Source organism: Emydura macquarii, unplaced genomic scaffold (genome assembly GCF_026122565.2).
Source record: "Emydura macquarii macquarii isolate MOO-44397 ecotype Brisbane River unplaced genomic scaffold, CSIRO-AGI_Emac_v2 contig_3220, whole genome shotgun sequence".
Classification (NCBI taxonomy): domain Eukaryota; kingdom Metazoa; phylum Chordata; order Testudines; family Chelidae; genus Emydura; species Emydura macquarii.
The window spans coordinates 8,168,660-8,238,013 of record NW_027133357.1 but is presented as its reverse complement, the minus strand read 5'-3'; the positions used below and the strand labels follow the sequence as shown (position 1 = coordinate 8,238,013).

At 44.0% G+C, this 69,354-nt stretch overlaps 7 protein-coding genes and 1 long non-coding RNA gene across 9 annotated transcripts in view; 4 read left to right on the top strand and 4 right to left on the bottom strand.

Moving 5' to 3' along the window:
• Positions 1-3,715, top strand: part of LOC137142498 (acidic mammalian chitinase-like) — an 8,188-nt gene extending 4,473 nt beyond the window's left edge. The window contains exons 7-11 of the mRNA XM_067531902.1: positions 312-435; positions 564-749; positions 2,003-2,122; positions 2,749-2,890; positions 3,450-3,715. Coding sequence (XP_067388003.1) covers positions 312-435; positions 564-749; positions 2,003-2,122; positions 2,749-2,890; positions 3,450-3,715 — 838 coding nt within the window. The remainder of the gene's footprint in view (positions 1-311; positions 436-563; positions 750-2,002; positions 2,123-2,748; positions 2,891-3,449) is intronic.
• Positions 2,779-6,392, bottom strand: LOC137142499 (uncharacterized). Its single transcript, XR_010916948.1, has 3 exons — positions 6,318-6,392; positions 3,653-3,705; positions 2,779-2,825 (listed from the first exon to the last, which is right to left on the bottom strand). It is a non-coding gene; the product is annotated as an uncharacterized lncRNA (long non-coding RNA).
• Positions 6,393-13,140: 6,748 nt separating this feature from the next.
• Positions 13,141-20,767, top strand: LOC137142500 (acidic mammalian chitinase-like). The gene is made up of 11 exons (XM_067531903.1): positions 13,141-13,165; positions 15,156-15,185; positions 15,786-15,987; positions 16,515-16,571; positions 16,679-16,844; positions 17,438-17,562; positions 18,362-18,485; positions 18,620-18,805; positions 19,408-19,527; positions 19,623-19,764; positions 20,490-20,767. The coding sequence occupies exons 1-11, from the start codon at positions 13,141-13,143 to the stop codon at positions 20,765-20,767; spliced, it is 1,455 nt and encodes a 484-aa protein (XP_067388004.1).
• Positions 20,768-25,713: 4,946 nt separating this feature from the next.
• Positions 25,714-33,927, top strand: LOC137142291 (acidic mammalian chitinase). Its single transcript, XM_067531573.1, has 11 exons — positions 25,714-25,738; positions 26,433-26,462; positions 27,879-28,080; positions 29,842-29,898; positions 30,001-30,166; positions 31,078-31,202; positions 31,728-31,851; positions 32,018-32,203; positions 32,763-32,882; positions 33,004-33,145; positions 33,689-33,927. Exons 1-11 carry the CDS (start codon positions 25,714-25,716, stop codon positions 33,925-33,927), a joined length of 1,416 nt encoding a protein of 471 aa, XP_067387674.1.
• A 1,367-nt stretch (positions 33,928-35,294) lies between these two features.
• Positions 35,295-40,289, top strand: CIMAP3 (ciliary microtubule associated protein 3). 2 transcript variants are annotated; one of them, XR_010916883.1, is made up of 6 exons: positions 35,295-35,639; positions 35,835-35,977; positions 36,522-36,620; positions 37,933-38,103; positions 39,328-39,445; positions 40,025-40,289. XR_010916883.1 is itself a non-coding variant. In XM_067531574.1 (6 exons), exons 1-6 carry the CDS (start codon positions 35,417-35,419, stop codon positions 40,091-40,093), a joined length of 786 nt encoding a protein of 261 aa, XP_067387675.1. In that variant the 5' UTR covers positions 35,295-35,416; the 3' UTR covers positions 40,094-40,289. The 2 variants fall into 2 exon arrangements, 1 of the variants encoding a protein (XP_067387675.1); XM_067531574.1 differs by having other exon boundaries at positions 37,933-38,066.
• Positions 40,290-41,616: 1,327 nt separating this feature from the next.
• LOC137142216 (acidic mammalian chitinase-like) lies at positions 41,617-49,916 on the bottom strand. The gene is made up of 10 exons (XM_067531459.1): positions 49,865-49,916; positions 49,409-49,438; positions 48,226-48,427; positions 47,025-47,081; positions 44,969-45,134; positions 44,575-44,699; positions 43,981-44,104; positions 43,642-43,824; positions 43,059-43,175; positions 41,617-42,268 (listed from the first exon to the last, which is right to left on the bottom strand). Exons 1-10 carry the CDS (start codon positions 49,887-49,889, stop codon positions 42,134-42,136), a joined length of 1,164 nt encoding a protein of 387 aa, XP_067387560.1. The 5' UTR covers positions 49,890-49,916; the 3' UTR covers positions 41,617-42,133.
• A 174-nt stretch (positions 49,917-50,090) lies between these two features.
• LOC137142207 (acidic mammalian chitinase-like) lies at positions 50,091-61,535 on the bottom strand. The gene is made up of 11 exons (XM_067531444.1): positions 61,511-61,535; positions 61,056-61,085; positions 59,878-60,079; positions 58,673-58,729; positions 55,722-55,887; positions 55,239-55,363; positions 54,781-54,904; positions 54,496-54,678; positions 53,544-53,660; positions 53,079-53,214; positions 50,091-50,185 (listed from the first exon to the last, which is right to left on the bottom strand). The coding sequence occupies exons 1-11, from the start codon at positions 61,533-61,535 to the stop codon at positions 50,091-50,093; spliced, it is 1,260 nt and encodes a 419-aa protein (XP_067387545.1).
• Positions 61,536-65,605: 4,070 nt separating this feature from the next.
• On the bottom strand, positions 65,606-69,125 carry LOC137142206 (acidic mammalian chitinase-like; the record flags this gene model as incomplete). Its single annotated transcript, XM_067531443.1, has 5 exons — positions 65,606-65,991; positions 67,319-67,454; positions 67,781-67,897; positions 68,741-68,923; positions 69,027-69,125. Coding segments are annotated over 5 exons (819 nt in total), but the record flags the coding sequence as incomplete, so codon positions are not given.
• Positions 69,126-69,354: the final 229 nt, after the last annotated feature.

The window sequence follows — 69,354 nt, the reverse complement described above, 5'->3', positions numbered from 1 at the left end:
GCACAATCTAGTTCCAGCCGCCCCCTTCCTTGCAACTTTTGACCCCCCCATGCTCAGTCATGTCGTTGGCCCACTCTGAGACAGATTTCGCCAGTGATGAAAATCCACTGGCTTCACTGGTGTTACATGCAGGGTGAGTTTGACCAACAGCAAGGCGCTGGTGTGATTTTAAAATTCAACTGCTTCAAAGTCCTGAAGCTATGGATCCTACTTGAGGACCTTAGATGGGTCATGAAGACTGTGCGCTGAACAAAGGGTAGAAAATAAAACCCGAAAACTATGTCAGCTCACTTGCTTGCTTTTCCTCAAAGGTACATGGACTTGATCAACGTGATGACCTACGACATGAGGGGCTCCTGGGAAGGGTTCACGGGGGAGAACAGCCCTCTCTTTGCCGGTCCTGCTGACCAAGGCTCTTACATTTACTTCAACGTGGTGAGTAACGACACAAAAAGGAAGGGGCCATTGTCTTCCTCCCGTCGCCTCATTCCGCTGGAGGAGGAGTTTAGTTGCCATGGTTTAGGAATATCTCCTGATTGGCTCACTGTGCCGTCCCCCCCTAGGACTATGCTATGAACTACTGGAAGAACAACGGTGCCCCAGCTGAGAAGTTGATGGTTGGATTCGGAGCCTATGCCCGCACCTTCACCCTCAGCAGCCCTTCCAACCATGGCCTGGATGCCCCAACCTCCGGCCCAGGTGCTGCGGGAGCTTATACTCAGTCAGCTGGGACCCTGGCCTACTTTGAGGTAAAACTCTGAAAATGGGTGCAGCAGAGCAGACCGGATCTTAGCTATGGGAGTTTGCACAGTATTTGTACTGTAGGAAGGGTCTACCAAAATAATGTTTCTGGGAGAGACCCTCAAAAACAAACAGCACAATCACGTTATAGGACACGCATGAGCTTAGACAATCAGAGCAAAAATGTTACTTAGCTGCTGTAGAGGTGGTTTGCTCTGGTGAGTTCAGATAGTTTTGGATAACCCCTTCTTTGGGTGCAACCATGATCATATTTACTTTGGTTGTAAGTGGTTTAGGGCAGGGATCATCTTTGTGTTCATACAGCGTCAGGCACAATGGGGCCCCAGTCCATGAATGTGCTCCTAGGCGCTACCACAATACAACTACTACTAAATAGTAATATTCAGTCTTGAGTCACAACTGCAGCATTGCAACTCTACCGGAGACGGCAGAATTGTCTCCCTGTCCCAACCAGGGTGGGAGCAATCAGGCCTAATGGCTGGAACAGGAGTCATGCCTAGTGGTTGGAGGAAGCCAGAGACAGGAAGCAGAAATCAAGCCCAGGCTCAGAGCCAGAGACAGGAGCAAGCAGGAAAGTAGGGCTGGCGCAGGACAAGCAGGGTCGGTCAATCAGGTGGTCCTGCTCTGACCCAGTTGAGCTCATTAATCTGCACGGAGGCTGGCTTGGCCAGTCCTCTGGCTCCTCTAAAGGAACTCACTCCCATGGGAAATGTCCCATGGGCTGAGACACTGAAAGCTGGGCTAGACAAAGCACTGAGCAATACACTGGGGAGAGCGGTTGTGCACCGCCAGGAGCATGGAGTGTGTAAAAATGACACGCTGGCAAGACTGGGGGTCTTTTGTCTTGGTGACATCTTTCACTGGTGATTCTAAAACAAAAGAGAGTGAGTACAAACGGGAATGCTTTTGCCAGAAGCAGCTTTTAATATTGTCTGTACCAGCGCACAGGGTTTAAGAGACCCTCGCTTTTCCCTAACGCAATGGTAGTGACATGAGGTTTTTGAATTGCCCTGGCTTCTTGATGACAAGCGGGAGACCTCCAGCTGATGTCTGCAGCTAGCGCTGTTCCTGAATATTAAAACCAGCCTTGTCAGACCTACGGGACACCGGTCTGTGTGTGCCGGGTCAATACAAAGAGGTTAAGGAGTTGTATGAAGAGTCAGATGTAGGTCTCTGGGTCAGCTAGGATAGAATCACAGACCTTCCTGGACCATCTGAACAAACAACTTTTATGCCCCAGGTCTGTACCTTCCTGAAGGGTGGAGCCACTGTAGTGTGGAATGCCCCTCAGGACACCCCTTACGCCTACAAAGGAAATCAGTGGATTGGCTATGACAACCCTAAGAGCTTCGCCATCAAGGTAAACCTGTTGTCTGTCATCTCTTTGTGCTCCAGGTCCTGGCTTTCCTGCCTGTAGCGGGCTACAGAGCTCCATTGCTCTCTGGGGGTGGGACAGAGGCCACTATTCCATTCTAATCCTCGTCAGTTAACATCTTACAGGAGCTCCATATTGCTTCTTCTTCAGCCGGAAGTAGCCCGCTATCTCTGGAGATCAGAGTGAACTCCCCACTCTTCTCAGGACTGGAAATGAACTGAAATCTTTGATATTCTTTACAGGTTCCTAGGCACAAGCAGCAAACGATGGGGTGTCAGCACTGTACTGTGTTAACACCTTGGGATAAAGTGCACAATTGACATCCGGTATCTGTTGCTCTAGTTCGCTGTGAACCTGATCCAAAGCCCCCTGAAGTCAATGGCAGTCTGGAGTAGACTTGGCAGCAAGTTCTATGCCAGCTCTGTTGCTTCTTAAAGACTTAGTGGGAGTAGAATAAGGGCCGCAAGCAGACGACCAGCCTTTAATGTGAGCGAAGGCTGTAGGCTCAGGCCCTGAAGCCTTCAGATGAGATAGAACTCCAGGGAAGGCATGGTTTTGAACATCTTTACCGGTACATTTACAACTCTCTGCTTCAAAATCTTCCCTGCCAGGCAAAGTGGCTGTTAGAGAACAACTTTGGAGGTGCCATGGTTTGGGCTATAGACCTGGATGACTTCACTGGCACATTCTGTGGAGAAGGCAAATACCCTCTGATGAACTCCTTGAAATCTGCCTTGGGCATCACCACCCCCAGTAAGTAACACCCCAGTGCCTGAGGCATGGAGGGAGATGACCAACAGTCCTCTGAACTCTTATCCAGGCCTGCATCACCTCCTGTCTCATCTACTGCAATCTCCTCCTCTCTGGCCATCCTGACACCCACCTCACCCTCTCAGGTGTATTCAAAAAACTGCTCTTAAGACCATCTTCCCGGCATGTCATTCTGACCACCTCAGCCCCCTCTCTGAATCCCTCCTCTAGTTCTCCCTTCTCCACCACCCCAAATTCAAACTTTTTGTCCTCCCCTGGAAGGCCCTTTATAGCTCAGTTCCTCACCTTCGTATCTGCTCTCGCATCCTCATCGCTCAGCGATGCCAGCCTTCGGCTCTGGCTCGCTTCCTCATCCCACCTGCAGCTTTGCACTTTCTTCCACGTCCCCCTGGGCAAGGAAAGCCCTCCCCAAACAAATCTGTGAACCTGCTACTCTGCCCTCCTTCATACTCCTTTCCCAAGATGCATTTCTACTGCCATGCCTCAGAAGCATAGAAAAAAGCACGTTCTAATTCCTCCCCTTTGTATTTGTTTCTTTCAGACTGCAAGGTTCCAGCAGCCACCCTTGGTACCACTGCTAACCACCCAGCCACAGCTGCCCCTGCCAGTGGCAGTGGAAGCACCAACGGGAAGTCCAGTGGCGGCGGCAGCAGCAGCAATTTCTGTTCCGGCAGAGCCAGCGGCCTCTACCCAGATCCCAGTAACAGCAACTCTTTCTACCACTGCGTGAACGGGAAAACCTACCAGCAATTCTGCCAGGCCAACCTTGTCTTTGACTCCAGCTGCTCCTGCTGCAACTGGGCATGAAAAAAAACCCATCCACTAGATTCAGACCTCATTGCATTAGATGCAGATCTCAGATGAGAGACTAATCAATAAACATGCATTGCATTAAAATACCAATTGGGAGTCTCTCTCACTGCAAACGCACAAAGGTCGCACTGGGGTAACAGAGCAGAGTCTGGCCTATTGGGCAACTTAGATTAAGCAGGCATTAAATCAACAGTTTTGTGATACTCATTCCCACTAATAAATATGGTATCTGAAATGAAAGAGGGAGACTGCTTCCCTTTCCTTGCTTACTGAGAGGGGAGCTTAAAAGAGGCAGTCTGGAGCACCTGGCAGAGAAGCTGGACTTCTAGGCTCTGTTTCCAGCTCTGCCACTGACTCATTATGTGGCCTTAAGCAAGTCACTCCACCTCCCTCAGCCTCAATTTTGCCATCTGGAAAAAGGGGATAATGATACTGGCCTCCCTTGTAAAGTGATTTCAGATTTACAGATGAAAAGTGCTATCTAAGATCTAAGTGTTATTTTTTATTATGGCATTAAGAATCATCTCAGAGCAGGTAGATATCCTCTTTGCACAGAATAAAATTATATCTTTAGAAACCTCCTTGGAAATGGACAATACAAGTAATGTCTTCACTTATTCCCAGCCTTCATGAAATCTCCATGCTACACTACCTGCATAAAGAACTGGAACACTACAAATACTGGCAGGTTTCACCATTATATGGTTAGAACAGAGAAAGCTTTGTTGTTAATAATGTCACCCCTTTTGACCCCAAGCAGTTAGACAAAATTCAGGGTCTGGCAGTTTGTTTCTGTTAGGAGGAGAAATTGATGATAGATTCAGGTATTTTGATGCATCATGCTTATTTACAAAGAATGTACAAAGTTCTACTTCCCTAGGAATCAAACAGCAAGAGACAGTTTCTCTGCTCCCAGCCCCAAACCTCTTTCCAGCCATCACTCTGCCCAAAAGCACTCATCTTTTCCCACAGTCACACTACACGTGTCTCTGGCTGTGCTTGGCTTCCTGGCTTCCTTCTCTGTCTGCTTCACTGGTATTTCTACTCCTTCTCTCTCACACACACTCCAAGTAATCCCCAACTCTGTGTTTGTTATCAACTCCATGGGAAACCTTTTAGACCCCACTGCCCAGGGTCGCATATGGTCTAGCCATTCGGTGTTGGTTTTCCATTGTTTCATCTACCACTAAACAAAGGGACAATTGTACCCTGGTTAAGCCTGAACGGAAAGCTGCTATCACACCCAGCAATTTCAACCAAGTGGTGCCCAAACTGCAGAATAGCAATAATATTTATTACGTGTTATTAATATAGTGTCCTATGTGCCCATGGCATGGTGCATCACAAGGTCCTTTTGGTATGAAAAAAAATCAAGGCTTGAAGTCTATTATTTAAAAAATGAAGCAAAAATTCAGTAGACAATGGATAAAACTAATATTGATGGGAGAAAGCAAAGAGTGGGAGAATGGGCAAGAAGAGGTGAGAAAGAGAAAGAGGAATTCCAATCTCCAAAAGCACATCACAAAGCCACACCAGAATCTAGTTATGCAGATTACAATTGTCTTTATACCAAGAACATGAAACCAATGTCGGCTCCTCACCCATGAGTGCCACCAGCAGTAGTACCAAGCAGTATTTTAGTCATCTCAACAATTTTCTAACTCCTCTCTAGTAAGATACATTGACATGCACCATGTGCTCCCTGGCGGACCTGGAGCATCTGGTCCATGGCTTCATTATTCTCAGTGGAAAGAAAAGTCCCATTAGCTCTGGCCCTTTTTTTTAGAATCAACGTGTACCCCTTGTTCTAACATTCAGTGCACAACCAAATAGTCCTGTGGCCTTTCTCCTCTCCCCCCCCCCTCCCCCCTTGGAATGGTCTATAGCTCAGTGAGGCCAACACCTTGTTTCTCTTCCTCACCATTTTGAGGAAGTGGGGAAAGTCTGCCCGATGGATCTGAAATGAGGCACACCCCTAAACAAAGCAATAGGATTTCTTGGGGGGCATGGCATATTGCACAGCAAACTGTTCATTTGCCCCAGGCTTCATTCTAGCCAGTCCAGCATAGTCATTGGCCCCTGCAACGGAGGGGGGGGGCAGACAAAGGGTCTTGTCAGACAAACCTGTTGAGTTTTTGAAAGGGTTACAGGTCTGGTTGATGAAGGGAACCATGTTGATATAGTATATTTGGATTTCTCCAAGGCATTTGACCTAGTACCACATGACATTTTGATGAAGAAGCTTACATTATATGGAACTAACAGGGTACACGTTAGGTCTATAATCTAATTGCATGCTTCAGGCCTTCAGACAGGCACCTGCAGGTCCTCTGAAGCCCCAGAAATCTGCTACATCTCTAGAGCTGGGACACCAGCCGGGCTGTACCAGTGCTCTGAGCTGGCACAAAGAATCATCTGTTAGGTGCCCGACTGGTGTCTCTTGTCCATATCTTCCAGGTCTAAATGATCACCAGATTTAGGGACAGGGAGGAATTTTCTCCCAGGTCAGACTGGCAGGGACCTTGGGGGAGGGGGTCACCTTCCTCTAGAGTCTACAGTGTGGGTCACCTGCTGGGAACAACTGGGCATGTCTCACCTCATTAATTCCTTGCCACTGCAGGACTCACAGGCATCGGTGATGTCTTCGTCTCTCCTGTGGCACACAACAGTTTCATTTCCTGAACTCTAAAAATCAACATAGGGACATTTGGGTGAAGTTTGTGGTCCGCGCTATGCCTGTTTGATACTGCCTGTATCAGCACCACCTTCAAATGCACATAGTGGCTTTGAATCTGACCAGTCCACGCCTGAAAACCAATATTCCATATCGCTCTGTCTCCTTCACTGTACAAAGTCATGGTTGCCTTCACTGACTTTCACATTTTTCCTCATTTACCATCCCATAATCATAGAATCATAAAAATGTCAAGCTGAAAGGGACCTCGAGATGTCATCTAGTCCAGCCCCTTGCGCTGAGGCAGGGCCAAGTTAACCTAGACCATCCCTAACAGCTATTTGTCCAACCTGTTCTTAACCTTCAACGTCAGAGATTCCACAAGCTCTCTTGGAAGATTATTCCAAAGGTTAACTACCCTGATAGTTAGAAAGCTTTTCTTAATATCTCACCTACATCTCCCTTGCTGCAGATTAAGGCCATTACTTCTTGTTCTACCTACAGTGGACCTGGAGAACAATTGATCCCCACACTAATCTCAGGAACAAGGGCAGGTGGAACAAAGGACTTACATAAAGCAATAGACCTTATACATTAACGATGCTGGTATTTTCCCCAGTACGTCTTTTTGCACTGCTTTTTTGATTGTACCACCTGAGAAGCATGTTGGGAAAAATTTCCCATGAGGCGCTGCCCTCTCATATCCATTACATAAACATAATCTAATGATCATCTACATTTTATTTATCCGCTTTTGAGAGAGTGCAGAATCAGCGTGTGATATGGTCCTTTGTGTTTGTTCCAAAACCTCGTGAAACTAAATCTGATGGAAATTCTTTGTAATTTCATTTTACAGGTGGCTACGAAATGCTTCAGAGCATAGGGATTTTGGGGTATCTATGCTGTGCTTTTACAACACCACTTTCACTAACATTGCTAGTGTTTCACACTTCCAGTGCCTAAGTTTGGCCAAAAAACTAAGACCAATGGTGCCATCTGGTCTAACAGGGGATGTTGGGAAGGGCATGGAGTAGGAAAGTAGGAGTCAAAGTCCAAATTCTTTGCTGGTGTAAATAAGCAAAACATCAGTGAAGTCAGTAGAGATGCACTCATTAACATTAGCTGAAAATTGGGCTCCTAGACTTCTGGTTCTATTTCCTGCTGTGGCATGGATTTGCAAGGTGACATTGAGCAAGTCATATGACTTCTCTCATAGCTATATGGTGGCCTGTGTGAAATCAAATAGTGGGTGTCAGCCCATTTCCCAGTCCGTATCACATAAGCACCATCTTAACTGGCACTTGTAAGGGACCGGTGTCCACAAGGCAGTAGGGACAGGGATCAGAATAATCACTAGAGTCAGGATCAATAGATAAGGGCCAGGGTTAGAATCAGGCCAGGATAGAGACCAGAGGTAGTTACCAGGCTGGAATCAGGAGGCAAGAGTCAAGCTGTGGTCAGAGACTGGACATCAGAAAGCAAGGGAAGCTCTGGAGTCTCAGCAGGCCAGCAGTCTATATGGTTGCCCAAACAGCTGCCAGGGCCCACCTCCAGGGTTAAATAGCATGCATGGGCCAATCTGAAGGCTGCAGTGTGCTGTAATTCTTGACCCTTTGGGCGGTACTTCCTGAGGCACCTAATCTCTACAATGCTTCTGGGACGCAACTCTATATAGCCTCCTGGTAGCACTGGGGGAATCATCAACTGTCCCAGGCTCCAAAGACCCTGGTTCTAGTCTTATAGATCTTTACAGCACCCACTGAAACAGTGACTAGCCAAGGGCTGACTGGGCCATCATGAACCTGGAAATAAGCTATAGTTGTTGAACAGAAAAATCTTTATTCGTACAGCACAGCAGTAGAGGGGCGTATCTTTCACTGACACTGCAAATACATACACCCATTATGAACACAAGATATAAAAATGGACACGGAGGACAGTGAAATACACGCTCAGCTGAGACTTGATCAGCAGGACACAGGAGGAATACAGGCTGACAAGTGATCCATTTGTATTGGAACAGACTCTTAAAAACACCGCTTCCATTAGAAGAACCAAGTGCAGAGCAGTCTTTTGTCACAAGACGCACCCCTACTCCAACATCAAACTGCCTGCAAGGCATACATGACTTTGTGTATTGAGAGGACAATACCTTAATTCCCAAGCTAAAAGAGTAAAGAAAAAAGGAGTTGGTATTAAGTTTTATATGCATGATGAAAAAGCTTTGAAGAGAGCGTAATCTGCATCTATATTTTACATTCTGTTATGATAGTCATGTTTAATGCTGCAAAACCAACGAGAGTTCTGTAGCACTTTAAAGACTAACAAATTTAATTTCAGCAGACAAACTTTCGTGAGCTTCAGCTCACTTCCTCAGATGCAGTTGGTAGAAATGGTACAGCAAATAGGTAACATATATAGGAGGCAACATATACATATCCAAGGGCATAGATAACAATGGGGTAGGTGGATAAAAGCCGGGTACTTGTTTAATGCTGCTATCTCAAACATGACAAGAGGGGTGTTTTGATAACTTCCCAACCGGGACGTTGTGGTAAGACACTATGCCTATGTCTGAGAACTTAGGTTTGATGAGTAAGAACAGTACATATGGAGAAAGGAATAAAGCCTGAAAGTTGCACTGTCTTGGCTCGCTCTTTTTACGCTTGCACACGGAACATGGTGTTAGCAGTGAAACAGCTCCTGCAGGTCCATGAAATCACAGACATGGAATATTGTGTGGAGGAAGGCAAACCAGAGACGTATTTTGCAATGGACTAGCCTCGCAGGGTGGTTTACACACACGTTCTTTATACCCACTTTAATGCCCCTTTACGCTGCTAGTGTGGTGTCAAGTGGCCTTAGTGTCAATGAGAAACTGGCCCATCTATCTTCTAATAAATCAAGCAAAATTCACATCTCTCCACCATACCTTTCTGTGCTGCAAACATGAAATATGCCTATTTCAACACCACCTTCAAATGTATAGGTTGGCTTTTAATTCTGCCCTTTTCAAGCCTGAAAACCAATACTCCATATCACTCTCTCTCCTTCGTAGAACAAAGCCATTGGTATGTTGACTGATCTTTACATTTCTCTGCATTTACCTTCCCACAATGTCCAGACTAATCTCAGGAACAAGGGCAGGTAGAACAAAGGACTTATATAAAGAAACGGCCCTCCTATGCTAAGGTTACTGGTATTTTCCCAATTTGTGTTTTTGAATCACTTTGGTTATCGTACCACCTGAGAAGCATGTTGGAAAAAGTTTCCCAGGAGGCTCTGTTCTCTTATCTCCATTACATAAAAATAATTTGTAAGGATCACCTATGTCTTATTATTCTGCTTTTGAGTGAGTTCAGAATCAGCGTGTGATATGGGATGGTTTCAAAGTTCCTTTCTGTATTTTCCCCAGGGTCTCAACTAAGTCGAGGTGACCTGGTGAAAATTCTCTGTCACTTCATTTTATTACAAAACACTTCACAGTGCAGGGCTGAGAATGTCTATGCTGTGTTTTTACACCACCATTTTCACTAATATTGCTTGTGTTTCATGTTCCAATGTCTGATCCTGGCCAGCAAATATCCCTAAGATGGCTGTTAACCAATGACATGGTTCCTGCAGCATGATGCAGCTATCACAAATAGTCATAACAAGAGGTGACGTTATCCTACTCTGCAATACTACAGTGTGAAAGAAGAGACAACCATATAATGTGAAGTCAGTGAGATAGGACTTGTGACATCACTCATAAAAAGGACAGCTGAGCAAAGATATGCCTGCATTGAAAAGGAACATATTGCAATAGAATTCCCATGTGAGGAGTTTGACCAGTATGTTTGAGGATAAGAAACCATAAACCACTGGAATTTTTAAAAGTCCTTTTCAGCGGCCTTAAAATGCTGTCAGCCCATGCTACTGCAAGTGCAATGCTACAATTGACATGTGAACCACAAGAAAGGGACTGAGATAGACCTAGCTGATGGATACCCAGAGCAGCCTTGTAGCATGAAAATATGGGAACTGAACTAGAAAATGAGACCTTCAATCTGATCGCAATACAGAAATCACGGAAAGACACAGAAAACATCAACCAAACAGAGCATGCGACAGTTTCAAGGCAGGGACTGGAAAGATTCTGCAAACAAATTTTACAAGACTGGGAAGGGCTCATGTCCGTTGTTCTGTCAGGATGGCCGGACACCAAGGGAGAAGCCCCGCTTGCCCATCTCCCCCAAAGCATGTTGGAGCTAAGGAGCTGAGCTGAGCATCCAAGATAGCATCATATATAAAAGTAGTTGAATCATTTGAGAACAGAAATTCTCTCAAGAATACATCAGAGCCATTCTGGATCAGCAGCCAGTATCTGGGAAGCCACTGACATCACATACCAGCCAAACATGATAAAAGACATCTGACATCTGGTGAGCAGTTGTGATACATCTGAAAAATGCAGGCCAATCCACAAAAGGAAACAATTAAAATACACTGCATCCCCCACACACCTTGGGCAAAGTAGAAATAAACCTTTTTACTGCAAACTACACTCATAGCAAACTAGGGAATGTGGTCTAGATTAAATTACTATAAGGTGAGCACAAAACTGGTCAAAAGACCATACTCAAAGAGTAGTTATCAATGGTTCATTGTCACACATGGAGGATGTATCTATTGGGATCATGCAGGGGTCAGTCCTGGGATCAGTACTATTCTGTATTTTCAGAAATGACTTGGATAATGGAGCAAAGGGATGCTTATAAAATCTGTGGATGACAGCAAGCAGGGAGAGGATTGCCAGCCTTCTGGAGGACAGGATTAGAATTCAAAACAACCTTGAAAATTGGTCTGAAATCAGCAAGCCGAATGTCAGTAAAGACAAATGCAAAGTACTACACTTAGGAAGGAGAAATCAAATGCACAAATGCAAAATAGCCAATAACTGGCTAAGTGGTAGTACTGCTGAAAAGGATTTTGAGTTTATAATGAATCACAAATTGAATAGGAGTCAATAGGAGGGCTACTTCCTCAGTGGCTAGAATGCATGGGCCCAGACAGTCTCCAAATTCACTGCCCACTTTGTGCCCCTATGACCGATGTTGACCTCTTCAGGGTGGGGAGCACCCCCCGCCCCCCATCACACAAGGAATGTTGCTTCTCCAAGTGCAGGAGGAACCAAGAACAAAATTGCAATTTCTGAGCTCACCATCCTAAATCTCTTTAGCCAACAGATCCCAAAGCGCTCTCTCTAGCTTTTTCAGGGGTCACACTGGAAAAGATCCGTGGCATGGCCACGGGTGTCCTCGGTCAGCTGACTCAAGCCGGCAGGGCTCGGGATGCGGGGCTAAAAATAGCTGTGCAGACATTCAGACTCAAGCTGGAGCCTGAGCTCTGAGGCCTTCCACCTGAGCCGGGCCAGCCACAGGTTTATTATCACTGTGTAGACGTACCGACACTGCTCGTGAGCTGCTGCTTGGCTTTCTTGCTTTCAGCCTCCGACTCTGCCTGTTCTTGTATGCAGCGTAGTTGTAGCCGTGTCGGTCCCAGGATATTAGACAGACAACATGGGTGAGGTAATAGATTTACTGGACCAACTTCTGTTGGTGAGAGAGACAAGCTATGAGCCTCCCAGAGGTGGTGTTTTTCAGGTCTGGGACCTGAAGAATCATGGAATGAATGGAGACACTGGATTTACAGATTATTACAACTATCTGTAACCCACTAACCCCCTCTTTTTGTCCTATGACTGCAAAGGTGTTAATGGGCCACTCTACCTCAAATGGTCCCTTCGAATATGTGCTAACTGCTTATGCGGAGCAATCCAGTCCACCTGGCATTTAGCTGTTGATGCTCAGAGTACCTTTCCCAGAGCTGGCAAAGAGCTCCGTCTCTCTCGCCAACAGAAGCTGGCCCAAGAAAGGTATTACCTCACCCACCCTGTCTCTCTCTGTTCTTGCCTGTTCTCAGTTTCTGTGTGTTCTCTCTCACACCCCACACACCAACCCCTTGCTTGCCCACACTGAACTAGCTTCTGGGCAGATTCTCTTAGGCTTTGTTTTAGGTGTGCTCCCGCTCCCCGCAATATGGCTCTTACAACAATCTTACATGCAGGGCGCATTCACAAATCAGTTTGAACGAGGGTTCAACTCAGCCCACCACAAGGTTTCACCCAGCTCGTAACAATATTCTAGGCTTAGACAGATGTAACTGAGAGCAGAATCGGATCCTACGTGCCTTCAGTTGGCAAAAATGCTTCAGGTGAGCTGATTAACTAAATTGTGTATAAAAATCCTACACCGGCATCCTCCTTGCTTCCAGCTAGACTGAAACCAAGACTAGAAAATCCTTGTATAAGCAGCTTGTATCAGTATCTGCCACCAGTACACAGGTACAATCACAGCGTCTGGTTGTACAGTAACTATTTAGTACTGTGTCATTATTATATAATATAAAATTTATCAGTAGAACAAGCAGTCCCAAGAATTGTAACACTGTAATCTATTTCGACCAGGGGTCCAGCAGCTCCATAAAATATAAAGATCGATAACACTGTTTTCTTAGACTCAGATTCTCAAACGGCTCCATTGTGCCACAGATATTGGCTTCTTTTTCAGAACGTGTTACTTGCTGCTGATCAACAAATGCCACAATCTTCACGTGGCTCTGATGATAGAGAGATAGCACAGCACAGGGGGAAGCATGGCATAAAAGCCAGAGAGAGGCAGTGCTGGATCAGTACAGAGGCAAGATGGCCAAGTTGATGCTTCTTACTGGTAAGTCCAACTCTGCAACTTCTCCTGTGTATGTACTTGGGGCAGCTAACCGCTCTCATGGCTATACTCTGGTTTTAGCACAGTAGCTCTATCAAAGCAAACACAAGTGTGTCTCCTCCAGCAGGGAATCACACTCCCAACTTGCAGTGTAGACATACGCAAAGGGACCAGAGATGCAAAGGGAGACACGGTGGGTAATATCTTTTATTGGACCAACCACTCTTGGTGAGAGAGACAAGCCTTCCTTTCTCCTTCTCCTCTGAAGAAGCGCGCTGTGTAAGCTTGGAAGCTTTTCTCTCTCTCCAACAGCAGTTGGATAAATGCAATAGGAGATATTACCTCACCCACCTTGTCTTTCTAATATCCAACATGGCTACAAAAACATTGCATACTGAAATGTGAAGGACAACTATTTGACAGGGATTTGGGAGAGGCCTCAGGTGTCTTTCCCGCAGAGTTAAAGGGGTGGAATGGAGTTTCTGCAGATGCCTAGCTAGCTGAGCTCCCATGAAATGTTTCATTTAATACTGATTACCTGAGTAGTATATTGACCTCCCACTGAATGTCAGGGAGATTGGGGGAAGAGATCATAATCATGATGTCGCTGGAAGCACCTTAACCAGAAATCCTGCCTCATCTTGATGTCACAGGCAATGACAATGCACTGGAAATGTCTAATGATGTCACCTGACATGATGTTATGGCCTAAGCCTTTGCCTTTCTGCAATCTGTCCTGACTCCCCTTTTGATCCCTGACTAGGATGACCAGACATCCTGATATTAGGGGCTTTGTCTTATATACACAACTATCCCCCCCAACCCCTCCCCCAAAAGTGTCACGATTGTTCACACGTGCTGTCTGGTCACTCTATCCCTGACTCCCATCCAGAAGGCCTACCTGACCTGGGAAGGGAAACCCACATGATTTGATTTCTGGTCCAGAGCCCCTATGCCAGGGACTGATAAGTAGCTCTACCCAAAGAATTTTTTAAAAAGTGCAGCAAAAATTCTGAGCAAAGTTAAAATGCAAAAAGAGAGAAAGATGTTTTAAAAGACTTGTAAAGAGGCTAGTTAAAGGAAAATGGATGTTTGTAAATACATATGTTAACTAAAAACACAGCAAGATGTTTTCCCACATGTATAATTGGAGGGAAACTTGTCTTGCAAGAGACAAAGAGGAGGCAATGTTTCCTAGTGGATAGCATACCAGCAACGCATTCAGGAAACCTAGGTTCTAATCCCTGGTCTACTGACATATATTTTTATTAAACACTTGCTGTTAGAAGCAAACATTAAAAAGCAAAAATAAACAGACTTGTTGATAACATTATGTAAGTATTAAAAAAGAGGGAGCAAATACAAAAGGTAAGGGACTACAGACAAACTGAGACATGATAGATGCTGAGTCCCAATAGATATTCATATTTCTTTCGTAAAAGTTCTCGTGGTGATTCTTAAAAGTCAGTTCATCCCATTTGGCTCATCTATCCTCAATTTTAAGCTAATGCAGGCAATAAGTGACTCTGTTTCTCTTCTTTGTTTTATTTTGGTTCTGTAGAGGGTATTTTTTTTAAACCAGAGTAATTCTGAATCTAATTCCGCTCAAGTATCTATAGTATTGGTTAATTTCAGCAAAACAGGAAATGTTCCTATCACTGTGAAGAGAGTAACTTGAGGGATGCGGTCCCTGAAATAACTTTTGCATCAGTTTTATTATTTTATTTATTTATGAATATATATTTATTTCCATTGTTTTTCTATGCATTCCCATCATTGTTTAAACAGCAGCTGAATTGTAAAATACACTTCAATGATATGAAGACTCAAAAGTTGTCAATGAACAAAAATGAGTTGTTTTCTTTACTATTGCCATACTTTAAAATGCACAGTAATGGGACACAGGAGATATGTTAGGTGCTGCACTTGATACCAATCAAGTGATTGCATATTCCAAGGTTTAATGTTGTAATTATTCTCTTTTTCTTTAAAGGTTTGGCACTCCTGCTGAATGCACAGATAGGTATGAGTTTTTTATTCTGAAAACACATTATGATTTATGTTTCCCCTTTGGTAAATGAGGATATTTTTATATCCTTAGTATTCTTTTAGTTTATTCTTTTAGATGCCTAAAGATTAGATAGATAGATAGATAGATAGATAGATAGATAGATAGATAGATCCCAGACCATGACTCTTAATTTCTGACAACTCCTAGCTCCAAGGATTTAATGAAAAAAAAAGTAGAAGGAAGATGAAATCAAAACTTTTTCTCGATGAGCCGATTCTCATGTAAGGTTGAACACCCCAGTTTAGCCCGTTAGTGACTTCTTAGATCACAAAGACATTTTCCATCAGTCGATTTAGATTATCCACAGTTAGGACCATCCATTTTTATTTACAAAATTCTTAATACAAACCACCCCAGTAGCATTGTCTCTGAGTATAACATAAAATGATCATGGAGGATCTGCAACATATACAAGGCCCAGTGGGAACCTCTTGTCTAGGGGTAGTGAAGGAGAACCCACTACAATTTTTTACAGGGTTGGGTTTTCTCATATTATTTTGTTCTGCTCTTCATGGCAAACTCCCCTATAACATCTCCCCTTCTTCTTTGTAGGTTCTGCCTATCTGCTGACATGTTATTTCACCAACTGGGGCCAATATAGACCAGGCCTTGGGAAATTCAAACCAGACAACATTGACCCATGCCTGTGTACTCACCTGATCTATGCCTTCGCTGGAATGTCCAACAACCAAATCACCACCATTGAATGGAATGATGTGACACTTTACAAATCCTTCAATGGCTTGAAAAACCAGTAGGTATCTCGAATAAAGGGGAATCCCTTATCTGGCTTCTTAGGGGCAGTAAGTCACAGACCAACTCTACTGTGGATAGTAATAATACCCACTCACAGATGTCCAGTGAAGTTCATGTAGCAATCTCCTTGTTCTAAAATGATCCAAACCTAGTGCATTCTGGGCAATAAATCTCTCTCCACCCTGACAGAGAGAGCAGCTTGACCAAGCGCAGATCGGTGACATTTCTAGATCAGGCACCGGTTGAGAGAATCCAAAGAAAAGAGGAAGGCAGCAAAGATGAGAGGATATATCAGATCACAAGTAGCGAGTCAATGTGGATTTAAGGGTGGGCCTAAATCTAGTCTTGATTTAGTCATCGTAGCATGTAACTAGGGAATACATCTTAAGAAGACAAATAGATCACGCATTATTAAGGGTAGCAAGATGGCAAATCTTTAAGCTGGTCCTTCCTTTATGACTAGAAATAGGCTTCAATATTTTTACCTGTTGTGAAACTTTTTTTTTTTTATCCTTCCCTTTGCAGGAACGGACAACTGAAGACCCTCCTAGCTATCGGAGGCTGGAATTTCGGAACAGCACCGTAAGTCCAAACCCTTCTCTTCCTGTGACTGCATCCTGGTATTGAAGAGATAGAGGGAAACAACCAGCAGCTACTTCCCCTGCTTCTTTTCTCCTCTGCTTCCCTAGATTTACTGCAATGGTTTCCACACCTCAAAACCGCCAGACCTTCATCAGCTCTGTCATCACATTCCTGCGCCAGTACGAATTTGACGGGCTGGACTTCGATTGGGAATACCCTGGCTCCAGAGGCAGCACGGCTCAGGACAAGGGTCTCTTCACCGTCCTGGTTCAGGTAAGGTTAAAATCAGGTATTTGCTCTTGAGAAGCCAAAAGGAAATTCACATGGCATGACATTCAGGATAAGGCACAGCAGAGGAGAATCTCAGGGAACCTGAGTCCATATTAATTCAGAAGAAACCTTGGATGAGTTAGATTTATGGATTTAAGACAAGATATCTGCTTTTGTGAGGGAGAGCATTCAGACAATCTCATTGCAGCACTCACTACCATAATACAAATAACACATCCTCAGCTGACGTTTCTACCAGCTGACTATCTGTTCCTTCGTGTAAGAGACTCAAACCAAAATAGCTGAAAGCATTGATAGTCACCATTTCAGTACATTTTACAATAACAAGGCTCCTTCACCTATGGATGAAAAGCTTCCTAAGAGCAGACAAATGCCTTTAATTCCATCCCTGACTATCACAATAGGAAGCAGGCTTTCTTTTGGTTGAACTGGACAGGAGGGTCTCAAGAACATAAAGAAGAGACAAAAAGGGTGTTGGAAGCTGGCTGAGAACTTCTCTGTTCAGGACTTGGAGGGCCATGAAGATCCAGCCTTGGTGGTATGTAATAACTAACTTTTTCCTGGCCGTCTCTTAGGAAATGCTGGAAGCCTTTGAGCAGGAAGCCAAGCAGGTTAACAAACCCAGGCTCATGGTGACCGCTGCTGTGGCTGCAGGCCTCTCTAACATTGAGTCAGGTTACCAGATTCCTCAGCTCGGCCAGTGAGTACCACACTTTCAGATGGCTCAGTTGTCTCCTTTTTAATAAAAGCTGACCTTCTTTTCACATCTGATCAGGACCCCCACATGGGAGTGCGGGGGGAAAGGGGACACTTTACCAGGGCCTCGAGGCCCTGCGGGGCTCGGCATAGGCTGCAACCCCCTTTACCATGAGGAAAAAAGAATTCATAGCTCATGAGATTGTATGTATGGGATGAGGGATTGTGGGATGTGTGTGGGAGGGGGCCCGCGTTATACGTTTGTACTGGGCCTGAAAAAATTATGCTTGGGCCCTGCATCTGATAAAGGCAAATATCCATCATACGACAGCTCCCAAGCAGGAGTAGGTAGGTCAGACTAATTTAGTCATTACCAACCCTTGATAGTTTTACAGGGACACTTCTACTGCAGAAGATAAATTAACACCCTAGAATAGAAGACGGCTCAAGGATCTGATGTTTAGATGTTGAATAGCCAGGCAAGTCATTACGTCACCCCTGTTTTGGTATGTGCACTGAGCGTATGAAGGGTTTGCTCATAGTATAGCACTGCTTTTACCGTGTAGTTATAAGCGCTCATTGGCAGTATGGGTTAAATCCTAACCCCATCGTAGGGGTGCACAAGACCCAAAAGGTAGCAGAATCACTGTGCTGGAGAAGAGGGATAGGCTGTGGAGAAGCCAGGAATTCAGGAGGTGGGAGCATGACCAGTGTCACCGCTGTGGAGCCAGCACTACCAGGACACTGAACCATTCAGTGGTCTACAGAGCATTGGAGATCAATGTATGTAATGATCCCCACAGGTATCTGGACTACTTCCACGTGATGACATATGACTTCCATGGCTCCTGGGAAGGATACACTGGAGAGAACAGCCCTCTGTACAAAGGCCCGGCTGACACTGGTAGCAATGTCTACTTCAACGTTGTAAGTATGTCTTAAAAGCTTAGGGCCAGGGTCCTTTAATAACATAAGCCTTTCAATTGCAGAGCTGTACGAATGAACGTGGTAGTTTGCAGTTCCTCAGAGAAACTTGACTTTAACTCATTTGTTGCCTATAGGACTATGCCATGAATTACTGGATGAACAACGGTGCCCCAGCTGAGAAGCTCATTGTTGGATTCCCAACCTATGGACACACCTTCATCCTCAGCAACCCATCCAACACTGCTGTCGGCGCTCCAACCTCAGGAGCTGGGCCTGCTGGACCTTACACAAGGCAATCTGGGTTCTGGGCTTACTATGAGGTGTGTGTGATCACTCATGACACACCAACATCACTAATACTCACAAAGAACTGTTAGCCAGCGCGTCATAGGCTGAAATAAGTTCTAACAAAAGATCCCATTGACTAACTGCTAGCTACTAGCCAACTAATTCATGAAAAATTACAAGTTTGTTCACAGAAAAAGAGAAGAGAAACAAGGGTCCAGCTTCACGGAATAAATGTTTTTGGTGATTTATTCTCCCTGATTTAAAAATAGAATTTTTTACTCTAACTAATTTAAACCTAATGTGTCAGAAGCAGAATAAAATGCACCCTCCTCTTTGCAAATCACAAATGCCTTGTTAGACACAAATTAACTGATTATTAATTACTGAGTTCCCAAGGTAAAGCAATCAGGGAGCCTACTCTAATTCTTTTCTCTGCGGTGTGTCTAATTCTTCCATATCATCTACTGATGTTATTTAAATTAATTGAAATGAAGCTGATTAAGGAGTACAAATCCTTGGAGACAATACTTATGGTCATAATTAACGAGTCAGTCAAAGAAATTGTCTCAGTTTGGACTTGTTCTTTTTTTTACATGACCCTTGTTAAAATTGGCACTTCTTCTCCTTTTCTTAGATCTGCACCTTCCTGAAAAATGGAGCCACCCAAGCTTGGGATGCTTCTCAGGATGTCCCCTATGCCTACCAGGGCAACGAGTGGCTTGGGTATGACAACATCAAGAGCTTCAACATCAAGGTATAGTGAGACCTTCTGACGTATTATGCCAGGCAAAACTCCCATTCAGCACTATCATTTGGGCTGACTTTAGCTTCTTTTCTGGCACTTAACAGGCTCAGTGGCTGATGAAGAACAACTTCGGGGGTGCTATGGTTTGGTCCCTGGACCTGGATGACTTCACTGGCACGTTCTGCAACCAGGGCAAATTCCCCTTGATCAACACCCTGAAGAACGCTCTTGGACTGCAGAGCGCTAGTGAGTAACCCCAGTAGGATGGGCTCCCAGAATCTAGATGAGAATTTGCATGCTTGCAGAGGTGTATATATAGTTTTCAGCCTGATATAGGCAAGTGACCATCCACAACTCCTTATTTTAGAACATTTCTACCTTTTTCCTTTTCAGAATGCCATAGAGTTAAGTGACACAGGAGACTAACTCCACAACTTTTTATCTCCCTGAGATTTAGCTCAATCCAAGTCATGATTAAGGATATGAAAACATGTTTTGCAGTCTTTTGAGGTGTGGTCACAAGGCAAAATTGGTTCGCAGTTTGGTTCAATTGATAATATCTGCTCATGACTAGACAGGGGCTGGAACAGCAGGATGGAGACAGAGCTCTACTAACAGAGCTGTAGGGAGGACCACAGGAGTGTAAAAGAAGGGGCTGCTGTAAGTCAGGAGTGAAAATGCCTTAACTTTGGGCTGTTTTGGAAGTTGAAACCGGATCCAAATCTGAATGTAATGGCTTAGTTTCATATTTATAATAAAGCCATCAGAAGCCCGGATCTGAACTTAACCAAACTTCCACAGACATGAATTCAGGAAGTTTCTTGAGACTCCATTGTTGCTGAAATGATGGAGGGTGGGGAGGGCCTTGAAAATGGGTGGGTAGATAGGGAGATCGTCCTGAGTGAAGGGCCAGCCTGGCCCATTTACTGCTAGAATCATGGTGGAATCATGATGATTTGCTTTTATTTCAGGTTGCACAGCCCCTGCTCAGCCCAACCCTCCAATCACAGAAGCTCCCAGCAGCGGAAGCGGGAGCGGTAGTTCTGGTGGCAGTCCCAGCAGCGGCTCAGGCGGCAGCCCCAGCGGCTCTGGAGGCAGCGGCTTCTGTGCTGCCAAGTCCAGTGGCCTCTACCCAGATCCATCTAACAAGAACAGCTTCTACCACTGTGTGAATGGGAAAACCTACCTGCAAAATTGCCAGTCTGGCTTGGTCTTCGACTCCAGCTGCTCCTGCTGCAACTGGGCATGAATAGATCGGGTTATAATAACTAATTAACCGTCCTAATCTGACTAAAATTGCACAAATTAATGATGATGAAATAAAGCAATCAGCAAAAACAATAGCCGTCCCCTCTGTGGTTTGTTAACTCCTCTAGCACTTCGAGTGCTTCCATAGCGCTACATGGGCTGGTTGAGGTTACACCTGGAACATGGAAGGATCTGAACCCATCCGCTAGACTTCCACAGCCGAGGATATCCAGGGTATTTGGATCCCGGATCTAGTCCCCTATATTTATTTATATGGCCCCCAACGCTGGCATGGCACTTTACAGGCGGGTAGACAGACAGTCACACCAAAAGCATGAAACTACTAAAATAAAACAAAGTGGGACTCCTCTGCAAACACTCTCTTGTCACTTGCCTTCCCTTTGCACACAGAGACCGGGGATGAAACACCAGGTTTGGAAAGGCCTCCAGTTTGACCCAAAAATATGATATCCGTGGAAAATTGCTGACTTCCTATTCTTGTTGCATTCTTGCTGATGACATGACACAACCAGCTCAGCATTACAGTGGCTCAGAAGGGCTGTATTAATGAGCAAGACTGTTCAATCAAACAGTCCTATATATTATTTGTTATTGTATATAATAAAAATCACTTAGTGAGGGATATAAATGTACTTCACATGATGATGCATTTGTACGCCTGCAGTCATTACCCTGGGCTGTTTATGGGCTCTGAGAAAAAGGCAAAGGGCAGAAACAGGCCTCTTTAGGCAGTCTGCTTTGCTGGGGGAATGCATAGTGTACGCAGGGAACTGTGCAGCCTGGAGAAACCCTGGTCAGGAGGGAGTGCGATGCGTGTCTCCACCCAAGAGCGGTGATGGCTGAGGAGCTACGAGCCTCTTGCCGGTGCCCTTGCTGGACCATGAGGGGGAAATACAGGTGCAGTTGTGACAATGAGCTAGGCTGCAAATGAACTTGAAATCTGCAAGCAAAACTCAGACAAAATTGAGATGTTCCAGACAACTGCCACTTGAAATTCAGGCCTAACCTCCCCAAAAGGTTTGCACAGCCAGTGGTTGAGCTGGTGGGTGAACAGATTGGTTTTGCTTGCATCCAACCTTTGTTACAAAAGTTTCATCCAATTCCAGTCCATACAAATGCCCGTGAATATTCGTAGTCCTACTAGCTGGAGAATGTCAGTATCAGTTGCAGCTGTGTTGGTCCCAGGATATTAGAGAGTCAAGGTAGGTGAGGTGATATCTTTTATTGGCTCAACTTCTGTTGGTGAGAAGACAAGCTTTGTGTAAGCTCAAAAGTTTGTCTCTCTCACCAGCAAAAGTTGGTCCAATAAAAGATATTACCTCATCCACTTTGTCTGTCTAGTATCTGGAGAATTAATTGTCCAGGAAATAAATGAATTGGGCTATCAGGAAAGGAAAACACATGAACGAGATGTTATCTTGCCTATCGTTCTAATGATATTGACTTGCTTCAATGAGGCTGGCAATCCCAGCAGTTGGCAAATGCTGAGGCTCCTCTGTAAATACGTCCAAAAGGCTTTCTGAAGGGCAGCATTGTGACCTGACACTGAATAAATGAAATGGGAAGAAAATGTGCTGCTGACCACTGGAGCCTTCAAGGTGCATAACAGCCAGGTAAATCAATTTTATAGCCCAGCAAATCATCAGCCCTATGGCAAAATGGGCTCCAAACAGGAGTGCAGGTGCATCTCTAGGGTTAGACTGGGCTTGACTTCTGTATGGGTGTGCCCACCCAGAAACCTCCTGCTCCGCTTGCACCCTTTGTTCAGTAGCCAGGGACAATTGCAATTCTCATGCTCCAGAGAGCACAGAATTCTCTCACTCCTAGCACCACAGAGAGTCCAAATCAGACCAAAAGGGCAGAGAGCAGACAGAACCATTACCTCACCCCAACTCTTCTGCATTGGCCAGTAGAGCTGGCAAGCACAGAGGGGGAACATGTGATGCTCCACTAGCAGGTATGCCCCACCTCGACTCTGGGAGCTTCAGAGGGGATCATGGGGAGAGGTCGGCTTCACACCCCCCTCAGTGCTGGGCTGGGCCTATCAGCTACAGCAGAGCCCTTAACTATTAGCAGACATCATCCAAAGGTCTTGGAACTCCAAGCCCCTTTTTCCCCATTAGAACAGAATCCAGGGGAGCCACCATTAACCCAGGTGTAAGCAGCCCAGGTATAATGGCAGATGGTGCAAAATTGTAATACTGGTACAGCTGAACCTCCGGAGCTTTGAGAGCTCTGGAAATTGTAAGGAATCATCCTGGGGTTTGGTTACAGAAAACATCACTCCTGCCTTGCCCATCTGGAGGGAGAATGAAAGTCAGTGGCTAGTTTTTAAATCCGAAGCAGAATTAACTATACAATATTGTACTGTAATGACAACTCTATTCAGTATATCAAGTAAATTTAATGCAGAAGAGTGTCTCTCTCGCTCTCTCCTCCTTCCCTTTTGCCCATCATGTTGGTGCCTCAGCACAAACATGATCTTTGCCTCCATGAATGTATGAAACACAATGAATTCAAATTCTAAGCACCAGCGGATTAATGTTTATCACTTACAGAGCATGGTGGACCAGATTCTTGGATAGTATAAATGGGCATAATTCCATTGACTTCAATGGAACCACACAGATTTACACCAATTGAAGATCTGGACCTGAATGTCCTGAACAGTTAACGGGTTATATAAAAACACAAGGCTCTTGCCATGACAAATTTACAGTCCAAGAGTGTTGGTTCAGACCCTAAAATTCAGGTCCAGATCTAGATTTCAAAAACACTTTGCTGATATCTTTTTCTGATGAGATTACAAGTTTGGCTGATAAAGGAAGAAGTGTTGATATAATATCCTTAGACTTTTATAAGGCTTTTGACTTCGTACTGCACCACATTTTGATTAAGAAACTAGAATCAACATGGCACATATTAAATGGATTAAAAACTGGCTAACTGATAGGTCTCAAAAAGTAACTGTAAACAGAGAGTCTTTGAGTGGGTGTGTTTCTCGTAAGGTCACACAAGGATCTGTTCTTGGCCCTATACTATTTAACATTTTTATCAATGACCTGGAAAAAAACACAAAATCATTACTGATAGCATTTGCAGATGACACAATGATCGGGAGAGTGGTAAATAATGAAGAGGACAGGTCACTTATTCAGAGTGATCTGGATCCCTTTGTAAATTGGAAGCAAGCAAACAAGGTGCGTTTCAGTATGGCCAAGTGTAAAGTCAAACATCTAGGAACAAAGAATGTAGACCATACTTTTAGGATGGGGGACTCTCTCCTGGGAAGCTGTGATGCTGAAAAAGACTTGTGGGTGTCATGGTTGATAATCAGCTAAACATGAATTCCCAGTGCAACACTATGGCCAAAATAGCTAATTTGATCCTTGGATGTATACACAAGGGAATATCAAGAAGGAGTAGAAAAATGATATTATCTCTGCATTTGGCAGTGATGCAACCATTACTGGAATACTGTGGCCAACTCTGGTGCTACAATTCAAGAAGGCTGTTGAAAAATTGGAGAGGGTTCAAAGGAGAGCCACAAGAATGATCAAAGGATCAGACTATGCCATATAATGAAAGACTCGTGGAGCTTGATCTATTTAGCTGAGCAACAAGAAAGTTAAGGAGTGACTTAAATCACAATTTATAGATACCAGTGCAGCAGACAAAGCTGTCACAAGATCAAATGGCTGGAAGTTGAAGCCAGACAAGTTCCTATTTGAAATAAGGTTGCAAATTTTTAACAGTGAGGGCATTTGAACAATTTATCCAGGGCTCTGGTAGATTCTCCATCACTGGCAATATTTAAATCAAGACTGGATGTTTTCCTGTAAGATCTGCTATAATTCAAACAGGAATTAATTCAATGCAGTCTTATGGCCAGTGTGAGACAGGAAGTCAGACTAGATAATCACAATGGTCCCTTATGGCCTTATAATCTATTAATCCCGTTCACATTTTGGTTTTTGCCTATTTCTACAATCTAACTCAGCCAAATGCAATACCTGGGGAACCAGAGCAATTTGCACTTTAGATGGAAATGCTGGGCCCAATTCTGATCTCTTTTTTCCAGTTAGTACATGGCTTAACTCCACTGATTTCTGGGCCTAAGTGGGCCTCCAGTTCCACTCCCATGTCAAGGAAGCAGGGTGGCCTAGTGGATGTCATAGCGTAACACACACGTTACATAAAAACATAAATACTCTTGCTGGAAGGTTGTAATGTAACATGACGTTATTTCTTAGCATTCAGAACGATAATACACAAGAACCCAATACCAGAGAGAGAGAAAGCTGGCTGCTCCCTGAAACAGAGAGGTACAGCTCACTCCACCTTACGTTAGGCTGACTGGCTTCAAACTGACTCTGCCTAGTTTGCACGCTTCCCTACAGAAGCCCCTACCTTGTAATCAGGATCAGGAAAAGACCCTGAAATTTAGAGGGACAGCCTATGATTTTAACACAGTTTTTCAATACACCTCAATAAGTATGTAAGGTCTTTGGTTCTCCTGGCATCTCCAATCTCATTCAAATAACCATATCTACAGTTGTTTTCTCTAGTAACATTCAACAAATCAATTAAAAGGTTATTTGCACTGAAATTAAATACATTTTAACAATGGAAGTTAAAATAGTCTAAGAACTGTTGCACTGGAAAATGTATGCTTATCTTTTATATCTCCTTAGGTCTGCCCTTTCCACGGTGGCAGGACTATTATGCGAGATAGAAAATGGCATCTATTGTATTACAAAGGGAGGCTGGAAAGTTTTGTTGCTTTATCCATTAGCTAACCATTACACTTTGTTAAATATCGCAGCACTCGGTTCTCTTCGGTGACAGGGTGACTGTGTGATAAAGAAGGAGGCATATGGTATAAAAGGGGAGTGAAACGTCATTGGATCAGTACAGAGGTAAATCATGGCCAAGCTGATCCTCCTCACTGGTAAGTCCAGGCTTTTTTTTTATATTTGCGCATAACCTTATTCTCACAAGAACTGTGCAACTATATTCTTGATCACTTTCAGAGGCAGTTCTATTCTGTAAAGTGACTTAGCACGCCAGTAGATCCTTACAGAGCACTCATTCTTTGCTGCATTAGAGCATACGCTGAACATCAGATTCACCATACTAAATTAAGCCATTCGGGCCATCTACACTAGTATTTTGCCATAGCAGTGGACAATGCCTGTGCTTTGGAAAAAGGTCAAAGAACTTCCCAATGATGTACCAATCAATTGGGCAATGCTGTGCATAGGGTGGAAAATTCCTTTGTGACCACCTATGGCATCAGTTTAACGACCTGAAAAATGATAGCTGATCACTCCTATCCTTGGAATTTATGGGTCAATTATCTTACCTCCTTTATAAATGCAGCTACTGTATTTGACTCAATCATCCATGATTGATGTGTGCTAAATTCTATCCCTGAATATCTACAACTTCCATTGTTATCACTTATTGGGCAGGATTTGATCACTTATTTGTAGGGTAAGTCCTTGGGAAGGTCTTATTCATGAGTGAAATACGACACATTCTGACCAGAACTGATCAGAGGTATTTGAGGCATAGGCCTGTGAACTGTTTGTGCATTTTGCATTTTATTCAGATAGTATCTTTACTTTTGCTTTTCTTGATAGGTCTGGCACTTCTGCTGAATGCTCAGCTGGGTGAGTATTTTTCTTAAGTGACTTTTTCCTTTCCTGATGCATTATTTATTTACCATATCTTACTTGTATCTCCCACCCATGAATTAAGTCCTGTGTAACTATTTTCAGTGACTGAGGCTCATTTGAAATGGACCCAAACAAAACAGTGATGTCCCGTCTACACCCCACTCACATAGCTCCTATACAGGAGATAGCAACCAAAGAAACAGAGATATGTAGATCATGGCGAACAAACAATTCGGGGATAGCTCATTCACAATGGCAAGTATAGGAAAACAGGAAAGCATAAGATAAATATAACCTCTTTAATATAGCTCATCCCTTGGTTCCTTACAGACCTACATTGAATGATGAGCAAGATGGGCTTTAAGGAGAACCCAAAATTCAAACATATGGCATTCATAATGTAATCAGTGCGCTAAGACATCACATTCAATCAGACACCAAGTTCCATTTTCCTCCTCAGGTGAACAAAACTGATGAACTGTTCTGTTGCTTTAAAGGTATTCCAGATCCACATACAATTGACAGGCTCTGATTCTCCTGCCACTGACACTGGTTTTACGAATGGTGTAACACTACTGACTTCAGTGGTATCGCTCATCATTTACACCCTTATGAGTGAGTGAAGTATTGGGCCCATCATCGATATTAACTAGAGCTGGTTGAAATTTTGAAGTTTTGTTTTTTGGGTTCTTTTTTTTTTTTTAATCACCCAAACAACTGGCGATATTTTTTGAAATTGAAAATGTCAAATTTTCAGAATGATAAATGTTCAGATTTGAATAAAGGAGGGAAATAGATTTTTTTTTAATTCCCTCTTTTTTTTTAATCAGCTCTCATATTAATGGACTAGACCAATGCTTAGGAATTCAAATAATATTGTTTGCCTACTATAATTAGCAATGTTATCTGCCAACCTTGCCTTTATTCATTAACTGCTTCCACCATTAGTATCTCCAGTGGGTCTGGATTATACCACCAAGACATGAACTAGACTTCCATGGACTAATTCATAGCTTCTACAGTTTATGAGTTGTGGCTCCACAGATGCAGATACCAGGCCTAAATGGGGCAGTGTGAAGGGTATATGCAGCAGCCTTCCTTGCCTTCTATTCCAATGTTTCTATATTATGCAAAAATACTGCCCTTCTCCTGAGCGTTTATTTTGCCAGATTGACTGCACTGCAGCTATCTCAAAGTAGCAGGCACTGTGTCCGGTAGTAAGTGTTTTCAGAGTCCGGTGTAAAGGATTAGAATGCTCCACTATAGAACCTCATCATCTCTACCCCTGAGGTCCCATTTGGTGTAGCCAGAAGAGTCCTATCTGTTACCATGCTTCATTTCCATGAACCAGGATAGCTTATGATGACAAATATTCCTATAACGTTTCCCCCTCTTCTCGGCCGAAAACAGGCTCTGCCTATCAGCTGACATGCTACTTCAGCAACTGGGCCCAGTACAGACCAGGCCTTGGGCGCTTCTTGCCGGATAACATCAACCCATGCCTCTGTACTCACCTGATCTATGCTTTTGCTGGCATGAAGAACAATCAGATCACCACCATTGAATGGAACGACCTGACTCTCTACCAATCCTTCAATGGCTTGAAAAACCAGTAAGTAACCCAATGGCAAGAGACTAAAGATAGATGTGTGTGTTAACTAACACCAGCCTCTATATTCTCGATCCTTAAAAACCTCTGCATTATTATGAACAAGGCACTGAGACGCTAGAGTGAAGCACACATGACAACTAGCTTTATGGATCATGGCAGCACTACAGGGGCTGGGCATCTGTACAGTGCTGGCTGAACTCCCAAAGTCCTGACCCGCCTGCATTGGGCTTGACATGAAACCTAGAGGCAGTGTCTTCTCTGACTCCTCCAAAGTGCTAGTCTAGAGTCTGGATGGGGCATAGTCCCAAAATACCATAGGAACCACTCATGAAGATTTAAGGTATTGTTGTAGAGGAAGATGCTTCAACAGCTAAAGAGAATCCATGTCTAGATCATTTACCTTCAGTTACTATGAAAGTAGATTTTTAGGGAACTTAAAGAAATATACTGTACCAGAGTGTATATTCTAGTTATGGATATTACATATGTGACCCTTCTGCCAGAAAGAATCAGCAGCAGCAAGGGCCAGGTTCTATATCTAGGGGTTCCTGTCAATGATACAACACCAAACCGGCTCGAGCCCCCACCCAGTCACCTGGGAAATGACACATTATCCCCTGGGCACCCTCAAAAGGCAATACTTCCCCTCTCGCATGCACAGAGTCTGATTGTAGAAAGTAAACCTTTTAATAAAACGAAGAAAGTAACACAGCACTGGTTTGGGAAAAACATCATGAGCAGAACTCAGCCCACCCCAGAGTACCAGGGGTGTGTCCTTTGCCTCTCCCTTCTCGCTTTCCCCTGCCCTACCGACCATAGTTGCACTATCCACCTCTCGGTCATAGGCCTCGACCTGACTCCCTTTGCTGGCTCCCACTGCTGGCTGAGACCTGGCCCCCTCTGCTGGCTCTCAGTCTCGCCAGGTTTCCCAGTCCCTTTAGTAATTTCAGCTCTAGTGAGTTTCAGCCTTCTAGTGATTTCAGCTCTCAGTTCATGGGAAAACCCTCTGCTGACACAGGAGCATTGTCCCTGCTTTTTAACAAAACAAAAGACTCCAAGAGGAATCATTAATTCTACCTTTTAACGGTGGGAAGAGATAGTCAATCTATGCCTAAGGGCTGGTACATTCTCAGCTGGAGGACCCCCAACACCTCTCTGCCGCTCTTACAGTGCTCCAGCATCTGAATGCTTCCTTTGTTGAGTTCTGTTTAAATGAGAGTGACTCTTTCATCGGAACAGGCTAAACACAGTTCTGCCGCCATTTGTTCATACAACAGGAGGACAACATTTCATTCCCCCTGCAGTTAACACATATCTAAATCAAACTGAGCAAATTCCAACAATGAGTGATCAACTGGGAAATGTGCTGTCACTTTCCAAGGCTCACTTAGGGGTGGAAATGTGACACAATGGATAGGAATCAGACATGGGTTCCTTTCCTAGCTCTGCCACTAACTTGTTTGTGACCTTGGGCAAGTTACTTCCATTCTCTTTGCCTCAGTTTCTCCATCTGTAAAGCAGAGGTAACAAGATGCTTATCCGTCTGTAAAGTGTGTTGGGCTCTACAGCTGAAAAGAGTCAATATAAAGAGCTAAGTATTATTGAGTAAGGCAAGGCAACACAATGAATCTCAGAGCACACCAGTCTCTCTTCTGTCTCAGGACAGCAATTACATTTACAGTGGGTGATTTCAAACCAGAATGCCTGCATTTGTTTTGAAACTTTCTTCTTTATTCATATCCCCCATCTCTATCTTTGTAGGAACGGACAATTGAAGACTCTCCTGGCTATTGGAGGCTGGAATTTTGGAACAGCTCCGTAAGTCCAACCCATCCCTTTCTCTATGACTGCATCCTGGCATTTTGAACAGTTGAGTGACAGATGCAACAACCTGAGCCTTTTCCTCTTTTTTCTCCCTAGATTCACTGCAATGGTTTCCACTCCCGAGACTCGCCAGACCTTCATCAGCTCCGTCATCACATTCCTGCGCCAGTATGAATTCGATGGGCTGGACTTTGACTGGGAATATCCAGGCTCCAGAGGCAGCCCCGCTCAGGATAAGGATCTCTTCACCGTCCTTGTTCAGGTAAGAGAGAAGCCAACGCCTCGGTGCTGAAAGCAACCTCAGTGAGAAGAAGAAAAAAAAAAGGACACATTGTTTGTACAATGCACTACAAATACTCCAAAGATAAAATCTAAAAGCATATATGATGTCTAATACAGGTGATATTAGCATAATTGTTTATTAAAATTCAGCTCAGCAAATGTGCATGGGACTCTCTAGGACAGACAAGAATTCAGGAGCTGACCATAAATCAGCTGCAGGTTTATGATCATATGGAAGAGCTCTTAGCACTTGTAATTTCACAGCTGATGAACATTAAAGGCAGGAGGTGAAATTTTCAGAAGTGTCTAAGTGACTTAGAAGTTAACGCCCTGTTTTCAAAAGTGACTTAGTCCCAAATTCTCAAAAGTATCTAGTGTCTAAAAATATAGACAGTTACCTGATGTGATTTTCAGAAATGCCTGAGCACATTAGACGCCTAACGCCTGTTCATTTTAAATAGCAATTATGCACCTAGCCTGCTTAGGTGCTTTTGAAAATCTGACTACATGACTATCTGCGTCTTTAAGGTGCCTAAAAGCCTTTGAAAATCTGCTCTTGGGAGCCCAAATCTTATTGAAAATCAATGGGACTCGGGCTCTCAAGTGCCTAAGTCACGTTTGAAAGTGGGGCTTTGAAGCCTAACTCACATAGGTCGAAAATTTTACCCATCTTCTTCACATTGCCAGACAGAATTAACAAAGCATGGGGGGACAAAACTGAGCATTCTGATGTTCCTAGCCATTGCAGTGAGAATTCTCCAGGAGGGAATAGCTCCATTTCTAATTCACCAGGTGCTGTACAAAAGAAGGTGTTACTTGTGCACATTGGGAGTGATTGATGCTCACTGTTGCAGCTCATAACTAATGATGGGGTGTTTTTATCTGTTTTAGGAAATGCTGGAAGCCTTTGAGCAGGAAGCCAAGCAGGTTAACAAACCCAGGCTCATGGTGACCGCTGCTGTGGCTGCAGGCATCTCTAACATTGAGTCAGGCTACCAGATTCCTCAGCTCGGCCAGTGAGAACCGCACTTTCAGATATACTATTCATCATCCCTAGCTTAAAGCACAGACCACATTCGAGACAATTAATATATTTCACTGTGAAAACCAGCTTCATGTCCAAAAGCCTCAAAATTGGCTGCCAAATTAGGCACCTAAATAAAGCAAGCCCTGATTTTCAAAGGTTCTGGACACCCACTAAAACTGACGGGAGCTCTAGGGCTCAGCCCCTCTGAAAAATCAGGCCAATATTGATTTAGGTGCTTCACTTTAGCCACTGTACTTCAAAAAACGTGGTAGTATCTGCAGTGAACTTCTGGCACTTAAAACAGAATCCATCCTTTATCTACAGAGAATGTTTAAAGTGGGTGAATGGATGTCGCTTGCAGTCCTTTCTAACCCCATGATTCTATGAAAGCAGATGCTAAAAATACAGCCTGTTTAGATCACTGCTTCTTATTAGGCTTTGAAAAGCCACTCTTTATGAGAAACTGAACCATTCAGAGATGACGACAATAGTGAAGGTAATTTTATCCCCACAGGTATCTGGACTACATCCACGTGATGACATATGACCTGCATGGCTCCTGGGAAGGATACACTGGAGAGAACAGCCCTCTGTTTCAAGGCCCCGCTGACACCGGCAGCAATATCTATTTGAACGTTGTAAGTGGATCGTGACTGTTAAAGCCTAACTGAACCAAGTCCAAAACCCAACATTTTAATTAAATGGATCCAAAGGTTTCTGATAGGAAATCAACAGCAACAGTCTGATCCTTGAAAACTGCAGTGATGGAAGAATTTACCTGCCACTCACTGACTGTTTTTATAGGACTATGCCATGAATTACTGGATGAACAATGGTGCCCCAGCTGAGAAGCTCATTGTTGGATTCCCAACCTATGGACACACCTTCACCCTGAGCAACCCATCCAACACTGCTGTCGGCGCTCCAACCTCAGGACCTGGGCCTGCTGGACCTTACACAAAGCAATCTGGGTTCTTGGCTTACTATGAGGTGTGTGCGCCACGTAGTTGTTTTAGTGTGCGCGTGCCGGCGTGTTTAAGTGAACAAAATAGCTCCTTGTTAAAACAATCTCAGGCCATCACAATGCCTACAAAACTGAGTATAAGACCCCAGATACTTCCAGAAAAGCAATTGTGACATCTAAGATTAATCAATGCTTCTCTTTCTCCTTAGTTATTGTTAGAACTGGGTCCAAAGCAAAACTCAGGAACCATACAGCCTAGACCTCTGGAAGCAGAGCATGAAACTTGAATCCACATTTTGTAGTGTGAGCTCCTCCTTAATGATTGACAATAAAAACACGAGCTGACATCTATTTACTATATGCTAGCAAACAGGCACAAGTACTGGAGTCCACAACATCACAGATAAAGTACGAGATGAAAACAAGTGAGGCTACTTCGTACTGGAGTGGTTGCTTCAAACTGCTGTGCAGTTTCCTGTCCATTGGTTATGTTGGTGCTCTCCACAATGTTTCCTTCCTTCCTAATTGTCTTGTGTGCAACAGTGATGGAAGATTTTGTTTCTGTTTCATCCCCTCTGTTTTTAGATCTGCACCTTCTTGAAGAATGGAGCCACTCAAGTTTGGGATACCCCTCAGGATGTCCCCTATGCATACCAAAGCAATGAGTGGGTCGGATATGATAACATCAAGAGCTTCAACATGAAGGTATGATGGGACTCTCTGACCTATCAAAACCAATGAGCTCCCATTCTGCAGCACTGCAGTTCCTTAATTCCCTTTTTGTAGGGTTAGGACTGATCTTGGCTTCCTTCCTGACCCTTAACAGGCTCAGTGGCTAATGAAGAATAACTTTGGAGGTGCTATGGTTTGGGCTATTGACCTGGATGACTTCACTGGCACATTCTGCAACCAGGGCAAATTCCCCTTGGTCAACGCCCTGAAGAACGCTCTTGGACTGCAGAGTGCTAGTGAGTGAATCGAGCAGGACGGGCTCCCAGAATTAACACCCTTCCTCAGATGTAGATAAGAATTTGAATACTCCCGCTACTCCATTCTCAAGAGAAGCCACTTTATACCCAGCCCATAATTCGCCATCTAGTGGGTCCCCATGGAGATCATTCTCCTTTTACTTGAAGCTTATTTTAAATTTCTGCACCCAGTTCATCCGTTTATCAGTAATTCCACTGATTGCAACAGAGTCTGAACCTCTGAATCTATCAAGCAGGTACCCACTTATGACCGGATCTGAAACCCATTTAAGCCAATGAAAAGATTCCCATGGATTCCAGTGGGAATTGGATCTGGTCCTTCTTACATTATTCAAGTTTTTGATGCAGTCATGAGATACAGCCAGCACACAGGGGACCTGTATCTCTCAGAGACAGCAGGCTGCACATGGTACTTCTAATCACAGCACCTAATATCACAGTCAGATACTAGAGCAATTGGGCGTGTTACAAGAGAATGGCTCATGATAGATCTGTATTAAGTATCGTCATGTTCTGTTTCAGGCTGCACTGCTCCTGCTCAGCCCGTTGCTCCAATCACAGAGGCTCCTGGTTCCGGAGGAAGTGGCAGTGGAAGCTCCGGTAGCGGCAGTGGGTTCTGTGCTGGCAAAGCCAATGGCCTCTACCCTGTTGCCAACAACAGGAATGCTTTCTGGCACTGTCTGAATGGCAACACTTACCAGCAGCATTGCCAGACTGGCCTGGTCTTTGACACAAGCTGTAGCTGCTGCAACTGGGCATAAACCATGATCTCCCAGCAGAAGAACTCAATTCAGATTCGCTTCGCTTGTGCTTTATGCGTATCACCGGAACTCAGACATTCCAAAATAAAAGCTTGCAGCATAAGCTCTGGTGTGCTTGTCTGTTTTGCTGGACAGTGACGTCAGCCTCACTTTTCATTGTTTTAGATTTCTTTTTATATAATGTCACGTGTTTAATTTGCCGCTGGGGACAGGCATTTTATTCATCGTATTAAAGGATCACCCACTGAGATCGGAGTCCTATTGTGCTAGGCGCTGTACATACACGCAATAAGAGACAGTCCCTGCCCCCAAAAGTTTGCTGTCAAGCAGACAAGCACACAAGGCAAGACAAAGGAAGGGTTATTACCCCATTTTGGGGGAGCTTATCTATAGCAGAGTCAGGAATGAACTCCTAAATTCCAAACTAGACACTTAAATCACAAACCAACCTACCAACATCGTTCTCAAGGAACAATGCATTTGTCCCAAAGTTCAAAATGTGCCGTTTAAAACAGTGTTTTTATCACACTGTCAGCTAGACCTCTGCTGAGCAAAACAAAACAGGATGGTAAAAACACCAGAGGCTGCAAGAACCGTGTCTAGCGCTCCCCTAGTTGATCCCGGCAATGGAGCAGCACCCATATTAAAAACAGTGAGAAATTTCTGGCCAATACCTTGAATGAAGAACCCCCTCCGAAAGGAGTCAAATCCATCATTCTGCCCATTAGTGCCAACTGCACACTTCAACAACCATGACAGCAGCTCTTACTGCCTCAGACATTGGTGAGATAAGAGAGACGATGCTGGCAGAGTTCACCCAAACGAAGACTGATTTTTAAGCATGGGGGAGGGGAAAACATGAGCAAATCTGATTCATTTGGGTGCTTTGGGGGGATGGGGGGAACCCATGCTGTGGGTGTTGCTCTTCTAGTCTGTTCTGCTTTTATCTTTTGATTATTATTATGGTGCTAGCACCCAGGAGCCCCAGTCATGGACCAGGCCCGCTGCTGTGCTCGGTGCTGTAAAAAGACGGGACAAAAAGACGACTCTCGCCCCTCCCAAGAGCTGACCATCTACTAAAACCAAAGACAGCAGAGGGAGACAGAGCCAGGCGGAGGAGACCAAGGAAACAACGAGACAGCGTCGGTGGGACTGACAGGCAGCGATCCCAGCGTGCCAGCTGCCTGGCTCTGGCCAGCCGGGAGACATCTAGCCGCAAAGCATCCGCACCGCTCCGTGCACCGGGGGGGCGAGGCCCAGCGGAGAGGAACGCGTTCAAACCCTGCAGCGGGCGGGATAGGGGCTGGCCCCGGGGGGGGGACAGACACAACAGCAGCTTGTCTCGCCCCGAGCCCAGCCCTGCCCAGCCCAGCCCAGCCCCCGCCGACTCTGAGCCCGCGTGCCGAGAGCAGGCAGCAGCCGGCAGCTGCTTTGGGCTCCCGCGGAGGATGACCCGGCTCCACCTGCAAAGGCGTCTCCGCCCCGCGGGATGGGATGGGATGGCCCGGCCCGGCCCCCCACGTTCCCTGGGGCTGGAGCGCGGAGCAGAGCAGAGCAGAACTGCCCCGGCCGCCGGGACCAGGGCATTCCCCCCCCGGCGGCTCACGCTCCACGTGGGGCTGGCTGCCCTCCACGGCCCCGCCCCCTGCCCGTCTCTATAGCAACGGGCCGTACACAGGCGGGCGGCATGATCTGGGAGTGGGAGCTGACAGGTGAGCGGAGGCGGGCGGCGCTCCCCCCGTCCGTGCCCGGCGGCTGGAGGGCAGGGAAGGGCTGAGCTCCCCAGCCACTGGCTGGGGCTAAATCACTGCACGTGCCCCGGGCGCGGGCACCCCCCGTTGCTTGCTCTGATCAGCAGCTGTGTTGTGTTGTGTTTTTTGTTGTGTTGTTTTTTGCATGATGTGCAGCGGTGCAGAAGCGAAACTCGTTTGGATCATGCCAGGCCAGGAAAGTTTTCCCCTTTCATCACGCCCCAGACCGCCTGGGGAACCAGCTGGTGCCCATCCTCGGGGACCCCTATCGCGGGCCGGGGAGTTACGACAATGAGGAGGTGAGTCGTTGTGCAGGAGCACTCCCGGCCCCGCGGTCGAGTAACAACTCGTGTCAACAACCCAGCTGGAGGCCCCCTGGGGCTTTGGGGTGCACATGTATTAATGAGAGGGCCCCTGCCCTGAAATGCTCTCTACAAAGACCAGGGGAATTTTTTTTCAAAAGCACCTAAGTGATTTAGGAGCCTAAGTCTCACTGAAAGTCAGACGGTTTTAAAAATTGTACCCAGTAGAAACAAAAGACAGGGACAGGATTATTATCCCTCGTTTTACAGCTGAGGCAGAGAGAGAATGAAAGAGACATCCCCCTCAGTCACACACACACAGGTGTGACGTAGCCAGGAACTGAATCCAACACCTCCTGATTCCCAGCCTTTACCCACAAGACCAACCCACCCCCTGCAATGGTGAAAACTGAAAAGAGGCCTTTTCTTGAGAGAAGAGACTTTAACTCGTGTGATCTTTAGATGCTCAAACCCATTAAACCTTATATTGATACTAAACCTCATAACTGTCACTAAATAGGCTTCTGCTTTTTACATACAGAGGAGTAGCATGGTATATGCCTTGGCTCATAAACCAGAGAGCATCAAAGGTTATGTACTGGGAGCAAGAACATCCCTCCGTTTCCCACCAGATTGCAAGGTAAGGAAAGCACTCTCAACTGTGCTTCAAGGCTGCTGCGCATTCATGTGAGTAATTTAAAAATGAATGCACTGCAATTCCATCCTAAGTGCCTGATATATGGAGGCCCAATTTCCATTCACTCTGCTGGCTGCTGCAGATATTTGATGACAGAATTAATCATATAGGGCTGGATTTTCCAAAACACCCCTTATCCATTTAGGCACCTACGTAAGTGGCCCGATTTTCAGAATTGCTGAACATGTTGGGTGCATATTGGATGCTGGGTTCCTTGGCAAATCTGGTGCATGATTCACACAGACCTAAAACGAGTCCTCCTACCCTGACATTTTTTTTGGGGGGCCGGGAGGGAAATACTTTTTCTTTTACTAGTCAGAGCTCTATAAAAATAAAATAGTTCTACAAGGATTGTTAGGTTAGATATTTATTCACTCTGGGTGAAATTCATTCTGACTGCACCACTTAAGTTCCACCAAAGAAACAGAAATTAAGTGATGGATGGGTCTTATGCTGATCCAGGGTGAATTTCTCCTTCAGTTGCATGTCACATGTATATATTTCATTACAGATTTATCTGATTTGATGAAATGTGGGGAAATTATTCAACTATCCCCCCCATACAGCTGATAAAGTAACCAAATACAAGGAAACCTTCCATCCCCTTCATTGCATGAATTTCTTACCCTGCTGAAGTAGCTCTTTGTTCTTACTTCCCTCAGCTAAGAGGATGTTCATCATAAATAGCATGCTGTTTATGATGATGTCAGGATACCATTGTGATAGGCACTTCAGAAAGAGTGGATCAGTTAAAGAGACACAAAAAGCGACCAAACTCAGGATGCTTGGTAATTGCAGACTTCCACACAAATATTCTACATATCTGCAGATTCCTTCATTGCTCCCAAAAGATGATAATTTTAGGAGCGATAGGGCACATAATGATATAAGATTAATAGGAAAGTTCCATAGAAGCCTCCAGGAAGACCACCTGGCTTTAAGGTATATGACCAAAGCATCTCTAACCATCCAAAAAAGAAAAGAAAATTAGAAAATTCCCAGAATATATGGGTCCTGAGTCTTATTTACACTCAAACCACTTTACACTGCTTTGGCAGCATGTGTACATTTACAGTCACTTTAAGGCCCCTTGACATTGTCAGAACAGCCATAGTGCAAATGAGCATCAGGCCCTAGGTGCTGGTTGGTGCATTTGGAAGTGCCCTGCATATTATGGATTGCCATCTTTTTTTTCCTTTCCTTTCCTTTTCTTTTTTTTTTTTTTTTTTTTTTAAATCTTCTCCTTTATCAATAGACTGTGACTCCTGGCCCAGGAACACACCAATCAGCCTGGGGCAAAGACCGAAAGTTCCAGCCTGCCTACGCCCCTTTTTCCATCAAGTCACCACGATTTCCACAGAAGGCTCCGGATAGAGCACTTTACCCTGGGTACCATAAATCTGTTGCTCACTCCTTTAGTAGCAAGGTAAAAGCCAGCCTGCGCATTAAAGGGGAGGACTGCAGAAGCACAAATGGGAGGTGGGCAACTGGGTGCCTAATTATCCTGTGTACCTTTGAAAATCTCCTCTGGAGAATATAAAGACACCCTATGCACTGAGGTTCCGATGTTGCCGAGACAGGGTGGGTAAATCAGCCGGATGTATCTTTAGAATCAAATGGCTCAAAAAAAAGCACAAATGGATCTTCAGATGGGAATCTACCACACATGCCTGATTTATTGTGATCACTGAAGGTGTCACTAACACAAGACACAAAGTAGTGGAGAATGAGGCCCAAAGTCCTGCTTACGTAAAATAGAATGAAATTTCAATTTAACTCCAGCACAAAACCATGAAATCTTTTGGCACAAGTCAGTGAAATGGAGCCTCCAGTCAAGTTAAGCTGAGGTCTTGAATACAAGGGTGCTACTAACTTGTTAGCATTAAGGCCTGTTGATAAATCATGACAAAGGAAATTTGCACCACATCAGTGTTGACCTGTGTCAGGCTCTAGTTAGTGTCTTAAGTTCTTCATTTTCATGAGCATTAAAAAACTCCCCCATATTCACCAATAGATTGGGGGAGGAAATAGCATGGTTATGGTGATCCCCAAGAAATATTTTTGGAAACAGAAACACAATACAACAGAAAAAAGATTAAAATTAAAGCCACCATACTTACGTATTTCAGTGGACAAAGTCATCTTTTGTGTTTTTAGTCACAATCTGCAGCGCAACAGTCTGATTTCTGTTACTTTGATTATTGAGATCATATTGAGACAGAAGACATATTCACAGCAAAAAAAAAAAAAAAAAAGAGAGACTGTGTTGTCCATTTCACACATCTCCATTTCACGTGACATGTTTACACGCATGACTTTAGAAATTAGCATCCATGAACCACTATAAATTTGTTGCAAGGATCTCCCATTTTGTCATCTCTTGACATGTTTTCAGTTTACCTTGAGTCTGATTTGACAGAGGGGGGTCAAATACATAGAGGTCAAAATACATAGAGGAGGGATGTAAGCAGGGACTCCCCGAATAGCCTAATGACTACTCAAGATTTAGAATTCCAGTATGATGAACCAAAGACCAGACCATGCACATCTCCCAGTGGATCAATGGGGCACTTTTAAATCAGCAGCGTACGAACTCCACATCTAAATCAGTTGCAGAAATAAGATCTAGTTTGTGTTCATTTTCCTTTAGACCTGGAACTTATGAAGCTGACAAGCTGCCACACAAGAAAATCACCTGGCCAATGAAGTTTGGGTCTCCAGATTGGTCTTTAGTACCAATGCCAGAGAGGAGAACTTTAAGAACAGAGGTAGGGAATTTATATACAGGCATCCAAATAGTTATTCTTTATACTTGAGACTTGGTTGATCAAGGCATCAGACAAAGGCAATCGTACGGATACATAGAGGGACTAATGCCATTCTTTGTGTGCAGCATGCTGTACATACAGAAAGAGAGGAAAATTGCTAGAAATGCAAGGGGCTTGGAAGCAATGGGAAGGAAACATGACTGTTAATGAAGTTACAGTCGGGCACACATGGACTAATTTATGCAGAGCGGGTCTGGAGAAAGGAATTAAACAGTAAACTATACATTATCTAGGACAGGACAGTTCCAGTCTAAGGACAAAAGGAACCTTGTGAAATATGTTAGTGCAACGTGTGTTGTGTCTCCCTCTAATGCTAGCGCCCATACAGGTTAACAACCTCCCACTGCTAGCAGCTAATTAGAGTTAGTCCTGTAACTCAAGTGGTAAAGGTTCAATGTTCAAGCACACTCATGACCCATGTTGGGGCTTCTTAAACTTGCTTATTGCTTGTAATGCTAGTTTACAATGTGCTGTACTTTTAAAAGCTGTTATGTCTATCAATATGTGTTTCTGTTTTAGCTGATTACAGATAAAGAATTCAGGAAACATCGGAATCGATTGGCCTACTTGAGCTTATACTACAGCTGAATAGTTCTGCCCCTCAGAGGATATCTTTTCCTTTCCAATTAAGTTTCTCAATTCTGTTTTTAGCTCCACCAAGAACTGTGGTTTATCACTGGCTCCACTATGTTACTGACTCCAAAATCACGTTGCTTTATGAAGAACTGGCCAGTGTTTACATTAGTGCTTGACTGGTGTCAGTTCATTAAAAAACAGTGTCAGGTTTAAAACATTCTCCAGTGTCTCTGTGTGTGTGGTGGGAGGAGTGGGGGACTGAGTTTAAATAACAATATGGCTTTTGGGGCTAGTGGGTTTGATTCTCTACTGCCCTGGATCTTGCCCTGTGATTGACAGTAGTGCAACGTGGGTGTACAATGTTACCAAATCAGAATGTGCAGGAATAAGGAAGGCAGTGGAGGAACAGGCCCAGTGGCTCTATTTGGAGTGTAATATTGTTGGCATAGCATTTCCAGCCAGCGGCAGGTGCTTACGTTCACCTAACAAACCTGAAGCTCCTAGCCACGTAGCTTGAAATCAGTGGGAATTAGGCTTCTAAATGCCATACCACCTGTTGCTCTTTTTACACGGATTGTGATGGAAGGCAGATGCTGCCAGGTCATTGGCTGGGGATCTAGAAAGACCGCTTAGAGTTAATGAAAAAGATGAGGGTTTTTTTCTAGCAATGTCCTGCATGTTGGAGGACCCGAGAAATCCAAGCTGCCCAAAGCACATTTGCAATACAAGGCAGAATTCATGACATTTAGATGTTTTGGGGGGGAAGAGTGAGGAAGGGGTTGAAGATGCATGTGTTTGTCCCTTTCCTGCATTCTTTCTTCCCACAGCCTTGCATACTTGCAAGTCTCTCAAAGAATAAATGTTTTGAAACTAGTAATTCCACTACAGGAATGATCCTCCAACACTGATACCCTCTTCTAGCCTCTCCCCAAAGGCAATTAATAAAATCTAAACAAAAATATCATAGAAACAAAAACCACCGCAAGAAGAGCTTTTATCCCAAATAGGGAAAGGTGCCACAAATTCCATAAAGTCCATTAGAGGTTTTGTTATGGGTACTGATTTTACCTGGAAGATGCTCAGATGCTGCAATGAGGGGCAGCAGTATAAAACCCTAAGACAGATAGATCATTTCCATGCTAGGCCTGTATTACTCTCTGAAACCGTCGTAATACAGGGAAAATCCCTTGTCACACTACAGCTGGCAGGTTATAGCTCTGAACGCAGAGGCTTTAGTGGCCATTGCTCATATTTCTTAAGCAAACTGTTAACGGTCTTCATAGTAACTGCACTTCCTCTTATTACAAAATCACACTCAGAAATGTGTAGTCTTTCTTGACAGTGTAATTTATCTAACTTCAATCTAAGAAATCAGGGACAAGGAAGTAACGTTTATGCATCCTGTGGGAAGTCACATTATGCGCCAGTCGCTATATTGTTTTCATACGTTTATTCAGAAGCCACAGACTTCAGTGCATTTTAATTTGTGCAACAACTGCAGTGTAACATTCATGGGATTGAGTTCCAGAGGGGTAGCCGTGCTAGTCTGTTTTTAGCAAAACAGCGAGAGTCCTATGGCACCGTTGGAAGTGGGTTTCTGCCCACGAAAGCTTATGCCCAAATAAATGTGTTAGCCTTTAAGGTGTCACAGGACTCTCGCTATTCATGGGATTGCTACTCTTCAGTAAAGTTACAGGAATTCACCTGGAAGTTTGTGCACAGGTCAAATTACCGAGGGCCTTCACTTGTTACCGGGAAATAACTCAGCTGGTGAATGTACCAAGTCAGCTACATAAAATTGTTCAGATATTCTCTCAATGGAGGAAGCTTTCCAGAGAGTTAAATGTATTTATTTCAATTGTTAGATTTCTTTGAGACCTGTGGAATTAAAATTAGGATACACAGATTTTAGTCGCTTCTGCATGTAGGGCCTGATCCAGTACCCACTGAAGTCAATGGAAAAACTCCAGTGGACACTGGGTCAGATCCCTAGACAACAAATATGATGTTTCCCTCCCAGCTATGCTCCTTCCTTGGCCAATGACTTGGCTCTCAGTTTCCAAGGAGAGCCTTCAGCTTCCCTACAAGAGGGTTGGCTCCTTCACCACAGAAAGAGCCAGTGACGTCATCCAAGTCAAGAGTCCAAACCATCGCTCCTCCATAATGCTTCTCCTTCAGGAACTGGGTCTGCAGAAAAAGAACAGACAGCTTTCTGCAATGTCCACTGCTATTTAAAACTGGCCTTTAGTCATGTGCCTTAGGGAACAACACTGCACTGGGAGGAGGATGTCTCAGATGACCCAAGAGGTTTTTTCCATCTCTAAGTTTGTATCCCTTGATGCCAGGTAGTCAGAAATTGTTTCAGAGGAAGTACAGTAGTTGCTAAGCAATACAGTGGCCCATGCAAATACATTCACAGTCATAAACAAAAATGCTGCAGTGTGCAGCACCCCAGCCATATGCGCTCAGTGCAGCAAGAATGTACGGATCAGACTTCAGTGAAATATATATAGGATCATTTTTGTGTGGTGGAGCCACTTGGGATTGCTACGAACAGGTAAAACTTACTCTAAGCTCCTGGTTATTTCTGGTTGTGCCTGTCTAACCAATCCTAGTGCAGGCCTTGCCACTGCAGAAATTCATCTCACCACAGAGGTTTCTGTAGTATTTTAGTGCAATTTCAATTGTATAAGTTTAGGAAGAAACATCATGTCTCCTCTTGAGCTCTCAGCCTTCTTCCTCGTGAGCGCTACCACTCCATTCCTAATAGGATCTGCTCAGAGGGTTACATCCCAAGCTGGTGTAGATTAGCATCATTCCACAGATTTCAATAGGGCCATTCTGATTTACATCGTCTGAGGATCTGGCCCCGTATTTCTGCCCGGAAGTTGGTATTGTCTAATCTACAAGGGATGTTTATATGTTCCTGTTTCCAAGGGTCTCTAATGAGAGTCTCATGAAAATGACGAGAACCCACCTTGATCTCAAAGCTCCTCACATTGTCATACCCAATCCACTCTCCGTTTTTGAAGGCATATGGGACCTTCTGCATGTCGATCCATTTGGTGGTGGCACCTTTTAAGAACATACAAACCTATGGAAATCAAAGTCATTAACAGCCAGTGAGCCAGATTCACTATATATGAGGACACATTCTAGTTTAAACAAGAGACAGAAAGTTTGGGGGGTGGGAAGAGATGACTTTTAAGCAATCTATAGTTCTGTCTATGACAACAAATTCCATCACAAGGAGAGAGAAACAAATAAAAAAAGCAAGTTTGCTCTATAAATCTGATAGAGAGGAAAGATGGTACAGTGGTTAGCACACTGGCTTGGGATCCAGGTTCAAGGCCCTGCTCCACCACAGATGTTCTGGTGTGACCTTGGGCAAATCTCTCTGTACTTCAGTTTCCCATCTGTAAAATAGGGAAAATCGCCCTGCCCTGCCTCACAGGGTGGTCGGGAGGACAAATACATTAAAGATAGTGAGGCACTTAGATACTACAGTAATGGGGTCATGAAAGAACCATAGATCGATATAACTTGCTTGAGCCGTTTACCTCAAAGTAAGCCAAGATGCCAGTTTCGCGGGTATAGGCCCCAGGAGACCCACCTCCGGAAGCCGGAGCACCAACCCCAGTATTGGTAGTAGAAAGTTTGAAAGTTCGTCCGTATGTTGGAAATCCCATAATGAGTTTCTCAGCTGGGGCACCGTTGTCCTGCCAGTATTTCATAGCATATTCCTGCAGGGAGAAAACCCTTAACAGTGACATGACTGTTACCCCAGACAAATACCAAACTCTGGGCCTGATCCATTGAAGTCTATGGAAAGATTTCTGTTGACTTCAGTGGTCCTTGGATCCATTGTTATTGCCCTGTATTAATATCTGTTTTCTTACACAGTTGTAGAAAGGAACTTTGTCATAGTCGTCCGAGCCCTTGTGCAAGGGGCTGTTGTGTCCAGTGACAGATGCCCAACTTCCATGGAAGTCATAGGTCATCACGTTGATAAAATCAAGACTCCTAAATATAAACAAAACAAATGCCACAGTAAGGGATCCATTTCCTTAACTCTGAAGTGTTTAAGATAAGAACACCCAGACTAAAGTAGTACAGGACAAGCTGAATTGTGATAAAGAAAGCAAGTTCTTCAGGATCATCCTTAGATATTGGATTATAACATTTGAGGTAGAGAGAGGCCTAAATTGGAACCTTTTATCCAAAGCTCCCAAACGTTGGTGATTTGGATAAAATTGGACTAGGATCCAAATTAACCCTGGGGTTGGTTTCACTGGATTATTCTTTAATGTGCATAAGAAAGAAGAGCAAGACAGACAAGCCTTCAGGATTATTACTTACGGACATCTACTGGGACTTTATTAGTAAATCCAAAATTAAGCCAACAGACCTTTCAATGTACAGCCTTCTTCCTACGTTCTTGCTAGTGGGAAGTTGCAACATTGTAGCCACCATGCAGAAATCATTTCACTTACCTCCCCAGTGCAGCCACTTCATATCCAGCATCCATGGTGTCTTTACTGGAAGACACAGCTGCTGAAACCAACAGCCTTGCTTGTCTTGTTCTTTGTCCTTCTTCAACAAAAGCTGCTACCATTTCCTACAAGTATTAAAAACAAAGAGCAATGGTCAGTCTTGTTAACTTGGGATAAAGAACAATCTAATGGGAATTAGGCCTTTTTTAAAATTTGCAAATGTCTGCAAATAATTTGAATATCCCTAATGTCTGTGATCACCCTTTATTTAATGTCAAAGCAAGCGCATTACAGGCACAACTGACAGGTTACAGGGCTACATGTCAGCATTTAGCTACAACACTTCAATGACTTTGATGAGCTTTGGGTCAGACCATCGATAATACTCATGTACCTGAACCAAGATGGTGAAGCGATGCTTGTCCTCTGGGGGGCTTCCCCTGGAACCAGGATACTCCCAGTCGAGGTCTAGCCCATCAAACTTGTACTTGCGGAGAAAATCAATCACGGAAGTGATGAACGTTTTACGATTAGCAGGTGAGGAAACCATGGCAGTAAATCTGCAAGACATACCTTTTGTCTGACAATTGCATTATTAACCTCACCCGCCTTTGGGCCTCCTGCCTTTCCAAAGGACCAGATTCTGAGCTGGTGTAAAACAAGGTACCTCCATTGACTTCAGTGGCATTAGGTTGTTTCCACCAGCTGAGGACTTGGCCCATAGTTTCCATCATACCATCTATTATCTCGACAGCCCTACCTCTCTGCTGATGCCTAATGCTTTTTATTATGCTTTTCGTAACCAGATTTCTCTTCCCTAAACCTTTTCCCTTCATCTCTCCCCCCCTCCATATCATTGCAACATTACCCTCCTCTTTTCATCATCTAACCGTTGATTACTAACAAAATAAACAGAAGGCTCAATCATGCAGTGACCCCCAGGTCCCATTCCAGAAAAGCACAGCTTTAAGTACATGAGTATCCCCCCGAAGTCAACTGCATGACTCACATAAAGTCAAGCACACTTAGGTGCTTTGCTGGATAGGACCAGAGGGCTCAGCACCTTGTGAGAATCATCCCATAGCACATGATCCAAAGCCCACTGAAGTTAATGAGAGACTGCCTATTGAATTCAATAGGTTTTAAATATATCCAGTCTTGGAAGGATAGATTTTTATCAGTATAATGTCAGTAAATATGGTACACCCACACCTTGAAAACTATGTGCAGATCTGGTCACCCCATCTCAAAAAAAGATGCATTAGAAATGGAAAAGGTACAGAGAAGGGAAACAAAACTGATTAGGGAGATGGAACAGTGTCCATACGAGAAGAGATTAAAAAGACTGGGACTGTTCAGCTTAGAAAAGAGACGACTAAGGGACAATATGATAGAGGTCTAAAAAATTGTCAGTGGTGTGGAGAAAGTGAGTAGGGAAGTGTTATTTACCCCTTCACATAGCACAAGAACCAGGGATCACCCAGTGAAATTAATAGGCAGCAGGTTTAAAACAAACACAAAGAAGTACTTTTTCACATAACGACATAGTCAACCTGTGGAACTCATTGCCAGGGGATGTTGTGACGGTCAAAGGTATAACTGGGTTCAAAGAAGAATTAGATGTGTTCATGAAGGACAGATCCATCAATGGCTATTAGCCAAGATGATCAGGGATGCAACTCTATGCTCTGGGTGTCTCAAAACCTCTGACTGCCAGGAGCTGGGCCTGGATGACAGAGGATGGATCACTCAGTAATTGCCCTGTTCTGTTCATTCTCTCTGAAGCATCTGGCACTGGTCACAGGTGGAAGACAGAATACGGGGCTAGATGGACCATGGATATGAGTCCGTTGTCCTGGTTGCCAAAAAGGCTAATGGAGCATTTCCAGCAGATCAAGGGAAGTGATTCAACGGACTCATATCCAGCTTCTTATCCGCTGTAACTGCCAGGTCCTGCTGAGATTCAAAAAGTTAAAGCTTTATAAATGGTTAAAACAACAAATAGTCAAAATCACATATCAAAATACACAAAGTAAATATCCTTATATCAACCAGTCCTACCTGTTTGTACTATTCAGCGGCTACTACATTTGTAACACACCTAATCCAAAAGTCTAAATTGTTGGATTTTGACTCTAATAAGTTCTCAGGCAGCATTTGTCTTACTTTGCCTATCTGAAAATATTGATTACCATCACCAGAAACGTTTTTTCATCAGTTTGTGTGGGTGTGTGGGATGTGATGTGATTTTCTGATCAGCTAAGCATTATTATCATTATTATTCCTACTGTGACCCTTGTCCTGTCTCCCACACTATGCATTATACTGCCTCATTTTGATTGCCACTGTCTTTGTTAACAATCAACACAAGACTGGTAAAGAAATATAGGACCCTCTTCCTTGCCATCAACACCACCATTTTTTTTTTTAAATGAAGGAAAAAGTCTTACTTTTGGGTACCAAAGGTTCCACCTCCAACAGCCAGGAGCGTGACAAGTTTCGGATTTCTAGAAAGCAGGAAAAAATATTGGGGTGAAAAGATTAAGTGAACAAAATATATAAAGATTATATCAATTTATTTTTTTAAAAACTCTTGTCAGTTCTTAAACAATCTTCTCTATTCACATCTTCGCAATGGAGTTACTCCAGATTTACACCACTCTGACTGAGATCAGAACCTTGCCCATTATCCTTTGCTCATGACATGAAGTCTACAGACATGAAAATGATTTGGATTCACAGATTCAACATTGATACATCTACAGATGGATTTGAGCAAAGGCCTGAAACTCGAAAAACCCCTCCAAAATTTCTGAGGGGTTCAAATCTGGACCTGAATTCCATAATTACACCCTTTTTGGAACTCTGATTTGAGCATCTCTTTGGTATTGGTTGGGGTTGAAATGCAAACCCAGTTCTAAATTTTGCAGAGAAATTCTATTTCTGTTTATGTCTTCAAATCATGACAAGACAACTAGAATAATCTAAACCTGCTTTAAGAACAATTTTAACCAACAATTATCAAGCAAACTGTAAAGAAAACTGTCCGTTTACTTCCTGTTTTGCTACTTGTTGATGAACAAAGATCAAAATTATTGGAAAGGGTTTACATTTTGATTGGTATTGTTTGTTTTTTCTTGGTTGTTGGGGCCCTGCTTGTTGTTTACATTATAAATTCAGACCTTGTCTGTCCTAGGGAAACTGTGGACAGCTGGTGAACTAGCAGGGTTATAACATGAAAGATATCAGGGAAGACTAATTTTTTAATTGGCAGGGAAAGTGATTTGTATTCAGACAGTATAAAACTCAGGTTTTGGTTTGTTTTTATTGACAACTTCTTTAACTAGGTGCTCTTTTAAAAAAAAAAAAAAAAAAAAAAAGGATTTTACAAACCCATTCCCAATCCACATTTCTGAGTCACCCAAAAGACCTTCAACTAAAAACTTAGGGAAGATATGATTTTGACATCCTGGCTATTTCTAAGAATAAAAAACAAGCAGGAAGAAAAACTTGAAAGAAAAGATAAAAGCTCAGACTTCTTAATACAACACAAGGAAGCAAAAAGGGACACAAAACTGCATGCGATTCATTTACAGGTCACCTTTAAATGAACTAATTTTTAAAATCTTCTACACGTGAGATTTTACTGACTTCTCCTTTAGGGCATTAAACTGCTTGTAGAGGGTTTCATCATTCCATTCCACAGTGGTGATCTTATGGCTATCCATCCCCGCAAAAGCATAGATCAAGTGGGTACACAGGAAAGGATCCACATTTCCTGGTGTGTACTTGGCTGGTTCTGGCCTGTACTGAGACCAGTTAGTAAAGTAGCACACAAGTTTGTAGGCAGAGCCTGGTAAAAAAAAAAAAAAAATAGCAGATAGTGGCACCAATGTCAGTAGTCATACATCATAGGTGGGGCAAATCTAACCAACTCATGGGCTGACAGCCATCGCAAACATGGCATGGCTACACAATCAACTGGTTAAACTTCGTGAGCCATGATCTCATCTGCATACACTGTATTAATAACTGATGTCTCAGGGCTGTAAACTTTAAATCCCTATGCCCGGGGGGAGGAGGGGCGGGAAAGGACAGACTTTTAAAGATATATAAGTGCCTAGTAGGATTTTCAAAAGACCCAAAGCACCCAACTCCCAGGGAGTTAGACGCTTCTCTCCACCTTTAGGCATTAGCTTAAATACCTTTAAAAATCTGGCCCAACATTCTTTGGCTACTAAGCACCCAACTATAAACAGAGCCAGTACTCCAGATTCCCATCAGTGCTTCTGCATGGTTCTCTTGCTTCCCATTTCCTAGTAGACAATTCAAGTCAAAAAGACATATGCGTTTCATCCTCACAGACAACGTGACATCTGTAACTATATCTGTTGCAGGTGTGTGTGGCTGGCAGTATAGACAAAAAGAGACCACTTGAATATGAGATCTTATAAAATTCAATAAATGGCCACCTGTAAGTCCAACCTGTAAAACGTACACCAGGTGCCCTAAGTTACACGTACGTTTGTTCCATGTGGGAACACCAAGTGATTTTAAAACTTTCCCTCCCCCTGTCAAGACCATGTAACACTTCCTTGTCCTTTGCCAATGCTAAAGTCCACATTGAGGGCATGATTTTACTCTTGCACAGTGAGGAAAATCATGTCATCAGTTTTCACTTGGGCAAAATTCTCATGAAATTCAGTGACCGTTTTGCTTGTATTAGGAATGGATGAAAATTGAACAGGAACTTGGGGATTTGACCCATTGTATTTATTTACATTAATCAGCCACCAGTCGCCAGACACACCAACAGGGAATAAGCAATTCTTACCCAGCTGCACCTGCACAAGAATGGCCAAACCTGCAACCCAAATGAAAATATAACAGAAAAAAAAGTCAGTCTGGCACTTTGTACCTTTTGTCTCCATACATTCAGGATGAAATTCATTCCTGTGCAGAAGGGCCAGCACCATTTAAACCCCATTCCTGCCCTCAATGTGCTGCATAAGCCTTCTGCATGTGGGTGATTCTTACCCACTAAGTTGAAAGTAGCCAAAAATCAATTAGAGCAAAGTCTGTGCTAAAACATACCCATGTAGGATGCTGCTGTTTCACAGACTTTAAGGCCAGAAGGGGCAATGAACCATCTAGTCTGACCTCCTTCATAAGACAATGTTAGAAAGGCTACATATTTCTTTGAATCCCAGCCACACCTTTCATTTCTAGGCAAGGATTCTCCAAACTTTAATGGTTAAAGTGTCATTGGGAAGGGATCAGATTTACTCACCAGCCCATAGCAGCATCTTCCCCATCTCAGCTTCAGAGTTTGGCTTCAGGAATGATCTATAGATAAAAAAAAAAAAAAAATGTGGGTAGAGGAAGCATGGGAGCAACAATGAAAGTTGCAGAGTAAACGGGGTTCCAGTCACCTGCCAGTGTTTCAGGCAACCCTTCTCAAAATAAATCAAGGAGACTCGACTGCTGAAATTCCAGTAATCCCCAATATATCTGGTTTACACAACAGCTCCAATGTTGTCCCCACTGTTGGAGCTGAACTGGACGTAACAAGGGAGTAAAATTTCAGAACGTGGTCCTAGTGTGGACAAGACTGAAAGAGGAAAGAACAAATATGAGTGCTCTGCTGACCATACTTTAAAAACACCTGGGAATAACTGCAGCATCTATGCATACATAAAAACAAGTGTATATTCTGCAAGAACATACGTGGACTTTCTCAATGCCCTTTGCTGAAAACTCTCTTAAACCAAACCTATAAAATAAATCATGGATTTTAAGTTACCTTTCCAGAGTTTCCTGTATCCCCAACTTATACCCATTGCCACAGCTTTCAGTTCAACTCCCAGAACAAAGCTAAAATTAAACAAACTCCTTCTTGACATGCCCTGCATACAACCACTGACCTGGCAAATTCCTGCAGCCTACCCCGGGCCGCTGCCTGCTTCTTTCTGCTGCCTGCCTCTGCCTATTATATATATAGATATGGCAAGGTTATCCACTCCCATCCAATTATATGTCCTGAGTTCCCATATTTTAACTCCCCACTTCCTGAATTTTCCCCTCCTACGTCCTGTGCTCAGGCCTATGTTTTGAGGAAATAACCACAACAGAAAAACACAAGTTGCACCATAAAAAGGCAGCTGGTAAAACTTGTTCTAGAACAGCCAGCAGCTGCAATAAGAGCAGCAGTTCCGATCAATAATGGCCCCATTTACCAGGCCAGCCAGCCGCCCACTCACTCCACCACAGCTAGAAAGAGTGTAGAGCGCTTGTGAAATGTATGGTGAAATGTACCATGGTGCCATTATTTGTCCACTTTATCCACATGTCAATTGCTATTATTATTCATTATTACCACATCAACTAGAGACCTCAACCCATTCTGCTAGGGGCACAGTAAGAGACAGCCCCTGCCCCGGAAACCACTATATAAACAGACAAGACAGAAGAAGGGTGGCAGAATAGAAATGTACGTCTTGCCACTTACTCCCATCTCCTGCTGCTTACGTGGCCCAGTTGCTAATTAGCTGCCTTCTCCCATTTATACAAGTAGAGTGGCAATAAGTTTGTCCTGATATTCATCTTCCCTTTCTTCATTTGTCCCATTGCTCTTAGCAGAACCCACTGGGTCTTGCGCTAAATCATTCCGCTTCCTCCTCAAGGTTACACCCTTCAAATGTGTGTAGGCCGCCATGCCCCTTCTTTAGTCACGGTAGAGCCAAGCTGCAGTAGACATTATTTAGTTCTCTTCATCTTTCCTCATATACAAAGTCCTCCAGCTCCCTGATCCGGTCTGAGATCCCTCTTATTTTGTCACAGTGTTCCATAGCATGTTCTAAGAATGCCCGTGCATGTGTGTGCACGCACACCTTTGTCCAGTGTGATTTTATCTCACCCCTCTTTTGGCTATTTCTTCCTCAATCTCACCCAGAAGAAAATTCATGACTAAGGCCAGGTCTACAGTTACCTGAGAATTCGGCAGCAGGTGAATAGCCTCGCCAGAAGTGGCTCTGTGACTGGGAAACTATAATGCTGGTTAAAGTATTAGAGAATGTGTTGTAGGGAACAATTCTGCAGTGGTGGGGGCATGAGCTATATGACCTATCTATCTTTTCTCTCTCTACACCCCCTCTGTATTCATTCATTCAGATGGGAAAAGGTGGAATAGTTCTGCCTGCAGATACTCATGTTCACTCAGGTTCCCCGGGGACGTTGTGCGTCCTGGTCACTGTGAAGTGTTAAAGGTATTATCTGACTTTACCATGGAGCAATCAGTTTTAGAAGAGGGAATTCTGTACTGAACTTGGTGAGTCAGGCTCTATTTGGCTCATCAAGATAACGTTTCCACTTACTGAAGATGCTGTTTGCGTTTAGACACGTATCAGGTTGTAAGCATTCATTTGGCCAGAACCTCTTTGGTATCCAGTGGCAACTCCACTCAGGCTGACAACATACAACATTCCCGGCGCTTGGTTCATACCTATCTGGGTCAGATGCTCAGCTTCCGTAAATCAACATAGCTCCATTGACTGCAGTACAGCTGCTCTAAGGCACACCCAGCTGAGGATCTGGCCTGAATTTCTTTGAGGGTTCTTGCACCTGAGCTACTACATGTACAAGCAGATGTTGTATTTCACCGGAGAAAAAATTGCTCTAAAGTAAACTGTGTCCCATGTTCATTTTCTGGAGGACAAAGAGAACATACCACAGATCGTCAGTTATCTGACAGCTCATCTGCACGGGCCATGCAAGATGCTCCACTGCAACTGAAATAGGAGGCACTCTGCATTCTGGGAAGGGGGCAGGTGTTGTAAAGAGATCCAGATTTAAAACTGGTTCAGAAGACACTAGCCTTGAATCTAAACTGTGACTGTCTAGAGAGGCGAAAGATGCCAGACTCCTACCCCCTGCTGCAATGATGGACGCTTTCTGTCAGGGGTTCCTCCCTTAGCCTTTTGCCCTCCCAGGCTACCTACAAGGCACTGGGTTTGATGAGCCGCAGGTCCTATTGTCTATTCTCATTATGGTAACAGCATCGCCTGACCCCCTGCCTTATATGTTGTGAGGATTAACTAGCTTACAAAGCTCTTCCAAAACCTAAAGTGCTAGATGAGGGCTCAGTGTTATCAGGCTACCACACGTAGCAAAATTCTGAACTGTGCCTGTCTATGTCTAGCTTTCTAAAGCTCTAACATTTAGCACATGACCAGCACTTGCATTTCATAGACGTGCAAATGGAAACAGGGAGATCAGGTTTCAAATATGTGTTTTCAGGGTGACCATCCTCTCTCTGCAGGGGCCTAGCACAAAAATCTATCTGGCTATGCTTATGTTCTACCTAACACCTACATTGAGGACTTTATGTGGACCTACTCCTCATTCTGGCCCGCTGCAGAGAAGTGAATTTCATCCCCCCACAGTGAGAAAGGTTTATTGAACCTCCTAATTATATAGGCCTGAAATATTCATTAGCACCATCTTACCATTAGTTTCGAGCAGTGTCTTCAGCTCACTTATTAGGGGATACTTTCCTTCGTTGCAGAAAGAGCTCTGGAAATCGTCCAGGTCAATAGCCCATACCATGGCACCTCCAAAATTTTTTTCCTTCAAGTATTTAACCTATCAGAAAAAAAATTATGAAGTTATCGATAAAATGACCAGAGCTGCTTAAGAACTTTTAAAAATTTCAGCACACACTGAAACCAGTAACTGCTGAGCTAGGGCGGGGACCACAGAACTGCTAGGTGGTAGAGCGTCCCAGCTCAAAAAATCAGCGCTTTTTGGGGAAACATTTCCATCACATTCACAGTCACATAATACAATACGAATGAAGCTGCAAATATATACTTTAACAAGAGACTCTGAAATGCATGGAATTGAAGCCACGTGCTTTCCAATAACTGGAGCGGAGCAGAAGTAAAACTTACTTGAAAAGTTAAAGGTCTTACTTTGTGTTTATAGCTGCACTTGTCGTCATATCCAACCCATTCGTTCCCCTTAACAGCATATGGGACTTTCTGGTCGTCAATCCATCGAACTTCAGCAGTGTTAAGGAATGTGCAGATCTGCCAAACAGCATGGTGTTAACTCCTCGTTCAGGAGTCATAAGGTGAAGTCACTGGGCCGGATCTTGTTCCCATTTAGTCTGCTTTGTGCCAGCCTGGCAGCCCAACTGGCCAGCTAGGAGCTACTCTCATGTGCAGAGTTGGTATACCCTGCCTTACTGCCTCCTTGCGGTCCCTAGGCCACATGGCTGAGCGGAGGAGATGTGGCCACATCACAGCTATGCTCCAATCCCCCAGAATAACCCCTTGGGCTCCGCAGCAGCAAAAAGTAATTTAGAGCAGCCTTGGTTTAATCTGCATCAGGGACTGACCTGGCCTTGAGAATAGGGGAGATGAAGTGGACGTAAAGGTGGTATGGTACAGCCGCCATTGCCCAGCCCCCATGCAGGACCTGAGCTGAATGGAACTCTTGCACACATGACGCTCTAGTAGCCCAATAGCGCTCTTACATTGCAACACTGGTGTAAGTGGGATGAGAATACGTCCCCTCGTGTACAGAAGAGAGAGAAACCCAGCAACAAACCCAAGTAAATGTCACCTGGAATTCATAAAAGAAAGCACATGCAAAAATCTCCAATTATGGGCCAGATTCTCAGCGGCTACAAACTGGCATAGCTCCATTGAAATCAATGGGCCTGATTGTATTGCCTCAGAAGCCCCTCTAGCTATCTAGGCATGTAAAGGGGCCATAAAACGAGCATATGGCCCCGCTGCACTGCCAGAGTGACATAAAGGCATCTCCGTTTTGCATGGGGATCAGGACCAATGGAACTACCTCAGTTTGCACCAGCTCAGGATCTGGGCCACAAAAATCTAATTTTCTCAAGCTTCTCACCTCATAATAAGCCTGGATACCAGCTTCCCGGGTGTAAGGCCCAGCAGACCCAGCGCCGGATGCTGGGGCACCAACACCTGTGTTACTGCTGGTAAGCGTAAAGCTACGGCCGTAGGTGGGGAATCCCATCAAGAGCTTCTCGGCTGGGACGCCGTTGTCATTCCAGTATTCCATGGCATATTTCTGCAGAGATGCAAATGAAAACCTTTTTACCACCACTGCCCATCACTCTCAGCATCCTCTTGGGGAAAATAAAAAAGGAGTTGCTGCTGTCTGTCCCCTTACACAGTTGAAGTACTTGTAGTCACCGTAGTCAGCGGATCCTTCATAGAGCGGGCTGTTGTGCCCTGTGACGGGATCCCAGCCTCCGTGGAAGTCGTAGGTCATCACGTTGATGAAATCAAGAAGCCTGGTTTAAATTAAATGAAACAACAAAAAACAACACAGTTAGGAACATGATTTCCTAATGGGCAAACGAGTCAGCAGATAATACATCATCCCACCTCGACCTAAAGGATGCACAAAACTTTGGGCTTGAATCTCCATTGCCTAGAACCTTAGGCTGTCTTTTACGCCTGCATAAAGGGAGTGTAAACGCTACCATTGTGATTTAGTAGCACTTTGCATACACCTATTTTGCACAGGTATTTAATGGAAGGGGATGGAATGGAATGTAAGGGGTCAGGCAGCAGAGAACCAGACCAACAGCATATTAAGCACAATGTGGAAACCAGTTTACTCACCCCCCTATCTGAGCAATTTCATATCCAGCGTCAATAGTTCCTTTGCCAGCAGATACTGCTGCTGAAACCAACAGCCTCGGGCGCTGAGTGCTTGCGGCCTCAGCATTAAAGGCTTCCAGCATTTCCTGAAAAGGGGAACGAGAGTGTTGGTAGCTGGTAGTGATTCTTGTTAAAAAGTCATTCCTGTCCAGCTGTGAATATCTATCTAGAAACATCTCAGCAGCCTGATCCTTTCTATAAATTCCTAAAGATCCTCACAATCTTCCTTCCATGTCTAATTGTCCCCAAATCCCTTACAAGATGGAAGAATATCTTACACAAGGTATGATACCATATTTCCACAATAGTTGGACTCAAGGAAATAAAAATGAACTAAGACATGCAGTGTCGGTACAAATACTGCTGATACAGAGCTTGGTGCTTCTGATCTGTCTCATTCCAGCTGATGTAAAGAACAACTGCGATAGCACGTTGATTACTTACCTGAATCAAGACGGTGAAGCGATGTTTGTCCTCGGGGGGGCTGCCTCTGGAACCTGGGTATTCAAAATCCAGGTCTATTCCATCGAACTCAAACTTACGGAGGTATGCGATCACCGAGTCAATGAAAATTTTACGATTATCTGGTGAGCCAACCATTTCAGTGAATCTGGAAGAAGATAATTTTTAGACAAGTTGCCCGCCCACCCCCCTTTTTTTTTTTTTTTTGCATCAACACATGCAACAGCAGACTTGTTCAGCTCCTGTTTCATAAATGTAACTGTCTTAATGCATAACAGTCTAATTAAAATCACCTTCCATTAATCACCCCCCTTTTTGTCATTAGTAATGTGTACCCAGTAATCCACTAATCAGCTCAGTTATCACCAGCCTCAAGAGTATGAAGAACTGTGTATTTATCGTCAGTCTGTCCTCATCTTTATCCTCCTCCTTCACTGCAATGAAACTATCCTCACCAAAAGTCTACCATTATCCTGTATGCACTGCTACCACCATCACATTCCCGGCTTGATCTGTTTACTCAGAGCACCTTTAATCACTTTCTTGGTCATTATCCTCACTATTGGCTTGGAAAGTCTACCACTGGATCAGGACCTATCTTCATTATCATCGCATTACCATTTTCTGTTTAATGCTCCCATTATCCACTTGGGATTTCCAACCTCCACCTTAACTTTTCATCACCATCCCCTGCATTCCCATTGTCAGCAATCTCCTTCCATGCTTATCATAAATGGCTCATCACCATTTCACTATCTATAAGCCGGATATAAGTCAGTTGCCTGGTTGCCAAGAAAGGCTAATGGCATATTGGGGTGCATTAGTAGGAGTATTGCCAGCAGATCGAGGGAAGTGATTATTCCCCTCTATTCTGCACTGGTGAGGCCACATTTGGAGTATTGTGTCCAGTTTTGGGCCCCCCACTACAGGAAGGATGTGGACAAGTTGGAGAGAGTCCAGCGGAGGGCAACAAAAATGATTAGGGGGCTGGAGCACATGACATGTGAGGAGAGGCTGAAAGGGGGTGCAAGGGAGGACAGAGCTAGGCTGTTCTCAGTGGTGGTAGATGACAGAACAAGGAGCAATGGTCTCAAGTTGTAGTGGGGGAGGTCTAGGCTGGATATTAGGAAAAAGTTTTTCACTAGGAGGGTGGTGGAGCACTGGAATGGGTTACCTAGGGAGGTGGTGGAGTCTCCATCTTTAGAAGTTTTTAAGCTGCAGCTTGACAAAGCCCTGGCTGGGATGATTTAGTTGGGGTTGGTCCTGCTTTGAGCAGGGTTGGACTAGATGACCTCCTGAGGTCCCTTCCAACTTTATGATTCTATGATCTACTGTCATTAAATAATTGTTTGACTCCCCACAGAATTTCATGCAGATATGAAAATGTAAATAGATAAAAGTCTTTAAAAATCTTTAAAAATAAATATTGATATTATCCATCAAAATTATTTTTAAAAAATATTGAATTCTGCCAAGTCCAAATATATCCCATTATCTAACCTCTGGAATTATAATTATTATTAATTATTCGTGTTACAGTAGCACTTAGAAGCTCAAGACTGGTGCCCCATTGTACTGGGCCCTACATAAACACAGAGTAAAAATCAGTTACTTCCCCAAAGAGCTTCCAATCTAAAGAGACAAGACAGACAAAGGATAATAAGGGAAACTGAGGCACAGAGAGGGGAAGAGACTTGCCTAAGGCCACACAGCAGGTCAGTGGCATAGCTGGGAATAGAACCCAAATCTTCTGAGTCCCAGCCCAGTGTCCTGTCCAGCCAATCACCCTACCTCTTCCTGCAATAAGAAATTACATGCTCTTATGGATAAAGCACTGGATTAGGACTCATAAGAGCTGGGAATTGAACCCAGCTCTACCAGTACTTTGTTGTGTGACCTTTGTGGTAGAAAGTGAGAAGCCTCAGACATGAGGCCTAGTATAAGAGGCCAAGTCTGAGGTCTGAGTTGAAGAAACAGTCAGGCCTTGTTGTTATAAAGCAAAGTTAGCAGGCTGTGAACCTGCATGCAAGTTCACAGAATCTGGCAAGAACAGAGCTGGTAATGCAAAAAACCCCACACAATCCTAAAGAAGTGGTAGGCACAGAATACTCAGCAAGCAGATTCCAGAAAGCTGATACCAGAACATCCCAATACCAGGAATCATACAAGCTCGCTCCTTAAAAATAGCGAGGACACACTGACCCCTCTCCAAGGCCAGGCTGACAATATAAGGAAGAGACAAAATAATAGAGATGTTTTGATCAGACCAGCCTGTGCAAGGTAAAGGGTGGTGTCTTACCATGTCACAAGGTGGCAACTACACGCATCAAAAGGGCAATACACAACTTGTTTGTATCAGTGTATAAAAAAGGGTCTCCAAGGAAGCATCTTTGGCTGGCCAAGTGAGAAATGGAAAATCCCACCGTTTACTGAACTGGTTGGTCCATTGTCACAGGCATACATATATTAAGTGTACTTGTAGCACGTATATAGGGTGCTTTTTACCATGCTTCTTCGGCAATAAACTTGGCCTGCATTACTGAAATGGATCTCTGGTCTAATTGGGTAATCCAGTCGTGGTTTGCTATATCAGCTATCTGCATAAAGCTGGAACAGAATACACACTGGAAGAGCACACATGCAGCCAACAACTGACAACAACCTTGACAAAGTCATTTCATGGCTCTGTGCCTAAGTTTCCTCATCTGTACAATGGGAATAATGATACTGACGTCCTTTGTAGAACATTTTGAGATTTTCTGATCAGATAAGCATTATTATTATTATTCCTACTGTTACCCTTCTCCTCTATCCCACACTATGCATTATACTTTCTCATTTTGATTGCCACTATCTTTGTTAACAATCAACACAAGACTGGTAAAGAAATATAGGACCCTCTTCCTTGCCATCACCATAAGAAAAAGTCTTACTTTTGGGTACCAAAGGTTCCACCTCCAACAGCCAGGAGCGTGACAAGTTTCGGATTTCTAGAAAGCAGGAAAAAATATTGGGGGGAAAAGATTAAGTGAACAAAATATATAAAGATTATATCAATTTATTTTTTTAAAAACTCTTGTCAGTTTTTAAACAATCTTCCCTATTCACACCTTCTTCTCAATTGAGTTACTCCAGAGTTACACCACTCTGACTGAGATCAGAACCTTGCCCATTATCCTTTGCTCATGACACTGAAGTCTACAGACATGAAAATGATTTGGATTCACAGATTCAACATTGATACATCTACAGATGGATTTGAACAAAGGCCTGAAACTCAAAAAGCCCTCCAAAATTTCTGAGGGGTTCAAATCTGGACCTGAATACCATAATTACAGCCTTTCTGGAACTATGATTTGAGCATTTCTTTGGTATTGGTGGAGATTGAAATGCAAACCCAGTTCTAAATTTTGCAGAGAAATTCTATTTCTGTTTATGTCTTCAAAGCATGACGAGACAACTAGAATAATCTAAACCTGCTTTAAGAACAATTTTAACCAACAATTATCAAGCAAACTGTAAAGAAAACAGCCCGTTTACTTCCTGTTTTGCTACTTGTTGATGAACAAAGATCAAAATTATTGGAAAGGGTTTACATTTTGATTGGTATTGTTTGTTTTTTCTTGGTTGTTGGGGCCCTGCTTGTTGTTTACATTATAAATTCAGACCTTGTCTGTCCTAAGGAAATTGTGGACAGCTGGTGAACTAGCAGGGTTATAACATGAAAGATATCAGGGAAGACTAATTTTTTAATTGGCAGGGAAAGTGATTTGTATTCAGACTGTATAAAACTCAGGTTTTGGTTTGTTTTTACTAACAACTTCTGGAACTGGGTGCTCTTTTTAAAAAAAAAAAAAAAAAAATGGATTTTACAAACCCATTCCCCAATCCACATTTCTGAGTCACCCAAAAGACCTGCATTTAAAAACTTAGGAAATATATGATTTTGACATCCTGGCTATCTCTAAGAATAAAAAACAAGCAGGAAGAAAAACTTGAAAGAAAAGATAAAAGTTCAGATTTCTTAATACAACACAACGAAGCAAAAAGGGGCACAAAACTGCAAGCGATTCATTTACACAGGTCACCTTTAAATGAACTAATTTTTAAAATCTTCTACACATGAGATTTTACTGACTTCTCCTTTAGGGCATTAAGCTGCTGGTAGAGGGTTTCATCATTCCATTCCACCGTGGTGATCTTATGGCTATCCATCCCCGCAAAAGCATAGATCAAGTGGGTACACAGGAAAGGGTCCACATTTCCTGGTGTGTACTTGGCTGGTTCTGGCCTGTACTGAGACCAGTTAGTAAAGTAGCACACAAGTTTGTAGGCAGAGCCTGGTAAAAAAAGAAAAAAAAAAATAGCAGATGGTGGCACCAATGTTAGTAGTCATACATCATAGGTGGGGCAAATCTAACCATCTCATGGGCTGACAGCCATCGCAAATATGGCATGGCTACACAATCAACTGGTTAAGCTTCATGAGCCATGATCTCATCTGCATACACTGTATTAATAACTGATGTCTCAGGGCTGTAAACTTTAAATCCCCATGCCTGGGGGGAAGAGGGGCGGGAAAGGACAGACTTTTAAAGATATATAAGTGCCTAGTAGGATTTTCAAAAGACCCAAAGCACCCAACTCCCAGGCAGTTAGACGCTTCTCTCCATCTTTAGGCACTGGCTTAAATACCTTTAAAAAACTGCCCCAACATTCTTTGGCTACTAAGCACCCAACTATAAACAGAGCCAGTACTCCAGATTCCCATCAGTGCTTCTGCATGGTTCTCTTGCTTCCCATTTCCTAGTAGACAATTCAAGTTGAAAAGACATGTGCGTTTCATCCTCACAGACAATGTGACATCTGTCACTATATCTGTGTGTGGCTGGCAATATAGACAAAAAGAGACCACTTGAATATGAGATCTTATAAAATTCAATAAATGGCCTCCTGTAAGTCCAACCTGTAAAACGTACACCAGGTGCCCTAAGTTACACGTACGTTTGTTCCATGTGGGAACACCAAGTGATTTTAAAACTTTCCCTCCCCCTGTCAAGACCATGTAACACTTCCTTGTCCTTTGCCAATTCTAAAGTCCACATGGAGAGCATGATTTTACTCTTGCACAGTGAGGAGAATCATGTCATCAATCTTCAGTTGGGCAAAATTCTCATGAACTTCAGTGACAGTTTTCCCCTGTATTAGGAATGGATGAAAACTGAACAGGGACTTGAGGATTTGACCCATTGTATTTATTTACATTAATCGGTCACCAGTCGCCAGACACACCAACAGGGAATAAGAAATTCTTACCCAGCTGCACCTGCACAAGAATGGCCAAACCTGCAAACCAGATAAAAATGCAACAGAAAAAAAAGTCAGTCTGGCACTTTGTACCTTTTGTCTCCATACATTCAGGATGAAATTCATTCCTGTGCAGAAGGGCCAGCACCATTTAAACCCCATTCCTGCCTTCAATGTGCTGCATAAGCCTTTTGCATGTGGGTGATTCTTACCCACTAAGTTGAAAGTAGCCAAAATCAATTAGAGCAAAGTCTGTGCTAAAACGTACCCATGTAGGATGCTGCTGTTTCACAGACTTTAAGGCCAGAAGGGGCAATGAACCATCTAGTCTGACCTCCTTCATAAGACAATGTTAGAAAGGCTACATATTTCTTTGAATCCCAGCCACACCTTTCATTTCTAGGCAAGGATTCTCCAAACTTTAATGGTTAAAGTGTCATTGGGAAGGGATCAGATTTACTCACCAGCCCATAGCAGCATCTTCCCCATCTCAGCTTCAGATTTTGGCTTCAGGAATGATCTATAGATAAAAAAAAAAAAAAATGTGGGTAGAGGAAGCATGGGAGCAACAATGGAAGTTGCAGAGTAAACGGGGTTCCAGTCACCTGCCAGTGTTTCAGGCAACCCTTCTCAAAATAAATGAAGGAGACTCAGCTGCTGAAATTCCAGTAATCCCCAATATATCTGGTTTACACAACAGCTCCAATGTTGTCCCCACTGTTGGAGCTGAACTGGATGTAACAAGGGAGTAAAATTTCAGAACGTGGTCCTAGTGTGGACAAGACTGAAAGAGGAAAGAACAAATATGAGTGCTCTGCTGACCATACTTTAAAAACACCTGGGAATAACTGCAGCATCTATGCATACATAAAAACAAGTGTATATTCTGCAAGAACATACGTGGACTTTCTCAATGCCCTTTGCTGAAAACTCTCTTAAACCAAACCTATAAAATAAATCATGGATTTTAAGTTATCTTTCCAGAGTTTCCTGTATCCCCAACTTATACCCATTGCCACAGCTTTCAGTTCAACTCCCAGAACAAAGCTAAAATTAAACAAACTCCTTCTTGACATGCCCTGCATACAACCACTGACCTGGCAAATTCCTGCAGCCTACCCCGGGCCGCTGCCTGCTTCTTTCTGCTGCCTGCCTCTGCCTATTATATATATAGATATGGCAAGGTTATCCACTCCCATCCAATTATATGTCCTGAGTTCGCATATTTTAACTCCCCACTTCCTGAATTTTCCCCTCCTACGTCCTGTGCTCAGGCCTATGTTTTGAGGAAATAACCACAACAGAAAAACACAAGTTGCGCCATAAAAAGGCAGCTGGTAAAACTTGTTCTAGAACAGCCAGCAGCTGCAATAAGAGCAGCAGTTCCGATCAATAATGGCCCCGTTTAGCAGGCCAGCCAGCCGCCCACTCACTCCTCCACAGCTAGGAAGAGTGTAGAGCGCTTGTGAAATGTATGGTGAAATGTACCATGGTGCCATTATTTGTCCACTTTATCCACATGTCAATTACTATTATTATTACCACAGTAACTAGAGGCCTCAACCCATTATGCCCCTATCAGAATAAGAGACAGTCCCCGTCCCGGAAACCACTATGTAAACAGATAAGACAGAAGAAGGGTGGCAGAATGGAAATGTGTGTCTTGCCACTTACTCCCAACTCCTGTTGCTTACGTGGCCCAGTAGCTAATTAGCTGCCTTCTCCCATTTATACAAATAGAGTGGCAATAAGTTTGTCCTGATATTCATCTTCCCTTTCTTCATTTGTCCCATTGCTCTTAGCAGAACCCACTGGGTCTTGCGCTAAATTATTCCGCTTCCTCCTCAAGGTTACACCCTTCAAATGTGTGTAGGCCGCCATGCCCCTTCTTTAGTCACGGTAGAGCCAAGCTGCAGTAGACATTATTTAGTTCTCTTCATCTTTCCTCATATACAAAGTCCTCCAGCTCCCTGATCCGGTCTGAGATCCCTCTTATTTTGTCACAATGTTCCATAGCATGTTCTAAGAATGCCCGTGCATGTGTGTGCATGAACACCTTTGTCCAGTGTGATTTTATCTCACCCCTCTTTTGGCTATTTCTTCCTCAACCTCACCCAGAAGAAAATTCATGACTGAGGCCAGGTCTAAAGTTACCTGAGAATTCGGCAGCAGGTGAATAGCCTCGCCAGAAGTGGCTCTGTGACTGGGAAACTATAATGCTGGTTAAAGCATTAGAGAATGTGTTGTAGGGAACAATTCTGCAGTGGTGGGGGCATGAGCTATACGACCTATCTATCTTTTCTCTCTCTACACCCCCTCTGTATTCATTCATTCAGATGGGAAAAGGTGGAATAGTTCTGCCTGCAGATACTCATGTTCACTCAGGTTCCCCGGGGACGTTGTGCATCCTGGTCACTGTGAAGTGTTAAAGGTATTATCTGACTTTACCATGGAGCAATCAGTTTTAGAAGAGGGAATTCTGTACTGAACTTGGTGAGTCAGGCTCTATTTGGCTCATCAAGATCACGTTTCCACTTACTGAAGATGCTGTTTGCGTTTAGACACGTTTCAGGTTGTAAGCATTCATTTGGCCAGAACCTCTTTGGTATCCAGTGGCAACTCCACTCAGGCTGACAACATACAACATTCCCGGCGCTTCGTTCATACCTATCTGGGTCAGATGCTCAGCTTCCGTAAATCCATAGCTCCATTGACTGCAGTACAGCTGCTCTAAGGCACACCCAGCTGAGGATCTGGCCTGAATTTCTTTGAGGGTTCTTGCACCTGAGCTACTACATGTACAAGCAGATGTTGTATTTCACCAGAGAAAAAATTGCTCTAAAGTAAACTGTGTCCCATGTTCATTTTCTGGAGGACAAAGAGAACATACCACAGATCGTCAGTTATCTGACAGCTCATCTGCACGGGCCATGCAAGATGCTCCACTGCAACTGAAATAGGAGGCACTCTGCATTCTGGGAAGGGGGCAGGTGTTGTAAAGAGATCCAGATTTAAAACTGGTTCAGAAGACACTAGCCTTGAATCTAAACTGTGACCGTCTAGAGAAGGCGAAAGATGCCAGGCTCCTACCCCCTGCTGCAATGATGGACCTGCAAGTGGAAAAAAGCACCCAGACAATGAAACTGGCATTTTACAGACTGGCATTTTACAGCCAACCACCCAAAGGAATGGCCGAAGCTAAGGCAATCAGCCTGCAGAGGCAGGGTAATCTCCTGGGGATTGTGTTCCATGAACTGGTCTGAAAAGCAGAGGTAGCAGGTGCTAAGATGTCTTACTGTTAGGGCCATTTCTGTGAATTAAAAATGCCCTAAAAGAGAGTCTGTGGCATAAGGACACAGCATAAGAACTGAAGGGAATAGAGTTTATCACCTTCATTCTGAGGAGGCGTATCAAGGACTCCTCTAGACGAGGGGCCTGATTCTCTTCTCCTTCACACCAGTCTTACCACTGAGTCACTCCTATTATCTTTATTATTTAGATTTCACCTAGGCAAGCCACTCTTCATTTACACTAGTGTCGGTGTGAGGAGAATTAGGGCCAAGCTGGTCTTTTTGTGTCTGTTAGAGATGTAGTGTCATTATGCAAAGGTAAATGGAGGGTTCAAGGCACGCACTTCAATTCAATGATATTAGCTGTGATGATTTGTCTTCTCAATATATGCTCTATTGTGACTTTAAGGCCGCAGGAACCTTCATTGTCTCGAAGTTGTCTGATGCTTAAAGGGGCACCCTGAGATAATTTAATCTCCATTAGGAGCTGTAGGTTGTAGTAGGCTGTCACAGCGGGTGTAAGGCTGTGCCATGCTACAACCGCAGCTATTCAGTTCCCACATTTCTCCAAGCAAGGTAGACGAGTGCATGAAGATGTCTTGTGTAGCCTTCACCAGCGCGGAGGGAAGTAAATCGCACAATAAGGACTTGGTGTGTGGGAATACTCAAAAAGGACAGCTCTGAACAACCAACACAATGATCAGTGTCAGCAGCACTTCCAAAGCGCTATGCAAGTTAAAGACAGGGATGGTTCAAACCTATTCCTATTTATCTACTGTATGCAACACGCTCTGCTTGTTTAGATCAAACCGTAAGACAAGCAACCTGGCCCAGGGGATAGGGCACTGGACGGGATATCACAAGACCTAGGTTGTGTTGTCAGCTCTGGCACTAATTCGCTACGTGTCACCTTGGACAAATCTCTCCCACTCTCTGTGCACCCCATTCTCCCTCTGGAAGATTGCTATAAGGATATTTACCTTCTTTTGAGATTGAGGGAAGAAAAGCGTCCCTATGTGAGATAACATGATCATCATAAGATGAAAGTATATGAGCTGAGATGGAGAGGGAAACAAATCTGAACCACAGAAAGACCTGAGGAAGTGTCTGACTAAGCCAGGCTCGGCCTGTGTTAAACATCTGGCCTATGCAGTTCTGTGCTGCATTGGCCGAGCAGACACTATACAAAAGAGAATATTATTTCTTCTGGTTAAAAGCAGTGTCATCAATCGCGCAGCAGACAGACAACACACACGTTAATGCCTTATCCCTACCAAGCGGCTTTTTTTAATAGGGAAAGAGGGGCTCTGCCAGGACCATTCCAGTTACAATATGTTACTCCTCAGTGTTTGTTCTGAGCTGGGGATGGGGTTAATGTTTTGGATAGTTACAGCACTTGCAGCTATCATCGAAGACAAGGCCAGATGGACAGGTGAATCCATAAGTCCTGCCTCCAGCACATACGTAGAAGGCCGTCTGATCTTCGGGGTTGGCATAGCTGCCATCTTGTTTGCCAGCACAGAATTGATCATCTGGGGGAATAACTGGAGGGATAGTTGTAGAGCCACCTGAACCAGGTGTCACTGGAGGGTCTGTTGTTGTAGGGCAGTCTGGCACTGGAGGGTCTGTTGGAGGGCAGTCTGGCACAATTGGATCTAAAATGAATAATTAACGATACATTAAGAGGCATGGATTCAGGCAGATGCCAACTGCACATGTGCTCATGTACACCCGTCTACATTTCTCAACTCTACACTTCATGACTTGGAATGACTGTTACCTTAGTGCTCACCAGGGACCGAACCTGGGACCACCAGAGCTAAGAGAATGATCCTGTATAACTTGATCTAACGCACTGAACCTCACAGGTAAAAGCTGTAGCAGACTCATAGCCTCTGCAGATCAAGCACAGAGTGACGATGGCTCACGTGCACTGAAAAGTGGGTTGCAGAGACTTGTTCTAGACTTGTAATTCTGGCTCTGGATTAACTAGCAGGATGCTGCCTTGATGAAATCACAAAACAATTCAATGCCTCAGTTTCCCCATCAGAATAGGGCAAGTAATATTTATCTGCCTTATATTCTTTGGCATCCTTCCATCTCGAGAGACCATGGATATGCGCCCCTGAGAAGTAAAACGTTTACTCAGTTGGTTTCATGGAGTACCTCTCCAGGGTACAAGCCTGGGTAAATAATATTGAGGTCCTGAGTTGCCCATGCCTCTCAGCGTCACCAGTAACGTCCAGAGGAGAGGAAGAACCAATACCTCTGGTACCTGATCTGCTGCAGGAATTGCCAGAGAGATACTAAAACGTTAGTACCTGACTGCCTTAGGGGCTCCACTCTGGGTTTTCTGTCTGAGTTTACTCTCACAGCCTTACATTCTCCCGAATTCACCCACAAGGCTGCGGAGCTTTTCTGTCAGGGGTTCCTCCCTTAGCCTTTTGCCCTCCCAGGCTACCTACAAGGCACTGGGTTTGATGAGCCGCAGGTCCTATTGTCTACTCTCATTATGGTAACAGCATCGCCTGACCTGATGTAAGCCTGACCTGCCTTATATATGTTGTGAGGATTAACTAGCTCACAAAGCTCTTCCAAAACCTAAAGCGCTAGACGAGGGCTCAGTGGTATCAGGCTACCACACGTAGCAAAATTCTGAACTTTGCCTCATCAATAGCTTTCTAAAGCTCCTATTTAGCACATGACCAGCACTTGCATTTTCATAGACGTGCAAATGGAAACAGGAGATCAGGTTTCAAATATGTGTTTTCAGGGTGACACTCCTCTCTCTGCAGGGGGCTAGCACAAAAATCTATCTGGCTATGCTTATGTTCTACCTAACACCTATATTGAGGACTTTATGTGGACCTACTCCTCATTCTGGCCCCCTGCAGAGAAGTGAATTTCATCCTACCATGGTGAGAAAGGTTTATTGAACCTCCTAATTATATAGGCCTGAAATATTCATTAGCATCATCTTACCATTTGTTTCGAGGAGTCTCTTCAGCTCACTTATTAGGGGATACTTTCCTTCGTTGCAGAAAGAGCCCAGGAAATCGCCCAGGTCAATAGCCCATACCATGGCACCTCCAAAATTCTTTTCCTTCAAGTATTTAACCTATCAGAAAAAAAATCATGAAGTTATCGATAAAATGACCAGAGATGCTTAGGAATCCCTTTAAAAATTTCAGCACACACTGAAACCAGTAACTGCTGAGCTAGGCGGGGACCACAGAACTGCTAGGTGGTAGAGCGCCCCAGCTCAAAAATCAGCGCTTTGGGAAACATTCCCATCACATTCACAGTCACATAATACAATACGAATGAAGTTGCAAATATATACTTTAACAAGAGACTCTGAAATGCATGGAATTGAAGCCACGTGCTTTCCAATAACTGGAGCGGAGCAGAAGTAAAGCTTACTTGAAAAGTTAAAGGTCTTACTTTGTGTTTATAGCTGCACTTGTCGTCATATCCAACCCATTCGTTCCCCTTAACAGCATATGGGACTTTCTGGTCGTCAATCCATCGAACTTCAGCTGTGTTAAGGAATGTGCAGATCTGCCAAAACAGCATGGTGTTAACTCCTCGTTCAGGAGTCATAAGGTGAAGTCACTGGGCCGGATCTTGTTCCCATTTTAGTCTGCTTTGTGCCAGCCTGGCAGCCCAACTGGCCAGCTAGGAGCTACTCTCATGTGCAGAGTTGGTATACCCTGCCTTACTGCCTCCTTGCGGTCCCTAGGCCACATGGCTGAGCGGAGGAGATGTGGCCACATCACAGCTATACTCCAATCCCCCAGAATAACCCCTTGGGCTCCGCAGCAGCAAAAAGTAATTTAGAGCAGCCTTGGTTTAATCTGCATCAGGGACTGACCTGGCCTTGAGTATAGGGGAGATGAAGTGGACATAAAGGTGGTATGGTATAGTATAGCCACCGTTGCCCAGCTCCCATGCAGGACCTGAGCTGAACAGAACTCTTGCACACATGACGCTCTAGTAGCCCAATAGCGCTCTTACATTGCAACACTGGTGTAAGTGGGATGAGAATACGTCCCCTCGTGTACAGAAGAGAGAGAAACCCAGCAACAAACCCAAGTGAAAATGTCACCTCGAATTCATAAAAGCACATGCCAAAAAATCTCCAATTATGGGCCAGATTCTCAGCGGCTACAAACTGGCATAGCTCCATTGAAATCAATGGGCCTGATTCTCATTGACACGAAGCCCCCTCTAGCTATCTAGCCATGTAAAGGGGCCCGTAAAGTGAGCATATGGCCCCTCTGCACTGCCAGAGTGACGTAAAGGCATCTCCGTTTTGCATGAGGATCAGGACCAATGGAACTACCTCAGTTTACACCAGCTCGGGATCCGGGCCACAAAATCTAATTTTCTCAAGCTCCTCACCTCATAATAAGCCCAGAAACCAGCTTCCCGGGTGTAAGGCCCAGCAGACCCAGCGCCGGATGCTGGGGCACCAACACCTGTGTTACTGCTGGTAAGCGTAAAGCTACGGCCGTAGGTGGGGAATCCCATCAGGAGCTTCTCGGCTGGGACACCGTTGTCATTCCAGTATTCCATGGCGTATTTCTGCAGAGATGCAAATAGAAAACCTTTTTACCACCACTGCCCATCACTCTCAGCATCCTCTTGGGGAAAATAAAAAAGGAGTTGCTGCTGTCTGTCCCCTTACACAGTTCAAGTACTTGTAGTCACCGTAGTCAGCGGATCCTTCATAGAGCGGGCTGTTGTGCCCTGTGACGGGATCCCAGCCTCCGTGGAAGTCGTAGGTAGATAATTTTTAATAATAATTTTTAAATAAGTTGCCCCCCCCCTTTTTTTTTTTTTGCATCAACACATGCAATAGCAGACTTGTTCAGTTCCTGTTTCATAAATGTAATTGTCTTAGTGCATAACAGTCTAATTAAAATCCACTTAATTTTTAAATAATTTTAAAATCCATAATTTTTAAATAAGTTGCCCCCCCCCGTGTTTTTTTTTTGCATCAACACATGCAATAG

Coding starts and splice junctions, on each gene's coding strand:
- LOC137142291 (XM_067531573.1), top strand. CDS start 25,714: ATGGCCAAGCTGATCCTCCTCACTG. Junction 31,203..31,727: donor CAGATTCCTCAGCTCGGCCA/GTGAGAACCGCA, acceptor TTATCCCCACAG/GTATCTGGACTACATCCACG. Junction 32,883..33,003: donor TCAAGAGCTTCAACATGAAG/GTATGATGGGAC, acceptor GACCCTTAACAG/GCTCAGTGGCTAATGAAGAA.
- LOC137142207 (XM_067531444.1), bottom strand. CDS start 61,535: ATGGGGAAGATGCTGCTATGGGCTG. Junction 54,905..55,238: donor GAAATTGCTCAGATAGGGGG/GTGAGTAAACTG, acceptor AATTTAAACCAG/GCTTCTTGATTTCATCAACG. Junction 53,215..53,543: donor AGTGCAGCTATAAACACAAA/GTAAGACCTTTA, acceptor TTTTTCTGATAG/GTTAAATACTTGAAGGAAAA.
- LOC137142500 (XM_067531903.1), top strand. CDS start 13,141: ATGGCCAAGTTGATGCTTCTTACTG. Junction 18,806..19,407: donor GGTTCTGGGCTTACTATGAG/GTGTGTGTGATC, acceptor TCCTTTTCTTAG/ATCTGCACCTTCCTGAAAAA. Junction 19,765..20,489: donor TCTTGGACTGCAGAGCGCTA/GTGAGTAACCCC, acceptor CTTTTATTTCAG/GTTGCACAGCCCCTGCTCAG.
- LOC137142216 (XM_067531459.1), bottom strand. CDS start 49,889: ATGGGGAAGATGCTGCTATGGGCTG. Junction 48,428..49,408: donor TCTTGTGCAGGTGCAGCTGG/GTAAGAATTGCT, acceptor TTTTTTTACCAG/GCTCTGCCTACAAACTTGTG. Junction 45,135..47,024: donor GGAACCTTTGGTACCCAAAA/GTAAGACTTTTT, acceptor TATGTCTTGCAG/ATTTACTGCCATGGTTTCCT.
- CIMAP3 (XM_067531574.1), top strand. CDS start 35,417: ATGGGATGGGATGGCCCGGCCCGGCCCCCCACGTTCCCTGGGGCTGGA. Junction 35,640..35,834: donor CTGGGAGTGGGAGCTGACAG/GTGAGCGGAGGC, acceptor CATGATGTGCAG/CGGTGCAGAAGCGAAACTCG. Junction 39,446..40,024: donor GGAGAACTTTAAGAACAGAG/GTAGGGAATTTA, acceptor TTTCTGTTTTAG/CTGATTACAGATAAAGAATT.